Below are 55,385 nucleotides of genomic sequence, written 5' to 3'. Positions count from 1 at the left end.
GATGATCTGCTAGAAGTGGAGTGACCAGATACTGTACAGTAATTCCTGACAGAGCTGCCATCTCCTAATGTGGCTGGGATGGCGAACAGGTTATTAGGCTGGTCGCGTTGAAACCCAACATCCGTGCCTGAGTCGTGCTTCACTTTTCTCCGGTAAAATATATTCATAACATGTAGTAGCTGTGAGGATCCAATGAGGTAGTGATTTCGTGCGTGTACGTATTTACCATCGTTCTCCCAGGCAGGAATGCAAGTTCCTTTAAGGCAGGGGCTGTGTGTCATGTCCCAGACCTATAGCAGAATCGGGCGCGATCAAGAAACACTTTCAATAAACCTTAGCTTCCGATGCCCAGTCACCGGTTCTTTCAGCCCTCCTCGCCCTTTAGGTCGGTGGTTCAGGGGGGCCCTCTCTGAGAAAACGTCCCATCTCCCTTGGCTGAATTCTCTGCCTGCAATTTCAGGAGCGCCGCTCCGCTCTGCGGCCCAAGTCCCGAGCCAGGGACTTCCCAAAGCACGGGCCCGGCCTCCCGGAGAGCGGCGACTGCCGGTGAGAACCAGACGCCCGTGGAGTAGGGGCCAGTTTGCCGCTCCGCGCCCTCCGGACGCCAGCCAGCCCTAGCCCCGAGAGTCGTGTCCGAGCCCCGCGGGGGCGAAAGCCCCACGCCCCCGGCCCACCCCGGGATCGCGCCGCGGCTTGTTTACTCCCCGGCGCAGCCTAGTCCGACCCTGGGGCCCGCCCCCGCCCGCCGCCTATTGGCGGAAGAGGCGCCAGGGCTGGCGACGATTGGCCCGGGGGAGGCGGAGGGGTAGGCTGCGCGGGAGGCCGAGAGGGGGCAGCAGGCGATGGCGGCGGCGGCGGCGGCGGCGGCGGGTCGGCTAGGCTGGTTGCTCGCCGCGCTCTGCCTGGGCAACGCTGCCGGGGAGGCGGCGTCGGGCCCGCGAGTGCTGGGTGTCTGTCTGGAGGAGGACGGAGCGGCGGGCGCGGGGTGGGCGCGCGGAGGGGAGATGCGGGCCGCTCCGGAGGCCACCTTCCGCCTGCGCTTCTTCGGCTCGGGCTTCGCCAACAGCTCCTGGTCCTGGGTGGCCCCTGAGGGGGCGGGTTGCCCCGAGGGCGGGCCGGCCGCGGCGTCCGACGAGGCGGCGGCCCCCACGGGCGAGTGGCGCGCGCTCCTGCGCCTGCGCGCTGAGGCTGTGCGCCCGCACTCGGCGCTGCTGGCGGTGCGCGGGGAGCCGAGCGGCGCGGCGGCAGAAGAGGCGGCGGCCCCCACGGGCGAGTGGCGCGCGCTGCTGCGCCTGCGCGCCGAGGCTGTGCGCCCGCATTCGGCGCTGCTGGCCGTGCGTGTGGAGCCGGGCGGCGGGGCAGCCGAGGAGGCGGCGCCGCCCTGGGCTCTGGGCCTGGGGGCGGCGGGGCTGCTGGCGCTGGCGGCGCTGGCGCGGGGCCTGCAGCTGAGCGCGCTGGCGCTGGCGCCGGCCGAGGTGCAGGTGCTGCGCGAGAGCGGCTCGGAGGCGGAGCGTGCGGCGGCGCGGCGCCTGGAGCCCGCGCGGCGCTGGGCCGGCTGCGCCCTGGGCGCGCTGCTGCTGCTGGCCAGCTTGGCGCAGGCGGCGCTGGCGGTGCTGCTGTACCGCGCGGCCGGCCAGCGCGCCGTGCCCGCCGTACTCGGCAGCGCGGGGCTCGTGTTCCTGGTGGGCGAGGTGGTGCCGGCCGCCGTGAGCGGGCGCTGGACGTTGGCGCTGGCGCCGCGCGCGCTGATCCTCAGCCGCCTGGCAGTGCTGCTCACCTTGCCCGTGGCGCTGCCCGTGGGTCAGCTGCTGGAGCTGGCGGCGCGGCCAGGGCGGCTGCGCGAGCGCGTGCTGGAACTGGCGCGCGGCGGCGGCGACCCCTACAGCGATCTCAGCAAGGGCGTGCTGCCCTGCCGGACCGTGGAGGACGTGCTCACGCCCCTCGAGGACTGCTTCATGCTGGACGCCAGCACCGTGCTGGACTTCGGCGTCCTGGCCAGCATCATGCAGAGCGGCCACACGCGCATCCCCGTGTACGAGGACGAGCGTTCCAACATCGTGGACATGCTCTACCTCAAGGACTTGGCCTTCGTGGACCCCGAAGACTGCACGCCGCTCAGCACAATCACCCGCTTCTACAGCCACCCACTCCACTTTGTCTTCAACGACACCAAGCTAGACGCCGTCCTGGAGGAGTTCAAACGAGGTAACGGCCGGCGAATCGCGGAGGGGACTCGCATGTCAGCGCCCTAGAGAAGGAGTGGGGGTTTAGGGAAGCTTCTGGGGAAGGGTCCCACCCCCGTGGAGGGCAGGGAAGCCTCTAAGGGCCCTTTTAATGAAGAGGATGGCTTTGCAGCTCCGAATGACCCTTCGAAATATCATTTTAAGTCTGTGGCTCCGAAACTGACAGTGCTATAGACAGCAGAAATCCCCTTCTCCTGGCAGGCCCCCAGTTTGGGGAGGTATGTCTACTTGGCTCTAGCTCTCCAGCTCTTTACCAGGTCATTTCTGTGGGCTTTGGCTTTGTAGCAGGTCCAAACTCTTGGATAGAAACTGAAAGAACATAGAAGAGTATAGTCTTCAGATACCTGGACGCCGCTATCTGCACACATATGATATAAAATTAGCTGGTCCTGTGATGTTTCCAGGGCATCATTGTTAAGGTCACTAATGGGCTGCTACCTTCCTGATTGGTAAAAGGAAGGGAAAGGGAATGATTGGTAAATGTTTTTCTACAGGTGTGGAAGAAACTTCCACTGCAATTTCACCAGAAGCAACTTGATGGATACCAATTAGTCTCCCGTTACTTTTTTTTAAACCCTGAGTAGGGTCTCAAGTTCTCTCGTAACTCCACATTTTCACCCTCTCCTTTCACCCTGGTAAAAACTGAGACCCTCGCATTGTGAAGGTTTGGATTCCCCTGCAGTCTCCCTCTCCGTTGTTGGGCTTGGGTGTCCTCCCCAGAGCTTGGCCATGTGTTGGCCACTAGCCATGCTTTTCACACCTGAACTGCAGGATGGGTTTGGGGACATCTCAAGACTCTGGATGAGCTTCACCCTAAAGACTGCATAATTGAGGTGGAGGAGTGAGCAGCTCCCCCTCATCTTCCTGGCAGCTGTGAAGTCTCCAGGCCCCTGTGAGCCCCTTGACTGTCAGGGCAGGGAGGCCAAGCTCTGCGGTAGTGACCATGTTACTCCTGCATTAGCACTGCTGTATGGCGGCCACTAGTGGGCGCTCTCGCGCACCATCTCCTATAATCCTCGCGAGATGCTTGGGTGTTGAAGTTAGGCAGTAACTGTTATTACTGTATCTGGGGATCTCGGTGGGAGACTCTGATGGGCAGCCCTAGCTGCTCTGCTAGAGAATCTCTGATAAGCTCCCGGCTGTTTCCTCAGAGAGTAGCCATGCAGCCCGTCACTGGGGAGAGGAGCCTGGGTCGGGGGCCAGGCAGAGCCCCCCAGTAGCAAGTACTCTGTCTCCGAGTAGTACTGTAGTCTCTGAGGCAGGGGGGATTCTCGTGGCCTGGTGGCCAGCCGTGCAGGCCCTGGGGTCAGCAGGGGAGGGTGCCATCCTGCCCCTGCCACCGTCCAGCTTGAGGCCCTGGGGAGGCCGGGCTTGACCACCAGGGCAGTGGCTGTGAGCAGCGTGCGGCACCATCTGAGTGGTTTGCACAGGTCACTGGCTGGTGTGGAGACCACAGTTGGGGGGTCCCAGTGGTTGGGGGGTCCAGTGAGAGGTGATGGTAGCCTGAACAGGGGTGCACAGCGGGCCTGGAGAGGAGTAACCCAAGAGGGCATTTGAAGGTGGGCATAGGAGGATTTTGTGGTTCGCTCAGGGACTGTGGGGCAAGAAGAGGCGCTGAGGACGAATGTGGATTTTGGCTTGGTGGTGGCCTTGACCTTCCCTGAGGCAGAGCACACGCAGGGAAGAGAGGGCTTGGGGGCGGTGGCGGGTGGCAGGCAGACGAGTTCGTTCTGGACATTGGAATTTGTGGCTGTGCAGTGGCCCGAGAGGCAGGCTCCTAGGATTAGTTGATGTGCAGTGAAACGCAAGTGAAAGTCGCAAGCAGGAGGGAAGGATCTGGACGTCCGTGTTGAAGTGGTCCTAGGAAGCGGAGCCTAAAGAGGGGCACAGCCGGGAAGGGGTGGAGGGCAGAGAGGAGGGGCTGCTGAGGAGAGCCAGACCCTGGAATGCCCTGGAAACTAAGGGAAGGAGAGTGATCAGGAGAGAGGCTGGCATCATGTCCTTTGGATCCAGCAACCAGGATACCCTTGACCTTTGCAGAGCAGTTGTGGTGCCATGGAGTGGGGTGCTGGGGATTGAAGTACGACAGCCCAAGGAGGCAGGCCTTCCGGGAGGTGTGGCTGCGGAGCGTGAGCCAGGGGGCAGAGGCTGGGAGAGGCTGGGCGGGCAGGAGGCCTTCTGCTCTTTGGTTTTAAGGTGGGGGAGTCGAGTGGGTTTAGGTCTAAGTGTTGGTAGGAAGTTGCCGGTAGGGAGGGAAGGCCAATGCAGGCTGCTTCTGTTCTGGGGTGGTGGCCTTCGGGCGGCTCTGGAGAGCCTCCTTCTAGAAGGCGGTGGGGGAGGGCTGCAGTCTGGAGGTTGAATGGGGGGCTCTTCAGTCCCCTCGACCTCCTGACTCCTGTGGAGAGTGAGGGCCATTCTCAGGGCAAGATGGCCACGTCTTTCCTGTGACATCGTGAGCTTTCTCTGCTCTCGTGCAGTGCAGTCCTTTGGCAGATAGCTTTATGTTTCCTCACTAAAGTCCTCGTTAGCCTAACACTCTTCATCATTCCTCTGCTCATGAACAGAGGGCATATCGCAGCCTCCCTGGTATGTGAGGTTTTAGGAACCAATCCCCTTCCTGTCTCTCTGCCAACTGTATGAGACGGTGGTCCCTCTGAATTCCCGAAGCTGGGGGCCCTGGCATCTTGGCAGTTACTGCCGTTCCGGGCCCTGTTCCTTTCTCTCCTTCAGAGCACAGTTTTGGAACTGTATAGTCTGGGAGAGGCACCTTCCCCGGTGAGGTGCTCCTCAGTCACTGTGCAGACTTGAGGTGGCAGCTGATTGTTTTGTGCAAGCATTGCCAGGAGGAGCACGTACTTTGGAGGTGTAGTAAGTAGCATGTATTTTCTTTAAAGCTGTTAACCCCTGCCTTCTTTGTCAACCCCCAGTGACAACCACCAGTGACCTCAAGGACATTCAGCCAAAGGAGGGATTAGGATGGGTGCGCTTTTCGGAGTCTGCTTTAAAGCCTGAGTTGTGGTTCATTGCCTGTCAGAAACCAAAGGATTGCCCCAACTCTGAAGAGTCAGACTTGCTCAGACATCTGTGAGGGATGGTCACATAGTACTTTTCTCACAGGATACGTTCAGACAGTTTTTTTTAAAAAAAAAAGCTAAAGAGGGAAGGCAGAGGAATTTCAACTCCAGTTGCATTTTTAGGAATGTCCTAGAAAATAGGCATTACGGAAGGGTCCTCTAGCATCCCTGTCGTTTGTGAGCGTTCTCGAGCCTGCGAACTAAAATCAGAACTCTAGAGCTTTTCAGAGCTTCCTGGTCGACGTCGGCTGGTCTGCCATCTACCCCCGGCCCGCGGCTCTGTAGAGCTTTCGCGGGGAGAGCTGACGGCACCTGTCTTGGGGCCTGTGTCTGTGTTTGCAGTCAGCCAGCCAGGGGGCCCCATATCTTCAGGGCGTTTTATCCTATCAGATGAGAAACTTGAATCCCTCCAGCTTCCCTTTCTCTGTGTGCCCCTTACTCCTTTCTCCTGGCTGCCTTCTGGACCCCTCAAACATTCTGTCTTAAGGTTAGATCACGTGGCCACTGTTTGGGGGACCTTGCAAGGGCTCTTCTTTCTTCTGTTCGTTATTGAATCGTCTCAAAACTGAGAACCTTGCACCTATTTTATAGAAGTTTTGAAAGCAAGGTAGAACTTAGTCATTCCTGTAGGTAACCTGCCAAAGGGACTGGCTTTGTGGAAGAAGGGGGCTGAAGTGGGTCCTCTGCTCCCAGATGGCCATCTAGAACCTGGGCTTTGGCTCTCGAAATCCCAAAAGACCATTGACCAACATTGTGTGTCAAGCCTCAGCCTTCCTGACATGGCCTGACGGATTTGTATCCCGTGGCAGAGCTGTTGGGGCCCTCGTAGCAGTGCTGCCTGCCTGCTGGTGTGAGCCATTCCAGCCCAAACACCAAGGGGTGGGAAGCGTCTGGAAATGCCACGTTCCTCATTCAGTGCCTCTGTCTCAGCAGGAATGGGCAGACAGTTCCCCAGGGACCCCTAGCCCCTTCCTCCTGGGAAGGGGGGAGGCAAATTAATGTGGGCATTTCCACCTTTAATTTTTGTTCCAGGATGGTAGAACCCCTGAAGAGGGCTGCTGGCTTCTCTTCAGCAGGGCCCTGCACTTGGCACCATGCCTGTCTCCCAGAGGGGAGGGGGCTCCTAAGATTCGGTCTTTTGTTCTCTTCAGTGAAAGTCACTTGAGTGGGGTTGGGGGGTGGTGTTAGGAGAGTGGACTCAGAGCCAGCTGCCTGGGTTCCAGCTTGGAGGGGTCACTGAACCTCTCTTGGCCTCAGTTTTCTCTGTGAACTGTAAAATGCAAATAATAATATGTGCCTTATAAAGTTGCCAGAGGGTTTGGTAAGTTAATAAATGAATAAAGCATTTGGTGGCTGGCACACAGAAAGCAAGCCCTAAGTATAGGCATGCCTTGGAGATATTGTGGTTCAGTTCCAGACCACCACAGTAAAGCGAGTCATACAAGTGTTTTGGTTTCTCAGTGTATATAAAAGTTATGTTTTAAGTGTAGGGTAAGATTGTTTATTTGAGATGTTTCTTGAGGTGAGATTGAATTGCTATGAACTTCCCTCTTAGAACTGCTTTTGCTGTGTCCCATGGGTTTTGGGTGGTCGTGCTTTTGTTGTCATTTGTGTCTATGTATTTTTTTATTTCTTTGATTTCTTCAGTGATCTCTTGGTTATTCAATAGCGCACTGTTTAGCCTCCATGTATTTGTGTTTTTTACAGTTTTTTTCCCTGTAATTGATTTACAATCTCAGAGCGTTGTGGTCAGAAAAGATGCTTGATACGATTTCAGTTTTCTTAAATTTTCCGAGGCTTGATTTGTGACCCAAGATGTGATCTATCCTGGAGAATGTTCCATGTGCACTTGAGAAGAAAATGTATTCTGCCACTTTTGGGTGGAATGTTCTATAAATGTCAATTAGATCTATCTGGTCTATTGTGTCATTTAAAGCTTATGTTTCCCTATTTATTTTCACTTTGGATGATCTGTCCACTGGTGTAAGTGGGGTGTTAAAGTCCCCTACTATTAATGTGTTACTGTCAATTTCTCTTTTCATGGTTGTTAGCATTTGCCTCATGTATTGAGGTGCTCCTATGTTGGCTGCAAAAACATTTATAATTCTTATATCTTCTTCTTGGATTGATCCTTTGATCATTAGTGTCCCTCCTTATCTCTTGTAACAGTCTTTATTTTAAAGTCTATTTTACCTGACACGAGTATTGCTACTCCAGCTTTCTTTTGATTTCCATTTGCATGGAATATCTTTCTCCATCCCTTCACTTTTCAGTCTGTATGTGTCCCTAGGTCTGAAGTGGGTCTTTTGTAGACAACGTATATATGGGTCTTGTTTTTTTATCCATTCAGCCAGTCTGTGTCTTTTGTTTGGGGCATTTAATCCATTTACATTCAAGGTTATTATCGATATGTATGTTCCTATTACCATTTTCTTAATTGTTTTGGGTCTGTTTTTGTGGGTCTTTTTCTTCTCGTTTTTCCCGCTTAGAGAAGTTCCTTTAGCATTTGTTGTAAAGCTGGTTTGGTGGTGCTGAATTCTCTTAGCTTTTGTTTGTCTGAAAAGCTTTTGACTTCTCCATCAAATCTGAATGAGATCCTTGCTGGGTAGAGTAATCTTGGTTGTAGGTTTTTCTCTTTCATCACTTTAAGTATATCCTGCCACTCCCTTCTGGCCTGCAGAGTTTCCACTGAAAAATCAGCTGATAATCTTATGGGAACTCCTTTGTATGTTATTTGTTGTTTTTCCTTTCCTGCTTTTAATATTTTCTCTTTGAATTTAATTTTTGTTAGCTTGATTAATATTGTCTTGGTGTGTTTTTCCTAGAGTTTATCCTGTATGGGACTCTCTGTGCTTCCTGGACTTGGGTGACTATTTCCTTTCCCATGTTAGGGAAGTTTTCCACTATAAATCTCTTCAAATATTTTCTCAGACCCTTTCTTTTTCTCTTCTTCTTCTGGGACCCCTGTAATTCGAATGTTGGTGCGTTTAGTGTTGTCCCAGAGGTCTCTGAGATTGTCTTCAATTCTTTTCATTCTTTATTCTTTATTCTGCTCCTTGGCATTTATTTCCACCATTTTGTCTTCCAGCTCACTTATTCATTCTTCTGCCTCCGTTATTCTGTTATTGATTCCTTCTAGTGTATTTTTCATTTCAGTTATTGTGTTGTTCATCTCTGTTTGTTTGTTCTTTAGTTCTTCTAGATCTTTGTTAAACATTTCTTGTATTTTCTCAATCCGTGCTTCCATTCTATTTCCGAGATTCTGGATCATCTTTACTATCATCACTCTGAATTCTTTTCCAGGTAGATTGCCTATTTCCTCTTCATTTATTTGGCCTTGTCGGTTTTTACCTTGCTCCTTCATCTGTGACATATTTTTTTGCTGTCTCTTTTTTTTTTTTTTTTTTTTTTAATGACTCAGATTATGTTCCTGTTTTACTGGTTGTTTGGCCTGAGGCTTCCAACACTGGAGTTTGTAGGCTGTTAGGTAGAGCTGGGTCTTGGTGCTGAGTTGAGGAACTCTGTGAGACCTCACTCCAATGAATATTCCCTGGGGTCTGAGGTTCTCTGTTAGTCCAGTGGTTTGGACTTGGAGCTCCCACCACAGGAGCTTCCGCCTGACCCTGGGCTTGCAAATCAAGATCCCGCAAGCTGTGTGGGGTGGCAAAAATAAAAAATAAAAAAGAACAATAACAAAGTAAAAAATAAAATTAGACTAGGAAACTAACAGATATGTTAGAAAGAATGTAGAAATAAAAATATAGATGAATCAACAATGGGAAGGTACATCAGTACCACAAGAGTAAAAAAGAGGAGGAGGAAAAAGAAAAAAAAAAAAAGGTGGCGGGGGAAGGCCTTGGCTGTGGAGGGCGGGGCCTAAGCAAGGGCGAGGTTTGGGTGGTGGGCGGGGCCTATGCTTAGGACCCACAGGGCTGGAAAAGGCCGTGGGGGGTGGGGCTTAGGCTCAAGGAACAGAAGGGGCCCAGGCGTGCCCCACACCCCTGGTCTCAGAGGGCAGGGGACCTCACCTGGGAGCCCAGCAGGCTTCCTGGGTTCAAGTGGGTGGGGAAAATGCTCTTCTCTCCTCTCCTGCTCCTCCTGGAGGGCCCCTCCCGCCTGCCTCTCCTCATCCCCACCTGGCCTCCCTCCTATGCCCTCAAGGACCCAGTCAGCCTGGAGGGGCCTTGGAGGGCGGGGGGATTGGTCTGGGAGCTCAGCAGGCTCCTTGTGCCCGAGTGGGTGGGGCAGTCGCCCTCTGCTCCTCTCCTGCTCCTCTGGCAGGACCCCTCCCGCCTGCCTCTCCTGATCTCCCTGTTCTCCCTCCTGTGCCCCCAGGACCCACACAGCCTGGATGGGGCTTTGGAGGGAAGAACCAGCTTGGGAGCTCAGCAGGCTCCCTGGCCCAAGTGGGCCAGGCGATTGCCCTCTGCTCCTCTCCTGCTCTTCCCGGAGAGTCCCTCCCACCTGCCTCTCCTGATCTCCTGGCCTCAGGGGCGCCGATCTTGTCTGGCCTCCACTTCTCCTCCCTCCTCGGTTCCCCTGTGTCCTACCGGTTCACTCTGGGGTTCCTCCCGTCTCCTTGGGGGTCAGAGTCCCCCACAAGCAGACGGCAGGCGCCCTAGTTGTGGGGAGACGCTAACTGCGCGTCTGAAATAGAAACGAAGGAAACAATAGCAAAGATTAATAAAACTAAAAGCTGGTTCTTTGAGAAGATAAACAAAATTGATATACCCTTAGACTCATCAAGAAAAAAAGGGAGAGGACTCAAATCAATAAAATTAGAAATGAAAAAGGAAAAATCACAACCAACACTGGAGAAATACAAAGGATTATAAGGGACTACTACAAACAACTATATGCCAATAAAATAGACAGCCATGAAGAAATGGACAAATTCTTGGAAAGGAACAGTTTTCCAAGACTGAACCAGGAAGAATTAGAAAATACAAACAGACCAATCACAAGTAATGAAATTGAAACTGTAATTTAAAATCTTCCAGCAAACAAAAGTCCAGGACCAAATGGCTTCACAGGTGAATTCTATCAAACATCTAGAGAAGAGTTAACACTGATCCTTCTCAAACTCTTCCAAAAAATTGCAGAGGGAGAAACACTCCCAAATTCATTCTACGAAGCCACCATCACCCTGATACCAAAACCAGAAAAAGATATCATAAAATAAGAAAATTATAGACTAATATCACTGATGAACATAGATGCAAAAATCATGAACAAAATACTAGCAAACAGAATCCAACAGCACACTGAAAGGATCATACACCAGGATCAAGTGGGATTTATCCCAGGGATGCATGGATTCTTCAATATACGCAAATCAATCAATGTGATACACCACATTAACAAATTAAGGAATAAAAACCATATGATCATCTCAATAGATGCAGAAAAAGCTTTTGACAAAATTCAACACCCATTTATGATAAAAACTCTCCAGAAAATGGGTATAGAGGGAACCTACCTCAACATAATAAAGGCCATATATGACAAACCTACAGCCCACATCATTCTCAGTGGTGAAAAACTAAAACCATTTCCTCTAAGATCAGGAAGAAGACAAGATTGCCCACTCTCACCACTATTATTCAACATAGCTTTGGAAGTTTTAGCCACAGCAGTCAGAGAAGAAAAAGAAATAAAAGGAATCCAAATCGGAAAAGAAGTAAAACTGTCACTGTTTGCAGACATTATACTATACATAGAGAATCCTAAAGAGCCTACGAGAAAACTACTAGAACTAATCAATGAATTTGGTAAGGTTGCAGGATACAAAATTAATGCACAGAAATTTCTGGCATTCCTATACACCAGCAACGAAAAATCAGAAGGAGAAATTAAGGAAACATTCTTATTTACCATTGCAACAAAAAGAATAAAATACCTAGGAATAAACCTGCCTAAGGAGGTGAAAGATTTGTACTCAGAAAACTATAAAACACTGATGAAAAAAATCAAAGATGACATAAACAGATGGAGAAATATACCACGTTCTTGGATTGGAAGAATCAATATCGTGAAAATGACTATACTACCCAAAGCAATCTACAGATTCCGTGCAATCCCTATCAAACTACCAATGGGCATTCTTCACAGAATTAGAACAAAAAATCTTACAATTCGTATGGAAACACAAAAGACCCTGAATAGCCAAAGCAATCTTGAGAAAGAAAAACAGAGTTGGAGGAATCAGGCTCCCCGACTTCAAACTATACCACAAAGCTACAGTAATCAAGACAGTATGGTACTGGCACAACAACAAATATAGATCAGTGGTACAGGATAGAATGCCCAGAGATAAACCCACGCACATGTGGGCACCTAATTTACAACAGTGGAGGCAAGAACATACAATGGAGAAAAGACAGCCTCTTCAATAAGTGGTGCTGGGAAAACTGGACAGCTACATGTAAAAGAATGAAATTAGAACACTACCTAACACCATACACAAAAATAAACTCCAAATGGATTAAAGACTTAAATGTAAGACCAGACACTATAAAACTTTTAGAGGAATACATAGGAAAAACATTCTATGACATAAACCACAGCAAGATCTTTTTTGACCCACCTCCTAGAGTAACAGAAATAAAAACAAAAATAAACAAATAGGACTTAATTAAACTTGAAAGCTTTTGCACAGCAAAGGAAATCATAAACAAGACAAAAAGACAACCCTTAGAATGGGAGAAAATATTTGCAAATGAAACAACAGGCAAATGATTAATCTCCAAAATACACAAACAGCTCATGGAGCTCAATATCAAAAAAACAAACAATCCAGTTAAAAAGTGGGTGGAACACCTAAATAGACATTTCACCAAGGAAGACATACAGATGGCCAAGAGGCACATGAAAAGATGCTCAACATCACTAATTAGAGAAATGCAAATCAAAACTACAATGAGGTATCACCTCACACCAGTCAGAGTGGCCATTATCAAAAAAGCTAGAAACAATAAATGCTAGGGGCTTCCCTGGTGGCGCAGTGGTTGAGAATCTGCCTGCCAATGCAGGAGACACGGGTTCGAGCCCTGGTTTGGGAAGATCCCACATGCCGCGGAGCAACTGGGCCAGTGAGCCACAACTGCTGAGCCTGCGCGTCTGGAGCCTGTGCTCCACAACAAGAGAGGCCGCGACAGTGAGAGGCCCGTGCACCGTGATGAGGAGTGGCCCCCGCTCGCCGCAGCTAGAGAAAACCCTCACACAGAAACGAAGACCCAGCACAGCCATAAATAAATGAATGAATGAATGAATGAATGCTGGAAAGGTTGTGGTGAAAAGGGAACCCTCCTACACTGTTGGTGGGAATGTAAATTGATGCAACCTCTATGGAAAACAATATGGAAGTTCCTTAAAAAACTTAAAATAGAACTACCATATGACCCAGCAATCCCACTACTGGGCATATACCCTGAGAAAACCATAATTCAAAAAGAGACATGCACCACAATGTTCAATGCAGCACTGTTTACAATAGCCAGGACATGGAACCAACCTAAATGTCCGTCGACAGATGAATGGATAAAGATGTGGCACATATATACAATGGAATATTACTCAGCCATAAAAAGAAACGAAATTGAGTTATTTGTAGTGAGGTGGATGGACCTAGAGTCTGTCATACAGAATGAAGTAAGTCAGAGAAAAAGAAATACTGTATGCTAAGGTATATATATGGAATCTAAAAAAAAAAAAAAAAGGTACTGATGAACCTAGTTGCAGGACAGGAATATAAAGAGGTAGACATAGAGAATGGACTTGACATGGGGTGGGAGGGCGAAGCTGGGGCGAAGTGAGAGTAGCATCGACATATATACACTACTGAATGTAAAATAGTTGGCTGGTGGGAAGCAGCAGTGTAGCACAGGGAGATCGGCTCGGTGCTTTGTGATGAACTAGAGGGGTAGGATAGGGAGGATGGGAGGGAGGCTCAAGAGGGGATATGGGGACATGTGTATGCATATGGCTGATTCGCTTTGTTGTGCAACAGAAAGTAACACGGTATTGTGAAGCAATTATACTCCAATAAAGATCTATTAAAAAAAAGCTATGTTTATGCTATATTGTAGTCTGTTAAGTGTACAGTTGGCATTATGTCTAAAAAAACAATGTACATATCTTTTTGGGGGGGGGGCTGTGCCATGCCGCATGCGGGATCTTAGTTCCCCGACCAGGGATTGAACCTGTGTCCCCTTCACTGGAATTGCAGTCTTAACCACTGGACCGCCAGGGAAGTCCCAACAATGTACCTATCTTAATTTAAAAATACTTCGTGGCAGAATTCCCTGGCGGTCCAGTGGTTAAGACTCTGTGCTTCTACTGAAGGGGGTGCAGGTTTGATCCCTGGTCGGGGAACTAAGATCCCACATGCTGTGCAGCGTGGTCCCCCAAAAAATCAAACTAGAAAACCTTTATGGCTAAAAAATGTTAACCACCATCTGAGCCTTCAGCGAGTTATAAACTTTTTGATGGTGGAGAGTCTTGCCTCGATGTTGGTGGCTGCTGGCCGATCAGGGTGGTGGCTGCTGATTGGGGTCGCCGTGGCAGTTTCTTAAGACGACAGTGAAGCTTGCTGCATCAGTTGGCTCTTCCCTGCACCAGCGATTTCTCTGAAGCACCCAACGCTGTTTGATAGCATTTTATCCACAGTAGAACTTCTTCCAAAATTGGAGTCAGTTCCGTCAAACCCTGCCAACCCCAACCCCTTATCAGTTAAGTTCATATGATGTTCTAAATCCTTTGTTGCCATTTCAACAGTCTTTGCAACATCTTTACCAAGAGTAGTTCCCATCTCAAGAAACCACTTTCTTTGCTCATCCATGAGAAGCAACTCCTCGTCCATTAAAGTTTTATCATGAGATGGCAGCAATTCAGTCACACCTTCAGGCTCCACTTCTCATTGTAGTTCCCTTGCTAGTCCTACCACATCTGCAGTTACTTTCCTTCATGAAGTCTTGAACCCCTCAAAGTCATCCATGAGGGTTGGAATCAACTTCTTCCAAACTCCTATCAGTGTTGATATTTTGATCTCTTTTCATGAATCATGAATGTTCTTAATGGCATCTAGAATGGTGAATCCTTTCCCGAAGATTTTCAATTGACTTTGCCCACATCCATCAGAGGAATCTCTATCTATGGCAGGTGTAGCCTTATGAAATGTAGTTCTTAAATAATAAGACTTGAAAGTTGAAATTACTCCTTGATCCATGGGCTACAGTATGATGTTTTGTTAGCAGTCATGAAAATAACATTAATCTCCTTATACAGCTCCATCAGAGCTCTTGGGTGACCAGGTGCATTGCCGATGAGCAGTACTACTTTAAAAGGAATCTTTTTTCTGAGCAGTGGCTCTCAACAGTGGGCTTAAAGTATTCAGTAAACCAATGTGTTGTCATCCTTTTTTGTTCGATTTATAGAGCACAGGCAGAATAGATTTAGCATAATTCTCAAGGGCCCTAGGATTTTTGGAATGGTAAGTGAGCATTGGCTTCAAAAAATCATCTGCTAACTGCATGAGCCCATAACAAGAGGGTCAGTGTGTCCTTTGAAGCTTTAAAACCAGACCTTGACTTTTCCTCTCTGGCTATCAGAGTCCTAGATGGCATCTTCTTCTAATATAAGGTGGTTTTGTCCACATCGAACATCTGTTGTGTAGTGTAACTACCTTCATTAATGATCTTAACTAAATCTTCTGGATAACTTCCTGCAGCTTCTACATCAGCACTCGCTGTTTCACCTTACTCTTTTATGTTATGGAGACAGCTTTCCTTAAACCTCATGAACCGATCTCTGGTAGCTTCAAACTTTTCATCTGCAGCTCCCTCACCTCTCTTAGCCTTGATAGAATTGCGAGGTGGGGCCTTGCACTGGGTTAGGTTTTTGGGTAAGGGAATGTTGTGGCTGGTTTGATCTTCTATCCAGACCACTCAAACTTTCTCCATATCAGCAAGAAGGCTGTTTGTCTTTCTTACCATTCACGTGTTCACTGGAGTAGCACATTTATTTTTTTATTTGCTTGTTTGTTTATTTTTATTTTTTGGAGCAGCTCTTATTTATTTAAATTTTTAAAAAAATAATTTATTTATTTATTTATTTTTGGCTGCATTGGGTCTTTGTTGCTGTGTGCAGGCTTTCTCTAGTTGTGGCGAGTGGGGGCTACTCTTTGTTGCAGTGCTTGGGCTTCTCATTGTGATGGATTCTCTCGTTGCGGAGCATGGGCTCTAGGTGCACGGGCTTCAGTAATTGTGGCACGTGGGCTCAGTAGTTGTGGCTCACGGGCTCTAGAGCACACACAGGCTCAGTAGTTGTGGCGCACGGGCTCAGTTGCTCCACAGTATGTGGGATCTTCCCGGACCAGGGCTCAAACCCGTGTCCCCTGCATTGGCAGGCGGATTCTTAACCACTGCACCACCAGGGAAGCCCTGGAGTAGCTCTTTTAATTTCCTTCAAGAACTGTCCCCTTGCATTCACGCCTTGGCCGTTTGATGCACGAGGCCTAATTTTCAGCCTGTCTCAGCTTTCAACACGCCTTCCTTGCTAAGCTTAATCATTTCTAGCGTTTGTTTTAAAGTGAGAGGCCTGTGATTCTTCCTTTCACTTGAACACTTAGAGCCATTGTAGGGTTATTAATTGGCCTAAATTTCAATATTGTTGTGTCTCAGGGAACAGGGAGAGAGGAGAGGAGAGGGAAAGAGACAGGGCATGACCGGTTGGTGGAGCAGTCAGAACACACACAGTATCTATCAAGTTCCCCGTCTTATGTGGGTACAGTTGGTGGTGCTCCCCCAAAACAGTTACAATAGTAACATCACAGATCGCCATAACATATAATAATAATGAAGAAGTTTGAAAACCTGGGAGAATTACCAAAGTGTGACACAGACACAGAGTGAGCAGATGCTGTCTGAAAAATGGTGCCAATAGACTTGCTCGACGAAGGGTTGCCACACACCTTCAATTTGTTGGGAAAAAAAAAAAGCAGTATCCGCGAAGCGCATTGAAACGACGTAGGCCTGTACTGCATTTCTTCAATTCTCAGATGCACATTTTTTTTGCATTTTAACATCTCTGTAACCAGGATGTCTTATGATTGATGACATCTTGGATTTGATGACATACAGTAAATGTAATCTTTTTGTTCTTTTACAGCCTCATTCCTTTCTTGATCATCTGGTTAGTGGTCTAATAATAATGGCTTTTGCTTGACTCTTGACATTTTCATTCCCTCCAACTTTGGAGCAGAGGTCTTCCTATACCTGATTACTGGGGGCGGGGCAGGGGGCACGGATGCTGAAAGAATGAGGCAGAGGCATGCCAGCTGCTTCCAAAGAATGTGCTTCTAAACCCAATCACTACATTGTCATTGAACCCAAGGTATGTAAAGTAGGATTCACACAGAGGTGAACTTGACTTTTTGCTTTACCAAAGGATTCTTGAAGCAAGCACCCCTTTACATGCAGGTCCAGGCCGGCTTTTACCCTATGCTTTATTCACTAGTAATAAAAAGGGGCAGCATCCTAAATGTCCATCGACAGATGAATGGATAAATAAGATGTGGTATATATGCAAGTGAATACTACTCAGCCATAACAAAGAATGAAATGATGTCATTTGCAGCAACATGGATGAACCTAGAGAATATTATACTTAATGAAGTAAGTCAGACAGAGAAAGACAAATATTATATATCACTTTTATGTGGAGTCTAAAAAATAATACAAATGAATCTATACAAAACAGAAACAGACATAGAAAACAAACTTATGGTTACCAAAGGAGAAGGGGGGGAGGGATAAATTAGGAGTATGGGATTAACATATACAAACTACTATGCATAAAATAGATAAGCAACAAGGATTTACTGTATAGCACAGGGAACTATATTCAAAATCTTGCAATAACTATAATGGAAAATAATCTGAAAAAATATATATAACTGAAACACTTTGCTGCACACATTGTGAACTAACATAATATTGTAAATCAACTGTACTTCAATGAAAAAAAAATACTGTTAAAAGGGGGGGGGCATGGTTGAGATGAGTTTGCTCTCAGTTCCATATCCTAGACCTGCACAGTCCAGTCGCCACTACCCACATGTGGCTGCTGAGTTCTTGAATGGTAAACAGTGTGAATTGAGATGTGCAGTGAGTGCCGAACACACACCAGATGTCAAAGACTTAGTACCCAAAAAAGGAAAAATATCTATTCATATGTTTATATTGACTGCATGTTGAAATGATATTTTGATTTTATTGAGTTCATCATAATATATTATTAATTTCATTTCTGTCTCTTTAATTTTTTTAATGTAGCTACCCAAAAGTTTTAAACTACCTGTATGGCTTGCATTCTGTTTCTTTTTGTTTTTTTAAAAAAAATGGTTTTTTTGACGTGAACCATTTTTAAAGTCTTTATTGAATTTGTTACAGTATTGCTTATGTTTTATGTTTTGGTTTTCTGGCCCTGAGGCATGCGGGATCTTAGCTCTCCGACCAGGGATCGAACCCGCACCCCCTGCATTGGAAGGCGAAGTCTTAACCACTGGACCGCCAGGGAAGTCCCACATTCTGTGTCTTTTGGACAAGCATAAATCTTTATGGAGAAAAAGCACTTACCTGAAACAGAGTATATTCTTGAAGTTTCCCTAACATTCCCAGCACTCTGAGGCTGGGCTTTTCTCAAGCTTACATTTTCTCGTAAAACAAGCAGTTAGCTCACCTGAGGAGGATGCAGAGGAGGAAGGAGAAGAGTTGCAGCTTCCTGCTCTTCCTCCCGCACAGTTTGGGCTCTAACTGGCTGATTATCATCATCCTCATCCCCCTGGGTGACTTTCATGCACCTCGGCTTCTGGAAATACAGGGCAGCCTTCAGAATTGGGAACGCTCCCTTTGGAGACTCAGGCAGGGTGGCCCCTTTTGGCTTCCGCATTCAGACTGTCCCCGGGGAGCCAGCATCTTTGGTGTCGGCACCCTGTGTCCACGGTCCAGTTGCTGCTGTATACAGTGTCTGTTCTGGTCCGGATGCATCCTTGTCTAAACCACGTTTACGGCGTGGAGTCGCACAGACCTGGGGTGACTCCAGCTCCGCCGCTGCCTGGGGCAACTTGGGCAGGTGGACGTGGGGTCCGAGACTTACTCCTCACAGGCACCTAGGAAGAGTCTCTCCTGGTGCCTGGCATGTTGTGGGAACATAGACATCAGCTTCTGTCCTTGTGGTGGGCCAGTCACATGGGACTAAGGAAAACGAGACCCCCTAGCAAGCTGTAACGCAAGTGTCCCTCCCCGCAGGGAAGTCCCACCTGGCCATCGTGCAGAAGGTGAACAACGAGGGCGAAGGTGACCCCTTCTACGAGGTGCTGGGCCTGGTCACCCTGGAGGACGTCATCGAGGAGATCATCAAGTCCGAGATCCTGGACGAGTCTGAAGACTACCGTGAGTCCTGGCCCTGGCGCTTTTCCGGCTCCGCTGTTCTTTCGAGCTTACAGAGACGTGTGTGTATCAGAGGATGGCGGGTCTCCGTGTTGTCAGAAGCGGGGCTGGATCTCGGGTCAGAGCCGTCACGTACCCAGGCCCCGTCTCCTTACTCCTGCGTGGGCTGGGATTGCCCCTTGCAGGAGGGAGGGCTCACACATGTGCCTGGACGCAGAGCCACGGGGTCGCATCCCATGGGTGGCTTTGCAGTCCCAGGGCTTGCCCGGGGCTCTGCCTTTAACGGGCTCTTTCCCAGTCTTTATCTTCCTTGGTCCGTTTGCTTTCTCTTGTTCTGTTGTTTAGAAGTGTCTTCTCAAAGAAGCCTGTTCTTTACTGCTGAGAGGTTCTTCCCCAAACAGATGATCGTGGGGCCCGTGATTGTGTTTTAGAAGTGCCTGACTCTTAGGATGGCAGCTGCGGTCTGCAGGGCAGACACAGAGCCCATGCTTGACCGCGGGCCTCACGTGGGCCCCCTGGGACACTGAGCTGCCTGCCCTGTGATCTTGGAAGTGAATCTCTGCCCACGTGTCTGTCCCCCAAATGCAGCATTTTGGTTTGGCATCTCAGACTGCCGTAGGCACGGGGTCTGCAGGTTAGCGGCTGTTTGGCACCAGTAATCCTCGAACATGTGCTTTCTAGCGAGGGGCCTGTTGTTGTTTTACATAAGCTGTCTGCTATCATATCGGCATTATCTCCTCCCAGCTCCGAGGAGGGAGCAGGCCTCTCTGCTACTTCTCGGGACATCGCTGGAATGCAAGCTGCCGCCCCTCTGACCGGGCACCAGATCACTGCGTGGGTGGAGTGGCTGCCAGGTGCCGTCAAGACAGCAGTGCCCTGATGCTGTCTCCCCCCAGGAGCGCCGAGGCCTTGGGGGGAGGGAGAGGCAACGTGCCCCTTGGTCTGGTCATGTTGATGGAGGGCTGCTGGAGCCTAAGCAGGCCCTCTTCTCCCCGCCCCAGGAGACACCGCAGTGAAGAAGAAGCCTGCGTCTCTGAGCGCCCCTCTCAGGCAGAAAGAGGAATTCTCTCTGTTCAAGGTGTCTGACGATGACTGTAAAGTGAAAATCTCACCTCAGCTGCTCTTGGCCACCCAGCGCTTCCTTTCCCGAGGTGAGGGCGAGGGTGGGCCTCATCCTTGCTCACCGGCCAGTGGATCAGGAGACCATCCCCCCCATTCCCAGTGAGCAGGAGGGTGTCCAGGAGAAGTTCGGCGATTCTCTCTGCCGCCCTGTCAGCAGCTCGGGTCACCTGAAGGCGGCTCCTCTGTGGGTGGCGGGGAGCCGCGGCCGGGTGGGTGCTGTGGGAGGCTGGGGGAGCCGAGGCACGCAGCAGGAGGCGGGCGGTGACACGGGCTGCGCTGGGCCCGGTGGACATTGTCCCCGTACCTGTTTCCCCTGTGGGGCAGAGGTGGATGTATTCAGCCCGCTGCGAATCTCCGAGAAGGTCCTGCTGCACCTGCTGAAGCATCCCAGCGTCAACCAGGAAGTGAGGTTTGACGAGAGCGACCGCCTGGCCGCCCACCACTACCTGTACCAGCGCAGCCAGCCGGTGGACTATTTCATCCTCATCCTGCAGGTACCTGCGAGCCCGGCCTGGAGCCCGCCACTTGCTTAGGAAGTGGGGAGGGTCTGAGAAGAGGAAGGAACATCCAGATGCACCCGCCCTGGATAAGTGGGGTCGGTGCTCTCTCCTTGTGCTCTTCGCTGGCAGGAAGGATAACCTGTCCACCTCTTTCTTTCCCTGTCCCTCTTTCCTCCCCCTCTTCCCCGACCTCCCAGGGCAGGGTTGAGGTGGAGATCGGGAAAGAGGGCTTGAAGTTCGAGAATGGGGCCTTCACCTACTACGGAGTGTCCGCCCTGACGGCGCCGTCCTCGGGTAAGCTGCAGCCGTCCCAGAGCTGGAGGCGGGGGGCGGCGGCTGGATGGGCGTTGCCGAGGCTCTCCGGTGCCCCGCGCGTCTGGCCTCCCGCAAGGCAGTCTGCCTTGGGACCTGCTGGCCCTTCTCATCTCCGGGCTGCATGGAGGGTGGGGCAGCATTCCTTCGGGGCTCATCTTCGTTGCTTTTCCCAGGAGGACCGTGTTTGCCATCCTTTCCGGAGCCCCTGGCTGTATTCCCTCACCGGGGCGATGTGTGGGGTGGGTCTCCGAGGCCGCGTGCGGCTGGCCTGCTCCGTCACCCAATGTCCTCTCATAGTTCACCAGTCCCCGGTGTCCTCGCTCCAGTCCATCCGCCACGACCCGCTGCCCGAGCCCGCCGAAGGCACCCGCTTGTCTGCGTACTGTCCTGACTACACTGTGAGGGCGCTCTCTGACCTGCAGTTCATCAAGGTGACCGTCTGGGCTGCTCACTGGTGCTGGCTTTTAACCAGCTTTGCGCCCCCGAGGGCTGGACCAGCTGGTCACACATTTGAATGGATTAAGAATAAATCCTGATTGAGTCTATCTGAGACTTCCCAGAGCAAGACCTTGTACTTGCTGTGAAGGGTGGACGGCCTGGCCCCTCTGTCTGCTGGTGGCCTAAGCACCCAGCTTCCTTGAAGATCTTAACAACGCTTCCACCCTGCACCCCCCCCCACCCCCCAACCCTGGTTCGGGGGCTTGAGGGCAGGAGGGAGGGGTGTGGCCCCTCACCCCACCTTCTCCGTCCAGCTGCACGAGTTGCAATGCTTCCTGTGCCCCAGGTCACGCGGCTGCAGTACCTCAATGCACTCCTGGCCACCCGAGCCCAGGCCGTGCCGCAGTCCCCTGAGAACGCAGACCTCCAGGCCGTCCCAGGCAGCCAGACCCGGCTCCTTGATGACAAGACAGCCACAGCCACAGGTGAGCCCCGTGCGGCTGCATCCCACGGCGTCGGCCCCAGGGCGAGCGTGCCCTTTGCCGTCCTGGCTGCACACACAGACCTGCTCTCTCTGCCCTCGCCCTGCCCTACGTTCGTTCTTTCTCCCTTTGTCTCCCCGTCCTTTTCTCTCTCCCTTCTTGTGTTTTTAATAACTTCGTCAACGCTGAGCTATAGGTCAGCTGACATTTTGAGTAGAGCGTGTAAGTCAGCATTTTCTCTCCAGGGCCTGTGGGGTGGGTTGATTTAATTAGAGAATACAGTTGACCCTTGAACAACAGCAGGTTAGGGGCGCCAACTCTCTGCACAGTCAAAAATCTGTGTATAACGTGTTTGGTCCTCTGTATTTGTGGTTCTACATCCGCAGATTCAACCAGCTACAGCCTGTGTAATGCTGTAGTATTTACTATTGAAAAATAATCTGCATGTAAGTGGACCCACACAGTTCAAACCTGAGTTGTTCAAGGGTCAACCGTAGTTGCTAAATGGGAGTGCGGTCAAGTTCAGGCGCTGTATTGGGTCATTTGGGGTTAGGGTTAGGTCACCTAGAAAGTGAAGATTTGGGTCACCAGTGGGCCTGGCTCAGAAGGTAGGTGGCTGGTGGACACCATCCCCAAAACCCAGAAGAGCACCTCCTGAGGCGTTTGGTCCCATCCAGGCGTTCCACTGGGAGCAGGAAGAAACAGACTTTGCAGAGTGGGATGGGAAACCCCACCCTTAGAGTGTAAGGAGGGAAAATAAAAAAGGAGCCTGTGAAGGGTAGGCTTTGGGTGGGAGTGGTAAAACACATCAGGGAACTTTCGTGTCCTTGTTATTCAAGAAGGTACTTTTATGCTGACCCAGCTCCTAGGTTGGGGTCTGAGGTCCTCCGGGGCTTGGCGGGGCTTGGGGGAGGCCGTGGAAGGAACTGCAGGGCCCTGACTGCCGGTGCTCCATCCCCCTTACCCTGCAGTGGGGACGCCGAGCCCTTACTGAACACTTCCCATGCCACGCACTGTGCTAAGGGCTCTCCTCGTCCTGACTCAGCTAAGAAAACTTCCCTGAAGTTTTGAGAGGTGGTAGTTGTTACGCCCATTTTACAGGTGAAGAGTCGGAGGCCGGGAGAGACGGGCACTCTGGCTTGGAGACTGGGCGCGCCCTTGGTTACCGGACCCACGTTTGAGAAGGGAAACGTGTTTTTATAGTGGAAAGGTGCTTCCTGAGCCGCGTCGGTGGCTCCACTCCTGCGAGCTCCGTCTCTGGTGCTGGTGAAGGACCCTGGGGGCTTGTGTTGGGTCCTGGATCCGGGCACGGTCGCAGTCATTTTGGAATGAATGGACCCTTCGTTCACCTCTTAGGGCAGAGCCCGCTCCTCTGTTTACCCACCGTGACGGTCTTTTATTCTGTGAGGCACCCCTCACACAGAGGAGGTTCGCACCATCACGTTAGACTCGGGTCTCGAAAGCCAGGACGTTTTTGTTTTTCAAAACGTGAGCCTTTTGGTTTTGGTTTTCTCACATGTGAGCCTTTTCTGGCTCCATCTGCTGCTCAGACTGCACAGGTTGTGTGTAAGATACAAACTTACATCTAAGAATCCTGGTTTTTCCCTTCATTTCATCTTTTATCACATACCCAGCGGTTTTTTAATCCTTTTGTGGCTTCAGCGGCTCGTGAGGCAGTCCTCTGAGAGAATCGTTTTTAGTGGCTTATGGGTCATTTCCTCTTTGTAACGGATTACCAGCCAGCCCCTGTTCTGTAGTCATGATGTTGGTGATTTTCCCCTAAGTGCGGCCTGACATTGGCCCTGGGCGGCCCTCAGGGTCTTGCACTTTATCTCTGTTAACCTGTTGCTTCGCTGCCCGGGGAGCTCAGTGTCGCTACGTGTGTTGGACGTGTCCCCGGGGCGCTGCTGAAACGGTGCAGGTCAGAGCCATCCTCTGGGTGACTCTGGCTCTAGCTTCCCCAGCAGAGAAGTGTCTGAAATGCTTGGAAAGCACGATGATTTTGAGCTGCCTTCAGCCGGGTCGGCAAATGGCATGAGGGCCAAATCTGCCTGTTCTCGTAACGTTTTACTGGAGGTGCCCATCTGCTGAGGGATTGTACTCGGCTGCCAGTGGAGTTGCGTTGTTGCCCCCGAGGCCTGCAAAGCCTAAGAAGACTGGCCCTTTACAGAAACACCTTCTGGAACCCTGGTCCGCTGCTTCACATTCGGAAAACCCCCTCCACATCGATCAATCCCAGAGCGGGATTCCCAGGGAGAGTCCGAGCTTGACACCGAGCCTCCTGGGCCCCTCTCGCCCCGGCGGCCTTGACTCTGCTGTGCTGCCCAAGCTGCCCAAGCGGAGTGGCTCTGCTGGAGCAGCTCCATAGCTGGTCTTCTCTCTCTCTCCCTCCCTCTCCCTCTCCCTCCCCCTCCCTCTCTCCCTCCCCTCCCCCTCCCCCTCCCTCTCCCTTTCCCTCTCCTCTCTCTAGCTTTCCCAGTAGGCCTTTCCCTCTTTGGCACATTTGGAAACTGCAGTTGATAATTGACTGTGGACTAGTGAGCATTTTTTGTTTTAAGACAACATGCAAGGTAAATATCTTGCCTTTTACTTTACCTTCTCTTTGCTTTCCTTTGCCAGCCTGTTAGCTGCTGGGGGGCACTGCAGACCTCTCCCCCCAGATGGGGGGCACTTCTCCATGGGGGTGAGTGGGTGCTTCCTGTCCCTTGTTGCTACTTCTCATCTCACTTTTCTGGAGGGCAGGAGGGACCATGAAATGCCTGCTCAGCCTTGGAAACGAAAGCTCCCTTCCAGTGCCTGCTGTGTTGTCTGGGCAGCTGCCTCCTGCCTGGCCTTAGGGCCTCGGCCTCCCACGGGCAGAAGCCCTGCCTCTCAGCGATGGCATCCGTCCTGGCAGTGGTTTTCTCTCACGAGGCTGAGCATTTTCCTAACTAAACGCTCCCAGCTCTGCCTCAATGTCTCCCGAGGAGGCCTGAGGCTCCTCGGCGCCCCCCGCCCCTTCCCGTCCTAAAGAGGACTTAACACCTGGTGTCACAGGAGCCGCTCCCTGGACTGGCTCTGGGCTGATGCTCTGCCCTCTCCCCTCTAGGGTCCAGCCACAGCAGACCCGGCCTCCCGGCGGAGGAGAGCCCGGGGCGGAACCCGGGAGTTTAACCGCTTGGCTGGCAGCCCCGAGTGTGGGGAACGGACCGTCATGTGGGGAACTGGAGCAAGCCGAGGAGCGGCTTCCTGCCAGCCTGTCCCCACTCCCTGCAGGCCACGTTTTAGATGGCCCTCGTGGACGCGGCTCCTGGCTGCCCTCGGAGCCAGAGGCCGGTGCCAGGAGCCTCAGCAGGTCCTGCCCCCCTTTAGGAGATGGGGGTCCGCCGGGGCCAGCCCTCCAGGCCTGCTTCTGAACGGAATGAAAGGAACAGTGCCATCTCCAGTCCCTGGGCCAGCCTCCCTGTGACAGTGCAGTGTATTTATACCTCTTCTGGCCAAGCCACGATGTGAGTGCACGATTACTGCCTTTCTGTGGCCCTGACCTGTACTCTCTTTGCTTTTAATTTGCCAGCCTTCTGCTGCTGGCAGCACTTTTTGAGCAAACCAGGAGCACCAGTGTGGGCTGGGGGTTCACATCCATGGCCTTGGCCACGGTGACCTTTTTGGCTTCCCTTACGATGCCATGCTTCAGATCACGCGCCCAGCCTGTCCCACGTGCCAAACCTGGAAGCAGGTCTATCGCACCAGCCCCGCTCCCTCCCGTGCGGGTGGCTTTCTCGCGCTGGCCCCTGCGGGGCTGAGGAACCTCCTCCTCCTGCCACTCCTCCGCCTGCCTGGCCCAGTCGCCGCTAACAGTATTGTCGTTTCCTGTGTTTTAAGAAGAGCTCACACGTGGGAGGAAGGGACCGCTCTGCTGCACCTAAGCCTTTGTCGTGGGGTTCCGGGGAGGGCAGCCCGCGGCCCCCGGGGGCGCCGTGCGGCTGTCAGGTGCGCGGAGGGCGGCCAGGGCTGGCTGTGAGCCAGGTAGACCCCTCTCCGTCCTTTGGAAAAAAGAACATGACATCGGAGTCTTTCTTAGATCTCTGAAACATTTCAAGCTCTTTGCTTTTTTCCTGTTCTAGCTCTGGGGTTTTAGAGAAGTGGGAACAAGAAGGCATTTGTCTCGCCTTCCGGTTCACCTAAACTCACCTTCCACAGCGCTTCAGCTGCACAGAAACCAGGGCATCGCGGGACCGAGGATGGGGAGGGAGGAGGATTTCTGGAACCTTTCCCAAAGGCATTTGGGTCCTTATCCAGGATCAGTGGGAATGAAGGCCAAAAACAGTGGCATGCTCACTGAGAGACTTTTCTCAAGGAATTCTCTCCAAGAGCAAACCCAGGTGGGAAGTAGATACTTTAAAATTCTCTCTCTCCAGAACAGTGGTTCTTAGCCTTGGCTGCACATTGGAAATCACCTGGCAAATTAAAAATACTGATACCTGGGGCCCAGCCCCCAGGGATTCTGATTGAATCAGTCCAGGCATCAGGATTTTATTCTTTAAAATTATTTTAGGTTCACAGATCATATACCCTTCATACCCGCTTCCCTGAATTTTATCTCACATAACCTTGATGCATTTTTCGAAACTAAAAAATTAACATGGGTACAAAACTATTAACTAAATTACAGACTTTACTTGGATTTTTATCAAATTTTCCATCATGTCCCTTTTCTGTTGCAGGATCCAATCCAGGATACCAAGTTGCATTTAGAGCTATTGCTTTTCTTTTTTTCCTAAGTAACTTCTTACTTTGAAATAATTAACAGATTCATAGGAAGTTGCAAAGATAGAGGTCCCATGTACCCTTCACCCAGTTTTCCTCAGTGATTACACCTTACATAGTTACAATGCAGTATCAAAACCAGGAATCTGACACTGGTGCAATGTGGGCATATAGTTCTATAGCATCTTATCATATGTAGATTTGTGTAACCACCACTGCAATCTAGATACAGAACTGTTCCTCCCTAGGATCTCCCTCCAACAGACCCTTTTAAAGCCACCCCCACCCCCTCTGGCCACTGTCCCTAATTCCTGGCAACCACTAATCTGTCCATCATCTCTATAATTTTGTCATTTCAAGAATGTTGTATAAATGGGATCTTACAGTATGTAACCATTGGGACTGGCTTTTTTCACGCAGCATAATGTTCTGGAATCTCCTCCAGGCTGTTGCACGTGTCAACGGCTCATTCCTTCTTGATTGCTGTGTGGTGTTCCATCAAATACTCACTGCCCTGTCTAAGGACATCTGGGTGGTTTCCAGTTTTTGGCTATTCCAAATAAAGCTGCTATGAACATTCATTACAGGCTCTTGTGTAAACATTGGTTTTCTTTTCTCTTAGCTAAATTGTCTAGGAGTGCAATTGCCAGGTTGTATGGTTACTGCATCTTTAAGTTTTAAAAGAAACTGCCAGACTCTTTCAGAGTGCCTGTACAACTTTACATTCCCACCAGCAATGTGTGAGTGTTTTTCCAAATCCTCTCCAGGATTTGGTATTGTCACTATTTTCTATTTTAGCGACTCTGGTAGGTGTGTAGTGCTATCTCATTGTGGGTTTTACTTGCATTTCCATAATGGCTAATATATATTTTTTCATGTGCTTGTTTCACCTTGTGAAATGTCTGTTCATGTCTTTTGCCCATTTTCTAAATAGATTGGTTTTTTTACTGCTGAGTTTTGAGAATTCTTCATATTTTCTAAATACTAGGCTTTATTCGGTTTTTGGTTTGCAGATTTTTTTTCCTAATCTGTAGCTTATTTTTTCATCCTCTTAACAGGATTTCTTGCAGGGCGAAAGTTTAAAATTTTGATGAATTACAACTTACTGATTTTTTTTTTATGGATTATGCTTTTGGTGTCATGTCTAAGAATTCTTTAGTCCTTGATCGTGAAGATTGTCTTTTCTTTTTCTAAAATTTTATAGTCTTAATTTGCATGTAAGTTCGTGATCCATTTTAAGTTTCTTTTTAAAAATTTCTTTTGCCTATAGATGTCCAGTTCTTTCAGCACCATTTGTTGTAAAGCATATCTTTCCTCCGTTGAGTAACTTTTGCATCTTTTGGCATATTTGCTGTTTCTGTTTCTGGGTTGTCTATTCTGTTCCTTTGACCGATGTGTCTGTCTCTTCACTGGTACCACACTGTCTTATAGCTATTTAATAGGTCCTGAAATCAAGTAGACTGATTTCTCCCACTTTGTTCTTTTCTAGAGTTGTTTTAGTTTTAAATTTTAAAATAATCTTGTCTAAATATACAAAAAAAAATCTTGTTGGGATTTTGGTAGGAACTGCGTTAAACCTGTGTATCAATTTGGGTGGAACTGACATCTTTACTCAGTTGCATCTTTCAATCCATGTGTATGTGTCCATTTATTTAAATCTTTGGTGTCATTCATCAGCATTTTGTAGTTTTCAGCATACAGGTCCTTAGATGTTTTATTAGATTTACACCTAAGTGGGTTTTCTTTTTAGCAATTACAAATGGTACTGTGTGTTTAATTTTAGTATTCAGATTCAGAGTCATTGTTAGTATGTAGAAAAAAGGTTTTTGTGTTTATCTTGTATCCTGAGATCTTGCTGGAACTCCCTTATTCTAGGTGGGTTTTTATTTGTTTTTTTGGCTGCGCCGCGTGGCATGCGGGATCTTAGTTCCCCGACCAGGGATCAACCCTGTGCTCGCCCCCCCCACCCCACCGCAGTGGAAGTGCAGAGTCTTAACCACTAGGCCGCCGGGAAAGTCCGTGTTTTTTTGGTTTTGTAGATTCCTTAGGATCTCCTACATAGACAAGCGTGTCATCTGTATGATAATGCTGATATCCGGTTCCAAACCTAGGGATTCTGATTTAATCCATCTGGACATCAGGAGTTTTAAAATCTTCCCTCTTGATTCTAATAGGCAGTCTAGGCTGAGAAGCCCTAGACCGTCCTGCCTACCTGCTCTGCCCCTGGGGACCTGTCTTGCTGTCAGGCCGGCATGGTTATCAGGCTTGAGTTTCTGAGGAACTGGCCCCTCTCAGCCCAGAAAAAACAACCAGGCCGTGACGGATAATCAACAAGTTTTAATGAACAAAAAATACTGATATGTATAAAAAGGTATCTTTGTCAGTCACTTAAGTGTCCCCATTTCCTAGATGGGAAGTGTCTTGTCCATGGACTTGAACGCCTGTTTCTCCCATGGCCCCAGCGTCTGGGTGCGCGGGGCTCTGTCAGGACAGGGCAGGAGCTGCCCATGTGAGGGGAAGGCGTGTGGCCCCTGTTGGGAGCTCTTGTCAGCTTTTTCACAGAATAGAAATTGCCTTGTCCTTGGCCTGATAAGGCCACCAGTTAGACTAAAAATAACTGCTGCGAAACGGATATCAACCCAGGTTCCTTATGTGAGGGAGGCTAACCTTCATCTTGGAGCCCAACCCTCTGCCTGTGGTTCTCAGTTTAGGGCAGAGCTGTTCTCAGATTCACCTTCTGGCATGTAAGGACCCTGCCCGCCAGCAGTACAGCACAGGTCTGCACCAGTGCAGCGTGACTGGGAAAGGACAGTGAGAGGGGGAAGCTTTAGGGGAGCGTGTGGAGGTGGGGCCTCGGGCCACCCCCAGTCGGTGGAGGAGGGAAAGGAGCAGGTGAGTTCAGAGCCCTCCACGTCCTGCCTCCGAGGGTTAGGGTGAAGCAGCATGGCCGTGGCTGCAGGGGCCAGGTGAGAGCACGCACTCCAGTACCAGGGCCGGGGTGACGTCAGCGCCGGAGGCAGAGTAGGGTTACAGGCCACCGCCCCAGAAGTTGAGTGGGCCGCAAGCAATCCCCAGCACCCAGGCGCGTCCCCCTCCAAGGGGAGCCACCGGATGGATAGCCAACCAGAGAGCAGCGGGCAGGCCTGTCCAAAGCCTTCGACAGAGGGCACAGGGTTTCCCTAAAATAAACATTAGCTCCAGCTCGTCGGCCTTGGAGCTTCTGAGGCAAGCAGGCTGGGGCTGGTCTTCTGTGCAGGGCATGCTCAAAGCCATCCAGCAGCCCCCTCCAGACGGCCAGACCCGCCAGGCACAGAGGCCCCTGGAGAAACCTGTGCCCAAGGGCATCTGCTGCTGGCCATGCACCGAGTCACCACCTGGTGGCAGGAGGGCCCTGAGGGGGGGCAGAGCCTAGCCGCCTCCTGGACCGGGGACCAGTGGGCACCGAGGAGCCCTGGCACCGGCCCCAGGGAGCTCGAGGCGGTTCCCGTGCTGCTCCGTCCTCGGTCCCCACGCTCCTCCGCAGCCCCTCGTCTGGACCCACTTTGTTTCCTGCATCCGCCTGCCACCCCCGGGTCCTCTGTGTCAGCCCCCAGCTCGCGCCCCGGCGGGGACCAGCTCAGCCTGGGACGGGAAGCCAGGGAGGCTGCTCTGCCACCTGCCAGGCGTGGAGCCGCCCCTGGTCTGACAGGGCTGCCTGGAGGCGCGGAATCGGCCCTGAGCGGGGAGTCATGACCGAGGGAGGACCACGCGGGTGAGACGCGTGAGTGGCACGGGGCGGAGGTGACGGGATGGAATGGTGGCTGCGAGTGGCCCTGAGGATCGGCTGTTGGCGGCACCGGGTACGGGGGGTGCCCCAAGTGGGCCTGCAGTGCTTCCCGGATGCCCCACTGCCAGTCCTGGGCCAGCTACACTGGGGTCACTGAAGCCTGGGAACGAGGACGCCGGGTGAGTCCCTGCTCTCCTCCCCGGAGCTGCCCGCCCCGCTTGCTCGCCTGCACTCACTGCGGTCTCACGCCCAGCCCGGCCCCATAGAGCAGCAGCACCTCCATGGCTCTGTAGTGACCGGGCTGCACCGCCTCGTGTAGAGCCGTGTCCCCTTCCTGTCGAGAAGGGGACGTCGTCCTCCTCACCTCCGCTTCCCGGGGAGGGTCAGGTCAGCAGGTACTGTTGCTGAGCTCAGGCTGCCTTAGTCGTGGCTCCCGGGGTGGAGCCGCCCCAGCCCGGGACAGCCAGACGCCTACCTTGTCCTGTGCGTCAGCGCGGGCCCCGCAGGCGACGAGGCGCTCCAGGCAGTCGCGGTGCGCACGGCCACGTGCAGGGGCGTGCTCCAGATCTACGGGAGCGGTGAGGGTCAGTGTCACTCCAAGCTGGCAAGGCCGTGTCCCGACCCCAGGAAGAGCATCGGGCCACCCTGCAGCCTGTGCCCTCCCCTGGTCCCGGGCATTGACCTGGGCGCCCCGGTTAAGCAGCTGTTTGAGGATGTCCAGGTGCCCTCTGCGGCAGGCCCAGAACACAGGGGGCCCGTCCAGCTGCAAAACAAAAGCACCAGAGTAACCCTGACCTGCAGAGATGCCAGGCGGGGGGTCTGCCGTGGGGATGGCCCTTCCCTGGTTCTCACCAAGTCCCGAGCGTCCACGGTGGCACCCGCCTCCAGCAGCTTGTTCACGAGCTGGCTGTGACCCTTCGGACAGGCGCAGTGCCAGGCCGTGCGGTGGAGCTGGGGTGGTGCGGACGGGAGTTAGGTGCAGGGAGCACGGCCACCCCCGGAGGTCCCACCTGCGACCCTGTTCCCAGAGCTGGTGCCCTGAACAGAGCTGCTTACTCCCCCGTCGTGTGAAGGGCCTCTCCCTCCAGACTCAGGAGGCATCATGGGACTCGTGCCCCATAAAACAGAAAAGCCCTGCAGTTTCCTAGGCTCTGACTGGACCACGCTGAAGGCCGCACGCCTGCACCCACCCTCGCTACCTTGTCGTGGACATTGGGGTCCCCTCCGTCTGTCAGGTACTTGTCAGTCAGGGCCTCCTGGTTCTCAGCAGCTGCCTTCAGGAATGCCTCCAGGTCCACGGGCTACAGCTGGGCCAGGGGCTGCGGCTGGATAAGTTCAAGGACGAGACCAACTCACTCCCCACACTAGGCCTCTGGGACACACAGCCTCACCAGTCTAGCCAAGTGGTTCCAAAGAGCTGGCGGAGGACCAGCACACTGTTGGCTTACACAAATAATAGATTTAAACACTTGCCCCCAGGACTTCCCTGGTGGCGCAGTGGTTAAGAATCTGCCTGCCAATGCAGGGGACATGGGTTCGAGCCCTGGTCCAGGAAGATCCCCCATGCCATGGAGCAACTAAGCCCATGCGCCACAACTACTGAGCCTGTGCTCTAGAGCCCACGAGCCACAACTACTGAGCCCACGAGCCACAACTACTGAGCCTGCTCGCCTAGAGCCCGTGCTCCGCAACAAGAGAAGCCACCGCAATGAGAAGCCCGCACACGGCAATGAAGAGTAGCCCCCACTCACCACAACTAAAGAAAGCCTGCGCGCAGCAATGAAGACCTAACACAGCCAAAAATACATGAATTAATTAACAAACAACAACAACAAAAAAACTTGCCCCCAGAAGATTCTGACTGAATAGGTACGGGGCAGGGTTACGGACTGACTTGTGTTCCGCCCCCCAGCCCAGGTTCATATTGTTGAAGTCCTAACCCCAGTACCTCAGAACGTGACCTTATTTGGAAACGGTCATTGTAGCTGTAATCGGTTAAGATGCCGGCATACTAGAGTAGGGTGGGCCCCGGTCCAATACGAGTGGTGTCCTTATTGAGAGGGGACAGACCTTTGGACACAGGCACGCAGGCAGGGAGAAGGCCATGTGAGCTCAGATGCAGAGATCGGGGCGACGAGGCCACAAGCCAAGGAACACCACCAACCCCAGAAGCTGGGGAGAGGTGTGGACGGATCCGCCCCCAGAGCCTCAGAAGGAACCAACCCTGCCTGCCGACTCCTTGATCTTGGACTTCCAGCCTCTGAGACGACCATAAATAGCTGTTGTTTAAGCCCCCAGTTTGGGGTACTTGGTTCTGGCAGCAGCCATGGAAAACAACGCCGGGGGCGGAGGGCCCCCAGGTGCGGGCTGTGCAGCCGCAGCGGCAGTGTCAACTCCTCCTCAGGCCTCCCACGGGGATGGGGTGGGGGGGCTCCTGCTCAGGCACTCCAGCCCTGGTGTGGCACTCCCACGCACCAGCCTTCCCGCTCACCTTGACCTCAGGCTCGGGTGCCCTGGCGGGGACTCTGCGTTTCAGTCACTTTTCTCTCCGTCTTTGAACCAACGTTTCCAGGTCAGCCAGGCTCTCCAAGTTAGCTCTGGGACTGCTGAATTTTTCAAGCTGGGGCAGAAACAGGACCATGCCAGCCACTGGCTGCTGGCCACGGCAACCCTGGGGCAGCTCTTGGTTCTAACCCTCGTCTTCCCAGCTGCAGGAGAAGCGCCGCGCCCAGGCTGTCAGATCAGACCCCGAGCCCCAGGCTCGCAGCCCCCCCCGCTTCGCCTGCCCGTGCCCCCTGCCCCCCGCCACTCACTCTCCTCCTCTCCTCATCCAGTTCCTGCCTCTCCCGGGCCTCGGCCTCCAGGATCAGACACTCCATGTCCACGTCCCAATTCTTTCCTTTCGACGCTCTCTCCATTTACCTATAGGAACAGACAAAGATAAAGAACCACAAAAATTAGGAGGTGCCCTTATAGAACACAACTGTGCCAGACGGGAGTCCTGCCAGGAGCTGACGGACAGAGATCAGTGATCTGGATGTGGATCTGAGAGCTGGCCTGACCCCTCTCAAAGCTCCACGGCAGACCGAGCCCCGGCCGGCTCCCTGACCCCCGTGCTTGGCTTGTCGCTGGCTCTCACCACCTGCAGCATTGCCGGAGGCCCGGGGGCCGACTGCTGCTCACTCTGTCCTGTCAGCGGGAACCTGGCGGCGGGGGCCTGACGCCGCATCTATTTATGCTGCTGGGCTGCGTCCAGGTGAGCTCAGGGCTCCCTGGTGGGCTGTTGTCCTTACATTCCTACCCGATCACACCACACTGCCACCTGACCCCAAGCCCGGGGGACAGAGGAGGTGCCTCCCGGATAAAATTCTGAATTCCTACGTTCAAATTTTGGCTCTTCGTGAAGCTATGTTTCTTCATAATAAAATGGGGTAACACTAGCACTTACCTCTTGGAGCTATAAGGATGAAATGACTTACCGGGGCTGTGCTTAGGGCAGACCCCACCAAACAATGGTCCGTTCTTTTCTTCCTCCCCTGGCCCCCAGCCCCGTGATTCAGCGGCTGGGGAGCCCTGAGGAATAAGCACGTTGAGGGGAGAGAAAAGGCTGGAATGATACTGAGGGCAGAGGCTAGGGCTTCCCGCCACATAGAACTACATTCCATTCCCTTCTAAAGCAAACTCAGGCAGCCTAACACTTCCTGGGCCCTGCAACCCGCCTCCCAGCAGCGGCTGTCCTGGGCTGCGGCCGGCAGGGCCCTGGCCCGCAGGGGGGCTTGTGGGGCCAAGTGGCGCCCCGGGCCTCGCTACCCCCCGTGCCCCGCCCCTCACGACAGACATCCCGAAGTGTCACTGATGTGCCTGCTTCCCTCACTGCCCAGGGAGCTCGAGCGCCCTTCTCCTCGTCCCCAGCCGAGGCAGCCAGACCCTCCGGACCACTTCCCCGGCAAAGACCATCAACACAGTTGAGCTCAACCGACACCCAGCCACACCTGTGTCTTCCGGGGTCACCTGCCACTTCCCGTTCCTCTTTGGCCATCACACGCAAGGATTTTCTCGTCTACCACCGCCAGACGCCGTTCTCACTGTGTCTCTCTCTTGCTCCTTAACCCCTCACCACCTCACATGAGAACTAGGCAGACAGGCCAGAACAGAACTACAGGTTTCTACTCCTAAAACCTCCTCAGGCACCAGAAAGGAGCTGCCCGACCTCTGCATTCTGCTGAGACGGTCTGGGGGTGCCCAGACCACTGTCCGGCCTCCGCTCCAGGCCCTCACCAACTGCTGGATGCTGACCAAGTCCACGGTCCCCCCTGCTCCTCACGCCCCCAGTGAGAGGAGCCGAGCAGCTCAGCCCTTTTACAGGAGGGCTGTCGGGGGCCGGGGGCGCAGGGCAGAGGCTCGGGCCCCCGCCAGACAACTCCGTGGCTCCGTAACACCCACCAAAATACCGGTGTGGGCACACAGCCCACTGCGGGCAGGAGAAAGAGCTGTTCTGAGCGGAGCCAGTTGCATCCTCAGACACCCCCATCCTGCACCTGTGCCATCCCCCCCGCACCTACTCAGAAGTGATTCAACCAATAAACACACGTCCTGGGTGCTGGGCCACCAGCCCAGGTTCAGGGGGAAATAGCTCCCATTCTCCTAAGTGTAGATGCCCTCGAGAAAAAGAAGTGAGCCTCCACGTTGCTGTAGGTCTGGCTGCCTGAGACCCTGGGAGACCCAGCCCAACTGCCCTGGCAAAAGGAAGCCAGACTCCTAAAGAGGACCTCTAAAGGACAGGCACAAGAGGCCGACCTCTGCCTCAGGAAGCTTCCTGGCTGCCACAGGAGGAGATCAAGTGATTTCCCAACTCCCAGCCAGTTTCCAGGCCGCCCGGGCTGCTCCTGGTGGTGGTTTCCTTGCCCAGATACCCATCCTGCTCCCTCAGGTTTCCTTCCCCAGATACCCACCCTGCTCCCTCACCACTGTGACGGTCAAGGTCAACGATTAAGCTAGGCCACCATCAGGAGCCAAGCCCAGCCCGTCATCAGCCCCTCATGCCTCTTGAAGAGCCTCCCACGGCCGACACGCAGGTCCCCCCCCCCCCACCAGGGACCTGGTGGACCTGGGCACGGAGACGCCCTTCGCCAGGAAGGTGAGGTTCAGATCCGCTCCAGGCCCAAGTACGAACGCTAACCATTAATCCAGTTGCAAAGCAATCCGTCTGCAGCTACCAAAGCCAAACTTCCTAATTCTCCCTAAGACACCAAGCACATCTTCCACCCAGCTGTGCCTTGAATTCTGCCTTGACCTTTGAAGGGAAATCTGATTGCTAGTGTCTCTCCGATTCTGGAGTCTTATTCACTAGCTATCAGATTTCCTAGTGAATAAGACTTGGAGCAACATGAGCAGAGGTGACCAGGACAAGCCAGTGGGAGGGAGAACCATGGATCCAGGGCAGCCCGAGGCCCCACCCACAGCGGGCTTCTTGGTGACTGCTTCCCAGCTCTGAGACCCAGGGAGCCCAGAGCTTTGGAGAGAAACTCCATCCTTATGCTCCAGGGTGATTTTGTCAAAGGTGATTCTTGCCGGTGGTCCTGAGGAGGGAGACCGTTACCTGGAGGAGAGTGAGGGGGAACTGACAAGAACAAGCAGACTTCAGCTCTGGACTCCACTGCCGGCCACACAGAGACTCCTCTCCTCCAACGTCCGAGGGCGAGGGCACCGACAGGCTGCCTCAAGTTCTCAGCAGAAGACCTATCAGTATTCACATGAAACTAACTGGTATTGACTTAATACTGGTATAACTTATCAAAGAAAAAATTTACTTCTGGTAGAAAATCCAAACATAGCAAATCAAGCTCAGGACCCCCTTGGTTAAGCACTCTTGCCGTGGAGCCCGGGGAACCCATGGGTACAGTTTAACACACAGCCTCCCGAGGCTCCTCCTGTGTGTTGTGTGTACGCAGCTACATGCTTCTACATACTTCACGTAACCGCGACTCGGCACTCTTTCCACATTAGCATACGCTGCGCTCAAAGTGCCAGAACCGCACCGTCCCCCTGCTGCGAACACTTAGGTTATCTCTGCAATTTTTTTTTTTTTTTTTTTTTTACATTACACCCCATGCTCCAATCCACATTTTTGAAAATGCCTCTGTAAATAAACATCTTTGGGGACTTCCCTGGCGGTCCAGTGGTTAGGACTCAGCGCTTCCACTGCAGGGGGCATGGGTTCGATCCTTGGTCGGGGAACTAAGATCCCGCAAGCCGCTCGGTGAGGCCAAAAAAACCCCCCAAAAGCAAACATCTTTGTGCACACAGATGAATATTTCTCTAGGGACCTACAGAGAAATCAATGTATTGGCCCTGTTCACTTAAATTTTAATAGATACTGCCAAACTGCCGTCCACACCGGCGGTAACCAATTTCCATGAACAGATGAAAACACAGTTAAGACAAAGAACAGCATCAAAGAGAAAAGAAAAAATATATATATAATTATGTACATATATATATAACAAAGGATCAATATCCAGAATACATAAATAACTCCTATGAATCAAAAAAGAGAAAAATTTTGGATGGACAAAGGGTACGGACAGGAAGGTCACAGAAGACAGGCGTTCAACCTCACTAGCAATTAGCGATGCAACAAAACAGTAGCACTTTGTAGTCTATCAGACGGTTAAAACGAATGAAATTACTATAAACGCAAGTGTTGGTCAGGTTCTGGGGAGGTGGGCGCTCCCATACGCTGCCCGCACGGTGCCGGGCACCCTCCCCAGCACTCCCCAGATGTTCGCTCGTCTCACCCCCACGTGGACTCCGAGGCAGCCCCGCTGTGTCATTCCCACCTTAGAGATGAGGACGCAGGGGACTTCCCTGGCGGTCCCGTGGTTAAGACTGCGCTTGCACCGCATGGGGCACGGGTTTGATCCCTGGTCAGGGGAACTAAGATCCTGCATGCCGTGAGGCAAAAAAAAAAAATGAGGACGCAGGACAGATGGGTAAAGTGACTTGTACCAAGGTCACTCGGCTAGAAAGCAGCTGTTCATTTGTCACATATTCCACCGTTTCTTCTCATGCTTACATACTTTTGTATCTTCAGATTGGGGTCTTTTCTCGAAATTTATTTTTGTGCGTGGGATGAGGTAAGGATATAACTTTATTTTTTCCAAACGGATAGATGTTTCCACATGAACTAATTTAGAATACGGTCATCTGTCCAGGCTGGCGCACTGGCAGCCCCACCAAATTGCCGCCCCTGCTTCCCCAGTGGCCACAATGCGGCTCTTCCGGGGTCCTCCAGCCTCAGGATCCCACCCTGCGGCTCGGGCGCTGACCGCGGCGGGGGCTTGGAGGGCTAGTCCGTGTACCCCACACGCAGCCCGTGACAAGAGCGGGGAGACTCAGCTGGCCAGCAGGTCCCGCAGGTCGCTGTTGCAGGGCAGCAGGTCACAGGCGAGTCGTGCCTTCCGGTCCCGGACGGCCTTCAGGGCTGGGCTGTGTTGCAAGAGGAGGGAGCAAATGTCCACGTGACCCTTCTCGGCGGCCTGTGGGGAGAGAGGCCCGGATCAAAAGCCGTACCCCACTGGACCCTGTTCTTTTTTGCTCCACTTCTGGGGCCCTTTTGGTCCGAGAAAAGGTCTCGTGGAAATGGAGGCGCTGGCCGTCTGAGCCGGTTTCCTCTAACCCCTGCCAAACTGCAATGACGTGCTGCAGGGTGGTGGGGCACCCTGGTGCCACTTGGGCAGTCAGCTTGAGCTTTTCTTCCTTGTGTCCTTTGCTCAGCGGCCATGCTTCTTTGCCCAGGCCTGCACATTAAGAACGAGGACAGAACCTTGGATCTCTAAGCATCTTTACAAACATTCAGATTGTCTATAGCGTGCTGGGTGCCGTGGGCACAAGACACATCAGACACGGCCCCTGCCCTCTGGGAACTTTCAGATGAGCGGAGAGAAACAGGCCCAGTACCCAGCTTTCTCCTCGTCCCCTCGGAGATCAACGATCCCAACCTGGATGTCAATTTCTAACCTACATCCTCCAAAAAAGAACAGTGTTAAGTGATTTACATAGATTATCTTACTTAACTTTTACAATAACCATCAGAGGTAGGAAGTATCATTATTTCCACTTTATAGATGAAAAAACTGAGGCTTATAAAAGTTGAGTAACTCGCTCAAGGTCACAGAGCTAATGTGGCAGCATGGGGAATTCTAAGCCAGGTCTGTCTGACCTCAAAGTCCGAACTCTCAATAGCTATGTTATATCACTATATTCCCTACTCCTCCCAAGAGACAAATTAAAGGGCTACGAGGGCTCCTGAAAGGTATCAAAGTTAATATGAGTACCAAACACCATCTCAAATTTGAATCTAAATCTTTATTCAGCATAAATATTATCTTGATGAGTACAGACCTGGGATTCTCAATTTTACTGCTTCAATTCAGGCAATAGTGTGTTGTGAGCAGTTGTAAGATGAATTCCAAATAATTTTTGGCAAAAAAAAGTGCCAATGTTTGCAGAAGGAAGCAAGGGAGGGAGGCAAGCAGGCTGGAAGGAAGGGATGATTCATATTCCTCACACACATGCATTCCCCCAATTTCACGAGAATGCCGCCAAGTGCGGGTGACACCAGCTAGGTCCATCCACGGCAATGTCCTGCCTATCAACACCCATCATGTGAGCTGTGGCAGTGAAACACTCAAGCCAACACCAGTTTAGACCACTGAGAAACGAGCAACCTGCCTCTCTAATCAGCAAGGGTCTCAAAACAAAACAACCCCCAGCTGCTCACTTAGCACCTGAGCTCAGTGCTGAGACCACAGCAGGAAACAGGACCAATCCCAGCTGCCTCCAGTGAGATGGCGCTCACACAGGGAATTTCAAGGGGGAGAAGAGTCAGAAGTCAAGCACAGGATGCTTCCGGGCATCCAGATGCGTGAGCTGTCCTCCCCTGAGGAAATGGGAAGGCTCTCTGAGGGCGTGATGTAGAAGCTGCAATCCAGGAGGAAGGACAGACACAGGTCAGAGGGAAAAGGGTGATGTGAGGCATCCAGATAGGAAGAGATGTTGTCTATGGCCTGCAAGTGATAGAGAAGCAGGTTCAAGAAACTGAAGACGACTAGCGGGGCAAGGAGAAGCTGGCAGGTAGGCAGGGGCTGACCCCAGAGGGCCTGTAAACCAGCTTACGGCCTTGGTAAAAGCAAGCCTCCCAAGGACTCTAAGGCATGGCATGGTCAGAACTGCTTTTTAAATCATCACTCTGGGAGAAAATCAGTGGGGCTAAGAGAGGAACTGGTTTGCACACATAGGCCGTAAGTATGCATCAACTGCGTCTCAAAGATGCACAAGAAATCGGTAAAAGGGGATGCCTTAAGGGAGGTGACATGGAAGACTGAGGGACCAGGGGTCGGGGAGGAGGGAAACTTGTGTCCACGGTAGACATTCTGTACTCCTCAAACCGTTCACAGTGGGTAGGTGTTTCTAGTCAGAAAACATTTAATTAAATGATCACTCCGATCACAGTGTGGAAAGCAGGCTAGAGGGACAGGCAAGAGTGGGTGCAAGTTTCAGAAAACCACGTGGAAAAGTACTGAGGACACATCATTAAGGGGAAGAAAGAGAAAATGACGCCATACGTTTAGTTCTAATTTATGTGCGCAGGAGACACGCTGGAAAATTATACGTTAATCCTAAAGTGACGAGAGGTGAGCACTTGAGATTACAAATGATTTCAATTTTCTACTTTATGCTTTTCCGTTTTCCCCATGTTTTCTACAGTGAACACATTGTAACTTTCACTTTTTTATTTTTGACCACTCCTTGCGGGATCTTAGTTCCCCGACCAGGGACTGAACCTGGGCCCACGGCAGTGAAAGCGCCGAGTCCTAACCACTGGACAGTCAGGGAAGTCCCATGTTATAACTTTTCTAATGAGAGAAGACAAGTTCTTGCAACCTGTGAAACTTCTGAGAGGGGACCCACCTTGTGCAGACTGGTCATGCCGTCGTCGTCCACCAGCCTGGGATTGGAGCCGTGCGACAGCAGGAGCCGGGCGATGTCTGTGTGCCCACAGTAGCTGGCCCGGTGCAGAGCGGTGGCCCCCCCGTGGGTCTGGGCATCACACTTGGCCCCGCTCTCCAGCAGGAACTGGCACACGGCATAGTGCCCATTGCGGCTGGCGTAGTGCTGTGGGGAACAGAGCCGGGGTCAGGGGGCAGAACCCCGGCGGGGAGTGCCCCCTCCGGTACCTGGGTGACCAGGGTGAGCCTTCATTCCTAGCTTCAGTTTCCGCCACTGGAAAGTGGGGATAATAACCATTCCTACCTCGCAGAATCCTTATGAGAATGAAGTTAAATAACTAATGCAAAGCACTTATGCTAATTAAAAAAACCCCAGGTTCACGTGATGCTTAAACAGAAACCCCGCTGGGAGAGGAGGAAGGGTGGGAGAAGAGAAAATGCAAACATCATCCCGTCCCATCCCCACCCCCAGAGAGCAGGAACCCGATGAGGCTCATCCCCAACTCACCAGAGCCGTGTAGCCGGCGGAGTCCGGCTGGCTGGGGTCCGCTGCCTTCTGGATTAAATACTTCACTCGGCCCAGGTCTCCGTTCAGGGCTGCAGACCAGATTCCTGCAGAAGGACAACCCGAGCACTGAATAACGCTGAATGACTGGGGGCTTCCAGCGCTCCCTTTACGTCCTGATCTCTTGTTTTCTCATCTATAAAATGGAAATTCATGGGTTCAACAAACATTAACATGAGCACCTCCTTCCTCCGTGTCAAGGATTGTGCTAGGTGCTGGCGACATCGCTGTGAGCAAGACAGACAAGGGGCTTCTCTAACCAGGACAGGAGATCGGGCAGACACAGTCACCCCTCTTCCCACTGCAGACACACCAGTACTGGATAAAGTACTGTTTAAGATGTTTGACTATATAGTCACGGTCAAAAGGAAGAAAAGGACATTGCCAGGTACCAGCGCAAAGTGAAAACCACAGCCAAAATGGTGAACAGTCACCCCATCTGTGGAATCCCGAGAGTCCTCAGAACCGTCCCACAACTCAGGGGCTTTGGCTGGAACGCCTGAGCAGCGTCTGGAGCAAAGATCGGCAGTGTGCACGGTGAGAAACCAGACAGAGCCAGGCTCTGTGCACAAAGCCGGGGGTGGCGAGCGCAGCAGCAAGGACAGTCTGGGGCAAAAGAGTTAGCCCGCTGAGCCCACAGGTGGGGATGACATCGCCTGCCTCGAGGCCATCTCTGCCATATCTCACGCCTGCAGTGCCCGACACGCAGCCCCCCTGGTCTGAAGCTCCATCCCCTCGGGGTGGGTGCAATACCCTGGCCGCAGACTCTGCTGCCCAGGAGCAGACCCGGGAGCAGGACTGGGTGTCCCGGGGTCGCACCAGGTGAGGAGCCGGGCCCAGCCGCACCACTGGGGAAAGTTCCTGAAACCAAAGCCTGGTTCCCGATCTGCACGCGAGCCGGTGTTTCTAATGCCGAGCTCCCGCCGGGTCCCTGGCGGGCTCTCACTACGCGGGAGCAGTGAGCCCACCGCCCGCCAACGCTCCGACTAGGTCCCCGGGCTGCCTCCCCCTCGGGGCCCCGGTTCTCGGCCACCTCCTTTGCCCTGGGGGCCTGGGGACGCCGGAAGGCGCCGGGCCGGTAGGGCCGCGCGCCCGCCTCACCCCTCTCGAAGTCCATCTCGTCCAGCGTCTGCTGCACGCCGAGAGCCGCGCTGGGGCGGGAGCAGCAGGGGCCTTCGGCGCAAGGCCGCGGCACCGCCATGCCGCCCTCAGCGCCCTCCCAACCGCTGGCGGTGCGGCCGCGGGTAAAGTCACGGGCACGGGCGCTGGCGGGGCCTCGGCGCGCTGGGCGGGCGCAGCGCTGCCCACCCTCCCGGTCTGACCACTCGGCGTCCGCACGAGCCACGGGGCAGACCAATCAAGCGTCTGGGTCTGAGCCCGGGAGCCAATCGCGGCGGTGGGGTGGGACCTGGGGGGGGGGTGCCTGGCCGCGCCCGCCCGAAGCGGCCACGCGAGGGCGTCCCAGGCTAAGCGGAGGCTGGGGCGCGCCCGCTGGAACCCAGGGGGGCGGGGTTGGGTGGGTCGGGAGCATTTATGAGGCACCCTTTCAGGTTCTCTTCGTCCCACCGGGCTCCCCAGGGCAGGGGGTCGCCGGGAGCACCCTAAGGTCCTTTCCCCCCCTCTTTCCCCCACCACGCGGGCCCAGGAAGACGGGTCACCGCGGCGGCGCGGTGACCACTTGAAAGGCCGCGCGACACCCTCCCTCCTCTCGCCCCTCCTGCTCACTTCCTAAAACCCCGTGGGAGGCAGGTAGTCATGACCTATCCTGCCGCTGGGAGCACCTGCACGTAGGCCCGGGGGCAGGGAAAAGGGCCTGGAACCCTCAACCCCACAGTGGGCACCTAGTTTACCGAATCAACCTTCTTGTATCAAGACATTCTCTGGGCTGTGGGTTAGTGACCGTGCAGGAAGCGTAGCGTGCTCAAGTCAGCAGATGCAAGCCCTCTCTTACAGCAGGACGCCCCACAGCAGCCTGTTCCAGCAACAGCAGGCACCCCCAGACTGGTCAAGGGTACAGAGGACTGGCTGCCTCTGTGTGTGGGCGTGAATTATAGAACCCAGGCGGGGCCCTGTTTTTCTTACAAGTATCTGGGCCCTGCATGGCTCCTTCCATAGGACAGGGGCTTGGTGCCCACCGGGTGGCAATGGGGAAAGTTCCCCATGGCATGTAGCTGAAGCATTCAAGGCTAACAGTCCTGGAGGGTAAAGGCTGGAAGTCATCTTTCCTCCCCTAAGCTGGTTGGGAGCCCCATCCTCACACGAGCCAGCCCACACCACCTTAAGCTGCTTCTAGGAAGTTCCCCTCCTCGGCCCCCTCACTCCCATTTCCCCTTCCCAGGGTTCTGGGAAGCCAGGCCCCTCCCACCCTCCTGCTTCTACTCCCCATGCCCTGACTTCTCCCTTTGGCCAGAAGCCAAGGCTGGCTCTCAAGAGGCTGTGGCCCTGGTCTGGCTCCCAGCCCGAGCCACCACTGTGGGAAAACATTGGCGCCTGGACTGTCTCCCCTCCAGAGAGGGGCACAGGCAGGAGGGGGACCACTGAAGGGGCGGCTGCCCCAGGACTGAGGGGGGGGGCAGTCCAGCCCCACTCAACCCACAGGGAGTCTCCCTCTTGGCACCCAGAAGGTTTGGGCCCAAATGTCTTATCTCCGTGACAGGAACAGTTTCATTTTCTCCATTTTATTTGTCAATATAAAAATACTCAAATATTTACAACAAATAAATACGCGGGGACACAATAAGTTACACTGTGAGAAGCCCTCCTCCTGGGGCTGGGAGAGGATATGCCGTTTCCACAGCATGCCCGCCCGCCCTCTCCTTCCCTCCCCCTCCCGCTCCCCCCACACCACCTTTCCCAGCCCTGCCAGGGAGGACAAGTATAAAATACCACTGAATCCCAGGGCCAAGCGGGAGGCCCCTCCCACACTTCCCCCAAACACACAGGAGGCTCCATCTCCCTCCCCCCACCCTGAAAACATTCACAGCCCCGGGAGTAGGACCAGGCCCACCCCAGAGCCCTGGACTCCCGCAGAGGGGCACAGCACCCTGCCCAGCCCACCCCCATATGTACATGGCTGCCCCCCACTGGGGACAGGCGGGGTAGGAGAGGCAAAGTGATACAACCCCTTCCCCTTCAGAGCTCCAGTGACCCACCAGGAGGACCCCAGGCCAAGGGAAGACTCGACAGAAACAGGAAGACTATGTCACACACCCACACACACGTACGTGCACACGTCCACAGACACACATGTATATACACAAACACACCCACATCTCCAACTTCCGCCTTGAAAGGTTTTGGCTGCTGGGGTCCCGTGCATCTGTGATTCACAGCCCCTCACAGAGGAGGAAGGTGCCCTCTGTGGTGAGGCTGGTGCCCCGGTGAGCCACACCAAGTGGCAGTGCCAGTGCTGACAAAGCAGGTCCTCATGGCCGGGCGGTGCCGGGCAGGGTCCGTCCGGGGCAGAGCGGGTGCCCGTGCCATGTCCCTGAGGTAGCTGGTGCCTGTGCAAAAGTAGGAGCCGCGCCTCCCACGCCGCCCCGCCGGAGGGGTCCCCTCACACCGAGGACTCCTCGGGGTTGGAGTCCGGCAGCTGCTGGCGCTGCTGCAGCTTGCGTCTCAGCTCGTCGGCGAGCTCGGGCAGCGGGTGCCCAAGGCTGCCCCGGTCCTCCCCTCCCAGCTGTAAGCGCACGTATCCGTTGGCATTGGAGTTCCGCCCACCCCCCAGGTGGAGCCGAGTTGGAGAAGGCAGGGGCTGGCCGGGGATGCCAGGAGGCGGCGAGGGGGGCCCGCCGCCGGGCTGGCACCGGGCGTGTCCAGGAACGATCTTGAGGGAGCCGTCCGAGTAGTAGTAGCCCACGGGGTCCCAGAGTTTCTCGTCCGTCTCGGGGCCGGGCCGGAAGGGGGGACTGGTGGGCTCCTTGGGCAGCTCCAGAGGGTACACCAGGGTCCTCTCGGCTGCCTTGGCGCCCTTCTCCAGCTCCTCCCGCAGCCGCCGGCGCAGGGACAGAACCAGCAGCAGCAGCACCAGGCACACGGCCCCCAGGGCCACCACGGCCAGCCACACCAGCCCCAGGCTCTCCAGGGGGGCCCGGGCCTCCAGGGTCACCGACGGGCCCGCCACCACTGCCACCAGGTAGCCTTCGGCAGCCAGCCGGGCCCCCTGCTCCTCCGAGAAGCAGTGGTAGGCCCCGGCGTGGCGGGGCTGGGCGGCCATCACCACCAGGGCCTGCAGCCGGGCGTCGTAGAGGAAGGAGCCGGGCTGCTCTGCAGGCAGCTCCCGGCCCCCGAAGGTCCAGCGGGCGTGGGCGAGGTTGGAGGAGAGGCGGCAGGGCAGCACCAGGTCTGTGCCTGCCACCACCGTGATGTTTTTGGGCGTGAGCCTGACTGCAGCGGCAGAGAAAGCAGAGCAGAGAGTCAGTGCAGGAAACCCAGGCCGGGGGGCGGATGCAGACACTCCAGCTCTGGCCCAAGGCCCACCGCCCTGGGAGGGGGACTAAAAACACAGCTCACCTTTCTTACTGCCCCGGAAGTTACAAATGCTTGAAGTGTCTGAGACTGTCACGTGCTGGATCAGCAGGGATCTGGTGGGGGAAGCAGAGGCCATCAGCGTCCCAGCTCTAACCCCCCTCTCCTCCCTGCTGGTCCCAGCACGCGCAGAGCCCCGCTCACCCGGAGTGGCCGCCCACGGCCATGCAGCGGCTGGTGTTGACGCTCCAGGCGCAGTAGGGGTCCCGAGCAAGCACGCAGTCAGCGCAGGAGCGGTACTTCACACAGTCGGCCAGGGGCAGCTGGACCAGCTGGGAGCGGGAGCCCGCAAAGAGCAGCTTCTGCCAGAGAAGCACAGGAGGGGGTGAGCCGGGCCCGGACACGGCCTGGGGGCGGCTCAGACCATTGCCAGGGGGCACAAGGGGCCCAACAGAGAAAGAGGGCTGCGCTCAAGTCCTGAGGAGGGAAATCTGAGGACTAAGAATGCACGGAGGGCTTACTACAAGCCAAACGCAATCCTAAGCACCTTACAGATGTGACCTTATTAGAAAGGAACAGCAGACCTGTGAGGCCGAGAAATATAATCACACACACACGCACACACAGCCCTACACACACACACACACACAGCCCTACACACACACACAGCCCTACACACACACACACACACCTACACACACACACATACACCTACACACACACACACACACACACACTCACTCACTCACTCCAGGACAGTATAAATAGCGCAGGAAGTTCAGTTTCCGCAGGGCCCGTCAGCCTCACAATAGCACCAGCAGAGCATAAGGCGTTTTCCTCTGTTTGAATGGTGATTGCCAATTTGTGTGTTTCTTCAACCACAGACTTTGTTTCTGCCATTATTCCACGTTCTGGAGAAACAACTTGAGCCACCACAGGCGGTGAAAGGCAAGCACGTGAAGGTGCCACAGATACGCCAGAAGAGAGCAGAGCACGAGCAGAAGCTGAGAGCAGCGCTTCTGGGAGCGGCTGAAGCCGCGGGGGGCGGGGGGCAGGGCTGGAGGGCAACGGGGGCCGGTCGGCAAGTAGACGTCACGAGGGCATCACGAACCGACACAGCACGAGGCCTGGCCAACAGTGGCACCGGCAGAGAAGAGGCACAGCGCAACCCCGAGGGGCCTGAAGAAAGCGCACAGAGCAGCTGCCAAGGCCCTGTTCTGGGAACGCAACCCCGCCAGGACCAGGCTATACATAAAATATAACGCCCGGCTGCCAGGACCAGGCTATATATAAAATATAACGCCCGCAGAGCGCGGATTCCATTAGCGCTCTCATTCCTGGGACCCGCCCCAAGCTACCCGAGGTGGCTCAGGCATCTCCCCACCCCTGTACCGGCCAAGCACGCGACCAGGGGAGGCCTGGGGACAGTGGTGGGTGGGGCCTGATTACTACCTTGCTCCGGGACAGGACCAGGCTTTCCACCGGCTCCTGGTCAAACACCTGCAGCTCCTCAATCAGGTGGACCCAGGGCCCCAGGCTCACGGCCTTGAGCAGCCAGCCATCTCCTGTGGTGGTGGGGTGGGGGGAGGAGGACAGGTGTAAAGAAAAGGGCAAGAGGCTCTCCCCACCTGGGGCACACAGGCCTTCGCCCAGCCCCCAGCGGCCAAGTCCGTGCCCCTGGGCCCACCTGTGCCGATGAACAGCACTGTATAGGTGGCTCCGTCAAGCCCCGTGACCCGGTCGGCCACCAGGTGGGTGAAGTTGGCGTCTTTCTTCACCAGCAGGGGCCGGCCCCACCGAGGCCCCACCTGCTCCTCCATCAGCGGGTGCTTCTTGATGAAGTTGAGGGTGTTGTCTGGCAGCTCCAGGGAACTGGTATAGCCGTGGCGTCGGTGCCAGTTGTTGATGCACTGGGGGTGGGGGGTGGGGGGGAGCTGTCAGCCCGGCGGGAACGGCACCGGAGAGGAGGACCCAAGCGCACCCCTGCCCCGGATGACTCACCGAGCCGGGCCGCGGGCTGGGCACCGGGTCGGTGTAGCGGCCCCACTTTTGGGCTTGCTCATGGTACTCCTTGTAGGGCCCCTCGAACACCCTCTGGATCTCTTCCAACTGGTACTCACAGACTGCTGACAGGTCCATGTCTCCCCTGTCACAGCAAGGGAGGGACCCCCAAGGTCAGGCCTGGGGCGACCACAGCTCCGGGCATGCAGCGGGAAGGCAAGGCCCAAGCACAAGAAGGTCACGGGCCCACATGACGTGACGGCGGCTCCAAGTGCCACCGGGGACAGAGCACGGCCCGCCTCCCGCGGGGGGCTTTGAAAAGGGACAGGCGCCTAACATCCTCCTTGACTCTCTGGACGTCCCCAGAGGCCTGTCCCTGTCAGACCCAACCCGTGGAGCTGCTCCTCCCCACCCCCAAGGGCTCCCGGCCAACTCACCACCGTGCCCGAAAAACCCCGAAGAAGGTGGTGTTGTGCCAGGAGGCGTCCTGCAGGGTATGCAGCGCCTGCAGCTGGTTGAAGTAGAGCTGCCAGTCGGGCGCGGAGCACACCAGCCGCGCCTTCAGGAACGTGGTCCACTTCCTCTGCAGCGTCCGCGCGCCCCCCACGTCGCCCTGGGGGACAGCGAGGGGACACTGCCGGTCAGCCCCGCCGGGCCGCCGGGCTCCCGGGGCCACCCGCCGCGGGGGGTCTGTACCTTGCAGACTCGGGCCACGCGGGCCACCACCTGCTCGGCGTAGCAGTCGTATTCCACGGCGCGCTCGCTGAAGAAGAAGTACACCTTGTCGTCGTCCCCCGTGAAGCTGCCCACGCTCTCCGGGATGTAGGCGGAGCCCACGAAATGCGGTTCTACGGGAAGGGGAGGAGGGTCAGCCCAGGCGCTGGGCCCTTGCGGCGCCTCCCACCCACGGCTGCCCTGTCGGCTGGCCGGCTCCTCGGGGCTCACCGTTGAGCCAGAAGGCCAGGTACTCCGTCTTCATGGCGTGGTGCGGCCCCATGTTCCGCAGGATGACAGGCTCCGTGCCCAGGAAGTTGTTGAGCGTGGCCGAGTACAGCTCCCCGTCTACGGGAGACAGGGGGTCAGCCGGACCAGAAGCGAGGTGCAGTTGCACTCAGGCCACGTGGCCCCGGCGTGGGAACAAGTCCTGGGGGAACCCCCCAACCTGCAGCGGGACAGCCACTCACCCACAAGGAGGCCGGTGTGGCCCTTAACTGGGTCATAGGGACACTTCCCCTTGCCATCTTCGAACTCGCCACGCTCTAGGGTGAAGGTGAGCATGTCCTAGGGGCAGGGAAGAGGCGATGAGAAGGCGACGGGGATCGGTCGAGGGGGCTGGGGGAGAGGAGCGGCACTCACAATGTAGGTGCACTTGGGCTGGAAGGCGTAGGTACCGCAGACGTACAGGTGGGATGCGTTATACGGCTGCAGGAAGCGGATGAAGTTGAAACACTCCGTCTGGGGAGAGAGAGGCATCAGTTAAAGTATGAGGGCCCGGGACATGGGGACACAAGGACCCAGACCAGCACTGGGACAAAGGGGGCTCTGGGGAAAGGGCGTGCACCATGCCCCCTCGCCCCCCCCCCCCAGCAGTGTCCCAAGCACCCACCTGGTTACTCTTCCCTTTCTGGGTACACTCGGCCTTCTTCTCAGCTGGCGCCTCCCATGAGATCTGGGGACAGGGAGGGGACACGTCAGCAATGTCACAGGTACATACTGGGCATGTGCTACTAGCACGGCCCATGGCAGCAACGTGGGGAAGCCAAGTGAGAAGACACGGTCCCCACTCTCTGGGAGCTTATTCCAGCAGAGGTCAGAAGCCCCAGCTGCCCCAACGCGGCGGACCCAGTAAGTGCTGCAGACTCGGGGGGAGCAACACGCTCACCGAGGAGAATGGGGTTGGGGGCAGCTGAGCCGAGGGGACAGCCTGGCCAAGCAAAGCCCCTCCGGGTCCTGCCTCTCTCACCCCCGCGTGCCTCCCGCTCCCCCACCTCTCACCACTCCCTGCAGCTCCAGAGCCTCCACGCTGAAGGCAAACAGGGCCTCCCGGGCCCCTACGTACAGGAGCCCGGTCTGCTCGGTCAAGGTCAGCGTCAGAAAGTCCTGGATGCCCGTCTGGGAGAAGCGCCGCACCACTGTGGCCAGCTCTGCAGGGACAAGGCCAGAGAGAGCAGGGACGGGGTGAGTGGACCTTCCTGGGACTCCGGGAGGCCCCCCCACCCCAAAATCAGCCCTCCTCTATGCGATGGTCACCCCTGGTTCCCACATTAGAGCCAGCACCCCACAGGCAGATGCCAGCCAAGCCCCCTGACTGGTAGTAAAGGGCATTTTCTGAACAGGCTTTTGGCTCTGACAGCTCCACCCAGGCCTCCCTGGCCTTTCCCAGCCGGGGCGGAGGCAAATCTGGGCTGGGGAGGAGGAAGGAAGGATATCTCAGCCACAGCTTCCGGTCAGAGGAAGCCATCAGACCGATGGCTCTCACTCTCAGGGTCAGCAACACTCCCCCCCTCCCGGCTTCCTCAGCTGCTGCTTCCTTCTTTGCTCTGCTGCCTGCTGCCCTCACCAGGGTCCAGCCAGGCCCTGGACCCTGATCCAGTAGGGCAGGACGGACAGAAGTTGTGAGCACTCCTTTGACTTAGAAAACCCTTCCCTCCAGTGGGACCCAAATCCAGGCTGTTAGGGACACAAGCACAGCCGGCTATGGGATGAGGAGGGATGGCAGGAGACATAATCGGGCTGGGAGGCCAGGCCAGGGAGGTCAGGGGAAAACAGAAGCTGGGGACCAGAGAAGGCGCTGAAGCCTCGGGCCTGGGAAGCCCTGTTGCCATTCGCCAAGCAGGGCGCTATGATATTCGCGTAGTCACAGGATTCCTATGTCAGCCCCCAAAATAGCTGCCGACCTGTCCTCAGGGTCCCTCTAAACCAGCCTTAGTCTTTGGAGCCAACGATGGGCCCAGACATAAGCTGGCAAGGGAGGGCTTCGTTAGCACGGAGAGGAGCCTGTGGGAGGTGAGCTCATCCCGGGTCCCCAGAGTACACGGATGATACAAACACCTGACATCACCTCCGCATACAGGTGTGCGCACAGAAGGGCTGTCGGGTCTGCCGTCCCCCAACGCGAGCACGTGCGTGAACGCGCACACACACTCCCCCCTCTAGGGCCACCAGACAGCAGAGTGTCAAGGCAGCAGAGGAGGGTCTATCATATCAGGGTTGCTAAGGGGGCTCCTGGGGGCAGAGAGCTGGAAAGACTTGGGGGCAGGCGGTGACACCCTTCACTTCATGCCCATCCTGACCCAGGTTTCTCTCTTTAGGCTCTCAGTGCTAGCGATAATTCCAGAAGTGAGGCGTGGGGAGAGTAATGCAGAATGGTCACTCTCTCTTGGATAACAGGGGCAGCCGAGCCAGGTCCTAAGTGTCAGGAGGGATCCTCTAGGTCCTGGCCTGGACTACCAGTTCTGGGTCCCTAGGGCCACTCACTCACATTTCTCAGTAAGCTGTGTCACATACATCAGTGGGCCTTGAACCCGACTGCAGAATACAGCTGGCACGTTCTAGAGGGCAATTCCTTAGCACCCCTCTTCCCCCAAGAGTCCCTCCTGGCCTCCCGCTCCCCGCCCTCCAGGCACTCACCCCCAGAAGATACCGTCTTCCGGGGCACCAGGTTCCACCACACCTCGGCCCCAATGCCCAGGCCCCACAGTCCCACTGCCAGCAGCCAGACGGCCCAGTGCGGGGCCATGGCACACGCCCTGGCGCTAAGCTCCAGGCCAGCTGCCCTGCTGGGGGAAAAGAAAGGGTCAGAATCACAGCCAGAGAAAACAGACCGGAAGGGGGCCCACACAGCCGTGCCAGGAGGCACCGACAGGACAGAAGACCTGATCCATCCTCCCCAGGACTGCCCCGTGCCCCAGGCCTTGGAGCAGAGACCTAGTCCCCTCCGACACCTGGCCTCAGCCTCTACAGCCTCCAAAGGACCATGGGGTCTCCCTGGGGGGAGGGAGAGAGCTAAGTCAGCTGCAAGAGTGGACACTCGGACAACCTCCGGGCCCTCCCCGACTCCTTCTCCTCAACAGGAAGTTGTTTAAGAAAATAAAAAGGGGACCCCCTCTCCCCCCTCCCCCCCTCAGGCCTGACAGAGTCGAAGGATTTCTTAAAATAACCTCTGGAGGCAGGACCTGGCCCTACTGGGGCTCCAGCCAGCGCCAAGATCTAATTCTGAGACGCAAACCCCTCAGCTGGGTGATAAGCAGGCGGTGGGGCAGGCGGTTGGAAAAGACCCCCAGGGAGGACTCGGTGCATCTGGTCTGCGGGGGTCCCGGCCCCAGCCTCTCGCTTCCCCCAGCGCAGACAATAGCCGGGCAGAGCCCCAAACCCCGTTCCACATCACAGGGCTGAAGTGGGGCCGGGAGCTGGAGGGGCCCCGTTTCCCGAGGCCCCTTTGTTGCCCAAGAAGGAAGGCAGGAAGTGGGTGGGATGGGCGTGGAAATGACCGGGGCCTCATCCTGTTCCTCGCACAGGATCCTAGGAGACACCAGCCCTCGGGCTGAGGGGCGGCGGGACAACGGAGCCGGCTCCGGTCTCATCAGGGATCTCCCGGCGGCACTTTCAGGCGGGGGCGGGGGGGGGGGGGGGAAGTGAGGACCCGGTGGGGAGCGCCAGGGGGGTTCCTCCTGGACCGCGGAGGGCGCCCCGGACAGGGCCGGCGCCTGCTGCGCTGACGAACCTTCCCAACTCTGGGATCGCGCCCCCAGGACCCCGGCCAGGGCAGGCCATCTGGATTAATTTCCACTGCTCCAGCCCTCCAATGCCGGGAACAGAGACACAGAAGCTGGGGCTATGCTCACCCCAAAACAAAGGGTCCCCGCCAAGACCCCGTCCCGGGTCCCCCCCCCCCCGGATTCTCCCCTCCCCCAGCTCCGGGGATTTGAAGGCAAACAAAGCGGCGGCGCTGGGAGCGTGGCGGAGCCCGGCCTGCGGACGCCCCCTGTCGGCCCAGTAACCCAGCGCGGGAAGGGCGGGGGGGGGCAGGAGATGCGTTCACCAACACCCCCGTCCCCCAACACACCCCCAGCCCTCCCTCGGCCCCTTACCCCAGGCCCGGGCCGGACCCCGCGGCGCGCTCCAAGGCTCTGCCGGCACAGCTCCTCCCCGGAGCAGCCCCGGAGGTGGAGGTGTGTAGAGGGGTGCGGACTCCCGGCGGCGCGCCCCCCACCCTTGTCCACCCCAAGCGGCGGGCCGCGGACGGCGCCCCCGCGGCTGCAGGGCGAGCGCTCCAGCCGGGGACTGGGCGGCGCGGCTCAGGAGCCTGGCTTTCCAGGACAGCCCGCCTCCCCAGCGGAGCGGGCGCGCGGCCGGGGGGCCGCGGCAGGGAAATCCGATCCCACAACATCGGCCTCCGTCCAAGCCCGCCCCAAACTTTCCGTCGGGGGTGGGGGAGCCGGGGGCAGTTCGGGGGCCTGGAGAAGATCCCGGCCGCGGACCGGACTGCACGAGGGACCCCCGCTCCCTGAGCCCCGCTGCCCCTGACCAGTCCGCGCCTCCGGACCCTGTGGCGGCGGGCGCCGCTCTCCCCGCTCCCCAGCCCCCGCGAAGCAGCCCGCGGGGGGCGCAGGAAGGCGCTCGGGCGGACAGCTGCCCCGCCGCCGCCCCTCCCTGAGCCCCCAGACCCTGTCCCTCGCGCGTGCGGCGTCCCCAGCCCGAGTCGGGGGACAAAGCGGCGACCCCGGAGCCCCCTGGCTCCGACCCCAAGCAACCCCGGCCTCACTCACCTCTTCTTCGCGGCTTGAATCCCTGGGCGCCGCCCTCGCGTTCGGCTCCGACCACGGTCCGCCCCTGCCCGCGCGCCGCCGCCCGCGCGCGCCCGCCCGCTCAGCTCCGCTGCCCCTCTGCTACCGCCCCTCGGCCCGGCTCGGCTCGGCGCCCCTGGGCTCGGGCTCCCCGCGCCACCGCGGCGGGCGCCGGCTCTTTCTCCGCCGCGGCCGCGGCTCTCCGCCCCCTCCCCCCTGACGTCAGGCGGGGGGGCTCGACGGAGGTCGGGGGCGGGCCGCGAAGGCCCGCCCCGGAGGGGGCTGCGACCCGCACGCCTACCCGCTCCCCACCCGGGGGCTCGGACCCCCGCCCCTCCCCGTGCCCTGCCGCCCCGCGCCTTGCAGCCGTGAGCTGCGCCACCGCGCCGGGAGGTGGGGCGGGGGAGGGACTCCGGGCCCTGGCACGGGGGGAGTCGGACTCACCCGGTCTTTCCGAAGTGTCCCCCAAGGCCAACCGCGCAGGCTGGGCGTCCGGGCTCGGGAATGGGGCTAAGGGGATCCCCACGCTGAGGTTACTGGAACGAAGGCGTGCAGGCCACCTCAGGGCGAGTATCCGAGGCTTCTTTTCGGGGCGGATCAGAGTGGTCTGTCTGTTGGCCCCCAATTCTTCTTCGTTTCTTGGCCCCAACTCGTACTGACCCCTGCGATCAGACTGGAACGGGCCTCACCAGCCAGGAAGACCCCCCAAGTCTCCCCGAGACCTTCTGCCCCTTGTTTCTCACGCTCCAGGCGGAGGGACCTGATCAGCGCCCCCCGGCCAGCTCCCAGCGAAGACAACCCTCGACTCAGATTGCACAGAGCCTACCCTCAGGAAATGACTCCTTCTGGTGCCGCTGGAAGGCTGAATAACAAGTGACAGGAGCCCTGATGTTCAGATGAAAGGGTTCTGAGGGGAGCCACGCTGGAGGAGAACTGGCATCTTCAGAACCGCCAGCCTCCGCCCACAGCCGCTCCTAGAAGTAACTTGTAGCCCCGGCCTCCTGGGCGGTGCTGGGGTGTCCTCCTTGCCAGCCGGTTTCTCGGAGCTGGGCAGGTGGACAGAGGAACCCCAGGGAGGCCAGCCCACCGGGACCCGGAGACAGATGCCACCTCTTGGCTAGGGGCAAAGGGCAGAGGTGAAGAGACTGGAGGCCCTGAGGCTGCGGTGGTGACTTTAAGCCCGGTGCAGTTCTGGAGGGGAGGGACACTTTAGGGCCCTGTCAGCAGATCTGGATTATAAATCAGTCCCGATGGGAGCTTTTGTTCTGGGTTAAAACTTGGCATCAGAAAAGTAGAGACCAGAAGAGTTGTGGAGATAATTGGGAAAAGCAGCCCAGTTTGGATTCAGTAACAATTGGGTCTTTGCTGGTATACATAAAGGCCCCTTCTCCCGCGCTGGCCAAAGCCACATTTCCCAGCTCCTTTCCACCAGAAAAAAAAAAAAAAAAAGAAAAGCTGTGGCCTTGGAGATGCTGGAGATAGGGGGCAAGCCAGTTAATTAGCATGGGGTGGGCAGGGAAGGCTTTGCTTCAGCTGACAGGCAGGAAGATGTGTGACCCACCTCTTCCTGTTAGACCCTGCGTCTATTTATGTGGATGTAAATCAATAGGCAGGTACCCCTCACATTTGTTCTGTGCTTCACACTCTGCAACTTGCCTTCACTCTGCCCTCATGACCACCCTTTCCAAAGTAGGTATTGTTTCTCCCATTCTATAGATAAAATGAGTCTCAGAAAGGTTACGCATCCTGCCCAAACTCACATAGATAATGAGCAAGGTCAGAATGTTAAATCAGGCCTTAAGGACTCCTGATCCTGTCTTTCCACTAAGTCACAGGGTATCCTGATTAACTTTTAGGCCACAAACACTCCATTTCCTGCTGTTTTTCCTCACCTTCAAGCCTTGCCTTCACCTCCCACCCACCTTTAGATGTGACGGTTACCAGGCTGAGACCTGAGCTCCTAACCCCACCTGCAAGACAGCCCTAGTGGAAAGTCTCAGCAGGTGGTTTGGTTTCACTGGCCATGACTGTCTTCTGTACCTCAGGGCCGGCTTCTCCGTTCCTGCTAACAGACTCCGGAGCCCTTCCCTCCCAAGCGCTCCTCAAAGATAAGGCTGCAGCTTGCCTGCTCCCCTTTTCCACCTTCGCTCACTTTCTGCTGCATTCTGTTCCTTTCCGGCGCTGGCCTTTTCCGTGGGTGGGTGGGCAGGGGATAAAGTTTCCTGCATGACTACTTGCTCATGATTCATACTTTAAAATAAAAGCACAACTGGTCAAAAATGAGGATTCCTGGGTCTTAATTTAAGAAGAAAAAAAGTTACTAATACCGGGAAAAAAAAAAAAGGCTTGTGTATAGGTATATCAAGCCTCCTCAGGGCCTATCATATTCTATGGAAGGTATCCACTTTTCAGGCCTTAGGCC

General features: G+C 55.0%; 4 protein-coding genes across 14 annotated transcripts; 1 reads left to right on the top strand and 3 right to left on the bottom strand.

Annotated features, from left to right (window-relative positions):
• The first annotated feature begins 824 nt into the window (after nt 1-824).
• On the top strand, nt 825-26,949 carry CNNM3 (cyclin and CBS domain divalent metal cation transport mediator 3). 4 transcript variants are annotated; one of them, XR_009009837.1, is made up of 9 exons: nt 825-2,205; nt 18,625-18,768; nt 19,767-19,916; nt 20,212-20,381; nt 20,585-20,681; nt 21,000-21,133; nt 21,487-21,625; nt 24,093-24,192; nt 24,711-26,949. XR_009009837.1 is itself a non-coding variant. In XM_007197334.2 (8 exons), exons 1-8 carry the CDS (start codon nt 843-845, stop codon nt 24,773-24,775), a joined length of 2,262 nt encoding a protein of 753 aa, XP_007197396.2. In that variant the 5' UTR covers nt 825-842; the 3' UTR covers nt 24,776-26,949. The 4 variants fall into 4 exon arrangements, 3 of the variants coding, with proteins under 3 accessions (XP_007197396.2, XP_007197395.2, XP_007197394.2); XM_007197334.2 differs by lacking the exon at nt 24,093-24,192; XM_007197333.3 differs by lacking the exons at nt 24,093-24,192; nt 24,711-26,949 and adding an exon at nt 23,793-24,037.
• A 3,564-nt stretch (nt 26,950-30,513) lies between these two features.
• Nucleotides 30,514-35,858, bottom strand: ANKRD23 (ankyrin repeat domain 23). Its single transcript, XM_057557735.1, is given in 7 exon segments — nt 30,514-30,701; nt 30,817-30,897; nt 30,987-31,085; nt 31,334-31,459; nt 32,626-32,754; nt 32,948-34,266; nt 35,734-35,858. Coding segments are annotated over 6 exon segments (636 nt in total). The 5' UTR covers nt 33,053-34,266; nt 35,734-35,858; the 3' UTR covers nt 30,514-30,605.
• Nucleotides 35,859-36,590: 732 nt separating this feature from the next.
• ANKRD39 (ankyrin repeat domain 39) lies at nt 36,591-42,007 on the bottom strand. Of its 2 annotated transcripts, none has more exons than XM_057557737.1 (4): nt 41,811-41,997; nt 40,653-40,756; nt 40,107-40,310; nt 36,591-37,672 (listed from the first exon to the last, which is right to left on the bottom strand). In XM_057557737.1, exons 1-4 carry the CDS (start codon nt 41,908-41,910, stop codon nt 37,529-37,531), a joined length of 552 nt encoding a protein of 183 aa, XP_057413720.1. In that variant the 5' UTR covers nt 41,911-41,997; the 3' UTR covers nt 36,591-37,528. The 2 variants fall into 2 exon arrangements, with proteins under 2 accessions (XP_057413720.1, XP_057413719.1); XM_057557736.1 differs by lacking the exon at nt 36,591-37,672 and adding an exon at nt 38,533-39,202 and having other exon boundaries at nt 41,811-42,007.
• A 1,726-nt stretch (nt 42,008-43,733) lies between these two features.
• SEMA4C (semaphorin 4C) lies at nt 43,734-55,148 on the bottom strand. 7 transcript variants are annotated; one of them, XM_057558476.1, is made up of 15 exons: nt 53,408-55,148; nt 50,808-50,956; nt 49,173-49,321; nt 48,784-48,846; nt 48,534-48,632; nt 48,362-48,458; nt 48,123-48,239; nt 47,874-48,025; nt 47,615-47,790; nt 47,178-47,322; nt 46,864-47,086; nt 46,629-46,741; nt 45,381-45,538; nt 45,222-45,292; nt 43,734-45,095 (listed from the first exon to the last, which is right to left on the bottom strand). In XM_057558476.1, the coding sequence occupies exons 2-15, from the start codon at nt 50,914-50,916 to the stop codon at nt 44,266-44,268; spliced, it is 2,502 nt and encodes an 833-aa protein (XP_057414459.1). In that variant the 5' UTR covers nt 50,917-50,956; nt 53,408-55,148; the 3' UTR covers nt 43,734-44,265. The 7 variants fall into 7 exon arrangements, with proteins under 7 accessions (XP_057414459.1, XP_007197397.2, XP_057414457.1 ...); XM_007197335.3 differs by having other exon boundaries at nt 50,808-50,953; XM_057558474.1 differs by lacking the exon at nt 53,408-55,148 and adding an exon at nt 52,946-53,163.
• Between the last annotated feature and the right edge of the window lie 237 nt (nt 55,149-55,385).

The sequence above is a fragment of the Balaenoptera acutorostrata genome, chromosome 12 (assembly GCF_949987535.1).
Source record: "Balaenoptera acutorostrata chromosome 12, mBalAcu1.1, whole genome shotgun sequence".
Classification (NCBI taxonomy): domain Eukaryota; kingdom Metazoa; phylum Chordata; class Mammalia; order Artiodactyla; family Balaenopteridae; genus Balaenoptera; species Balaenoptera acutorostrata.
This window is presented reverse-complemented; position numbering and strand designations above follow the sequence as displayed.

Bases quoted from the DNA above. Each gene is read 5' to 3' on its own strand.
- SEMA4C (XM_057558472.1), bottom strand. From the start codon at position 52,566: ATGTTGTGGGATCGGATTTCCCTGCCGCGGCCCCCCGGCCGCGCGCCC. The intron at 48,633-48,783 runs GTGGGTGCTTGG...CTCTCTCCCCAG, and splicing joins AGAAAGGGAAGAGTAACCAG to ACGGAGTGTTTCAACTTCAT. The intron at 47,791-47,873 runs GTACAGACCCCC...GCTGTCCCCCAG, and splicing joins GCGTGGCCCGAGTCTGCAAG to GGCGACGTGGGGGGCGCGCG.
- CNNM3 (XM_007197333.3), top strand. From the start codon at position 843: ATGGCGGCGGCGGCGGCGGCGGCGGCGGGTCGGCTAGGCTGGTTGCTC. The intron at 2,206-18,624 runs GTAACGGCCGGC...CCCTCCCCGCAG, and splicing joins CCTGGAGGAGTTCAAACGAG to GGAAGTCCCACCTGGCCATC. The intron at 19,917-20,211 runs GTGAGGGCGAGG...CCTGTGGGGCAG, and splicing joins CCAGCGCTTCCTTTCCCGAG to AGGTGGATGTATTCAGCCCG.
- ANKRD39 (XM_057557736.1), bottom strand. From the start codon at position 41,910: ATGGCGGTGCCGCGGCCTTGCGCCGAAGGCCCCTGCTGCTCCCGCCCC. The intron at 40,757-41,810 runs GTGAGGCGGGCG...GTCCTTCTGCAG, and splicing joins CGAGATGGACTTCGAGAGGG to GAATCTGGTCTGCAGCCCTG. The intron at 40,311-40,652 runs GTGAGTTGGGGA...TGTTCCCCACAG, and splicing joins CCGCCGGCTACACGGCTCTG to CACTACGCCAGCCGCAATGG.